This window comes from Typha latifolia, chromosome 8, assembly GCF_019914945.1.
Source record: "Typha latifolia isolate L0001 chromosome 8, TyphaL0001v2, whole genome shotgun sequence".
Classification (NCBI taxonomy): Eukaryota; Viridiplantae; Streptophyta; class Magnoliopsida; order Poales; family Typhaceae; genus Typha; species Typha latifolia.
Window position 1 is genome coordinate 4,585,708 of NC_133093.1, and position 72,089 is coordinate 4,657,796.

Here is a 72,089-nt window from a genome sequence, read left to right on the forward strand (position 1 = left end):
TGAAAGAATCGAGAAGTTAAGCAAGTTAAGCAGGGCCGGTCAACTCCACTTTTTCTTACATTACCAATGTATAATAAAAGTAGGCATCGAAACAAAGAGAAGTAGGGAGATAATGACAACATATGAGAGATGGAACTCTATCGCATTCAAGACTTACCTATTGAAAGACCCACCAATCCTTGTCCAACAAGCATCAATAACTACCAAATACCTAAAAAGCCAAGGCAATGCAACAAACAAATGGTGGGTATTACCGAACAACGATCTTGGTCTTGTCGAAGCCAACTATATACTACAATAATAATAGGCATTTCAAAGACCTATATCAAAAGCTAATTTAGATACTAAAAAGACCTCCAAGATGTGAAATTTTCTTTGAATGAAGCGATGATGTGGGAGTTAGTTACTAGAAGAAGACGAAAGGTTTGAGCTGGGTGGGTAACGAGACTTAATGAATAGATGTCTCTTGCAACCATATAACCCGCGGCGAGGATTAGAATGCAAAGCAAATGCAGTGCCATAGCCTTGGAGGCGTCGATCTAGGTAGTCTCTATTGTGTCGATCAAGAAGGAAGACGAGACATGTGCGAGACTTTACTCAAAATTTAGAAAACTTCACATGTAACAACCTACATGTTGCGTTGGTTCCAATACTTATTTATGAATTTGGACATCATTAAATAAGTTTTGCAACCAAACACTTATTTATATATATATTTTAGTTAAATCTTATATAAGATAAATCACGCAATAAGTTATTCATAAAATTTTATCACTGGTAGAGGATGTGATAAAGTTATGCAACTTTTTTACATCACTAGGATATTGTACAACATCCTTAGGTGTGTGAGACACTTTGGAGACTTGCACCATTTCACCACCACGGAAAATTGTCATATCCACTTCTTAAAATTTTTTAGTTTGAGTTAGAAGTATGGGTCATATATTGATATTAGGATTGACTTGAGCTTGAGACGGAAATTTATCCTGCTCGTGAACATTCAAAGAGTTCATCAAAATAGATAAGTGGCTCTCCAGGTCATTTTGTCTCTGCAACTTGTTTAATCACTAATTTTAGTCATTGGTTTGTCTTTCTATGTCTTGATAAATGACAGCAAAGTATCTTCCAAATAATTCCTTAAAGAAGGTCGTGGTTGATAGGGTGCAGAATAAGGTTGATATTGTTGCGATAATGGAGGTATAGGTTGCTGCTAGAGCTTGTTGCTCTGATTTGCTCATTCATCTAATAAAGTTGGGGTGGTTCTTCTAACCATGATTATAAGTATTTGAGTAAGAGGAGTATGATTTGTAAACCTCAAATGCATTACAATGTTCTCCGTATGAGCTCCTAAGGGTGAAAATGAGTTAGATTAAGTCTGACCAAACCCGTGACTCGATCCCAATTGGATTGGATATGAATAAAAAAATTTCAATTTGGATCCGGTACGAATACGGATAGTCTTTTGGTAAAATATTTAGATCTGGATTTGAATACGGATAGTCTTTTAGAAAACATCCGGATCCTGTATTACTAATGTTATCGGATTCGAGTCCGGATAATAGATATCCGTTTAACCGTTATATAAACACCGAAGGCTGCAACCCACCGATTCACTCTAAACTCACCCTTTCCCTTTCTTTCCCAAGCAGTAGCCGCCACCAAACTCTCCTCGCCACCACCGTCTTCAACTCCTCCGTCGCCATCACCTCTCCGGCATCTCCGCCGCCATCGCCACTCCGTCGTGGTGACACCACTCCGTAGCGGTGTCACCAAGCTCCGCCTCCTCCTGTCCTCCCTCCTCGAGCTTGAGAGGCAAGAGAGTGAAAGCTTGAGAGAGAGAGAGAGAGAGAGAGAGATGGCGACGTCTCCGACGACGTATTAGCCCTCGCAGAAATTGGAGAGGAGGAGAAGCAGTGTCGACCCGCATGTCAGTCCCTCTTCTTTAAAAACCAGTGCATTTAAGCCGTTCGACGTTTTGCGTATTATAAGTGTGTTTTAGTTCTTCTCTCTCTATTGGAGGAGAAAGTTTGGATTTTTACTGCTTTATGGACCGCTGTTTGCAGTCATTCAGTTTACTTATTCCACCGGAGACTTTGATTTCCTCTCCCCACATCTGTATATTGGTATTATTGTCAAAACATAAAATTCTAAAATTAGAAGCAATATAGCAATTCCAGATTAACTCTAGAATGATTCAAAGATTTTGGCACAGTTCAAACTCTGAAACAGTTGTAATCATAAGAACTAGACTTCGAGGCTATTGTTTGTCAATCTAATGTAAACTGAAAAGCAATTGGTGCTGCATTTGTAACTTGGGAACAGCATGATGCTTTTCATGTTGTCTTGCAGTTCTCTGGACCAATGCAGTGAATTCTACCTCAGGATCTGCTTACGCCAAGTTCCTTACAGAGTTTGGAGCAACAAAGGTCATTGTATCAGTGTGAGTATGATAACCCTTTATGCTTTGAGTTAATAAAGGAACCTTTTTTCTTAATAATATTAGTTTGGTGAATCCGTGTAATTTTCTTGGTTTATGAGTATCAGTATATACTTTCAGCAGTTTAATTTTGTATCGAGCAGTCGAGCTTTATTGAATTATTGTTATCACTCCAGTTGTCTAGCAGTTTAATTTCAATCTGTTTGTATGTTCATGCTTAATTGAAGTGATTTCTTGTTTCTTGTGTAGTGTAATTTTGTTAATAGTGTTATATTATATAGATTGTGTTTTTTTTATTGTTATGTTATTTGTAGAGATTAATTTTGCTAACTTTATATATTTGACGTGCAAGAAATTATTTTCGTGACACTCTTAGTTTTTATGTTAATTGGGTCTAAAAAGAAAGGCCATAATCCATTTAAGATTTGATATGTGTCCGAAAACTATCCGATCGGTATTCGAAAATTATCGATATTTGTTTAGCTAGGATATGATTTAAAATTTTTCTATCTGTCAAATATTTGTATCCGAATCTATATCCAGAATAGAAATATGGATCTGGAAATGGATTGAGCACTATCTAATCCATATTCAATCCGTTTTCACCTCTACGTGCTCCTTGTCTCGGGAAAAAATAGACAATTCTTAGCTGGGTGGTCCACCTCTTGACAAACAAGACAAGTGACGATGCACCTTTGTGTGGGGAATAGCACAAATGGCCATCAAACCTTTCATTTTGAGGGCCTCTAATTCCTTTGCTAGACTCTCAACCTTAGCTCGATGGTGATACCTTCATCCACTTGAAGGAGTGGAGGGTGAGTTGGAATTTGCCATTACACATTATTTTGATGAATTGATGCCCTTGAGACGTAATACCCTCATAAAAATAGCTTACAAGTTGCTAATTCCCATACTCGTGGTGGGGACCCAAGTTGAGCAACTCTTTAAACCTCTCTCAAATTTGATATAAGGTCTCACTTTCTTTTTGAGCCAAGGTGGAGTTTGACATTTAAGCACGTTGGCCTTATGATTTGGGAAGTATTTGCGAAAAAATACTGAAGTCATCTTCCGCCAAGTGCCTATAGAATGTGAATGGAGAGAGTAGAGCCAACTCTTAATCTTTCAAAGAGTCAGGAAAGAACCTAAGCCTTATAGCATCAATTATCCCATGCTAATTATGAAAGGTGGCCACTACCAAACTCTCTAGTATGTAAATATGGGTTTTCATTTTCTAGGCCATGAAAATTATAGAGAAATTGAATCTTCCCTGGTTTGAGATTAATATTCAGTATCTAGTGGGCTCATTATGCAAGATGGAGTAGAAGCATGGTAAGGTGAATATACTCTTGAAGAGTCTTCCCCAGTAATTCATCGTGTTCACTCATGATAGGGAGTCTTCTTTTATATTGGGCAAAGGTTGCGTTTCTAACGGTTTTGTTTCAGACCCTCTAGCGAATCTACCTAACTCATCCCTATGCCTTTTGCATAAACCCATAAATATCTCTATTTCCTTTTTCTTTTGAATAATGAAGCTTAAAAAAAGGAAACACAGGAAAACAACAAAGAGGGAATGAAGTTATTGTTTTTGCTATGGCAATTTTTTAAGCTTGTCTCTTTTAGCACTCCTCCTGAACCGTCTCCTCAGCAACGGCACCAAAATTTAGGAGTGCCCAAAAAGTACTCGCAAGTATAACGGTTGATTGTAGAACAATTTGGGGTTGTCAAGTCCATATGGAGACGGTGGCAAATAATACACTACACACAAAGTAAATAAATAACGAGTAGATTACTGTTGTATAAGAGTTAATAAAATAGTAAACAAGTACGAAAATATAATTTGGGAAGAGAGAGACTAGGCATCAGAATCTCTCACTTTATACTTGGATTGCTCTGAATTGTTTGTAGAATTGACTTTGTATTTGTACTTTGTTCACAAAAATGACCAACTTCATTGCATGTGAAAAGACCTTTCATGCACTCATACCTCAGATTTTGGTTTGGAAGTTGTTTATCTACGACATTCCAAAATCATTCATGTCAAATAGGGACACTAAATTTCAACATCATGTTTGGGTAGCATTAAGTTAAAATTAGATCAAATTGCAATTTGGTAATGCATATCATCCTTAGGCAGATGGTCAAAACAAAGTTATCAATTATGAATTGATCATTAGACAATCTATTAAGTTGTCTAGTTGGAGAAAGACTGTCTGAGTGGGATTTGATCTTACACACAAGCTAAATTTGCCTATTAGAGATCCATAAATAGATCCTTAGAAAATCAACTTTGAATTACTATATAGCAACTATTCCATAGTTCCTTAATTATGGTTCATCTCTTATCGCATCTTGAAGAAATATGGAAGCAATTTTTCATAGAACTTCCACCAGACATACCAAGTTTGCCAATTATTAATTTTGCTGTTTGAAATTCATGGAGAGCCACCACTATCAGTCAATACTGTAGTACATTATTTTGATGTGAGGATGTCTTGACACTCGTGACCAGCCAAAAGATCCCTCGACATACCTGGACTTGTTTGTACTAAGACAATCGTTATGTTAGCCTAATGTGTGGGTCTCCATTTTGTGTTGCAAGTTGCGACAACTGATAGGCCTTTGGACATTATTATATTAGGTAGTCAATTTGAACTAGGTTAGTGGGCTGACAAAATTTATTATGCCTAAGACCTTTTTGATTTCCCAAAAACAATTAGACTTTTCTTTAAACCTTGGACTTCCCAAAATAAACCCTTAATTCCCTTCGGTCTTCTCTTCCTCTTAATAAACTATTGTGGAGTCCCCAGAGAGATCTTCTTCGAAGCTATCAAGTTTTCATCCTTTATCTTCTCATTTTCTCCACAATCCTTGTGGGTCTTTTGTAAGGATTATTGTGCTGGTTGGCATGCCCATGCCAATGGGGGCACGACATCTAGCACGGTGTACTCAAATTGCACATCCCTGTGTCGAGGCGTGCTAATCAGCATGGGGTAGTGCTGACCAAGGTTCCCAGTATTGGGATTGGGATCGGGATCGATATCGGCCGTCTAGAAAAACTATACGTATTGGCCGTATCGGCTGTTCGTATCGGATCGGACTATTTTTTAATTATAGAAAATTCTAAATATTATTTAAAAATGCAGAAAAATGCAGAAAAATTTAGAAAAAATGACAAAAAATAAGAAAGCAAAAATTACTCACATATGAAGTCTAAAAACTTAAAAAAATGTATTAACTTAAAATTTAAAACTTTGATGAATACCGAGCTGGTTCTTGTAAATTTCTATAGTCTTCATTATCATAATCACCATAAGTTCGTAAATATTGATGTCTGAGACCTGATGCTCCAAAAAGTGATTCCATCATACTAGTCATCTTGTATGGATCTTGTTGTGTGACTTGCGTTTGAGGTGGATAATAACCAGCATTTGGATCTTATACCTGAGAATACTGGGGATACTGAGGATAATAACTAGCATATAGATCTTGTGATGGCTCCAAACAATAAATACTCGATGTACCATAATCATAGGAACCAAAATGCATCTCATGATGACGTCGCTGATAGGTATATATATTCTCAGTTTCTCTGTCTTCACTCCTTATGCCTCTTTGACTTTTCTCAACAAATGTAGATGGAATGATCTCACCACCATATGTATCATCAGGACTATGACTGGTACTAGTATGTATACTATCTCTCGCTGCTGAATTTCTTGTACCAACCTCTGTCCTCGTCGTAGTCTCTCCCAATATTTCATTTAACCATAGGTTATCTCTGTCATGTAATAACCTGTCCTCTATTTCTCTGATCCATGGAGTCAAGGAGTCTTCATCAAAAACATGATTTAAATCAATCGGTTGTTTATTTTCTGCCTTTCTTCTTAAATTTCTCTTCCTCAATCTCATATTATAATGACAAAAAATTAACTTCACCAATCTTTTCATTGTCAATCGGTTGCGTATTTTTGTATGGATTAAGGAGAAAGTAGTCCAATTTTTTTCACACTGTGATGAAGACACAGTTTGACTTAAAATCTTTCTTGCTATTAGCGTCAAATTTGGTGCCTCTTCCCATCCATAGATAGACCACCATTTAGCTGGAGTGTTATGAGATATAGTTGCAGCAACTTTAGCAGTACTGAATTGCCCAGCTTTTAATCTATATCTCTCCATCTAAAATCAGAAATATATTATTAGCTTATTGATTATATTGAAAGTTAAAACTTGAAACAAATAATAATAAAATTATTTAATTGAATCATAACTCACTTCTTTATCGCACAAGATTTGTTTATGAATATCGGACTTAAGCTTGTTGATTACCTTTCTAACCCCCAACAAGACTTCACTATCATTATTGACATTTTTAGAGAATTGAAATCTTGGATTAAGAAAATACCCTGTAGAAATTTAAAATTTGAAAGTATTCAAATTTTTAAATATTCATAAATAAAAGTAAATTAGTAAATTAAAACTTAAAACTTAAAAGCATGCCTACCAGCAACATGTATATATCTATGTAGTTGTTTGTTCAATTTAGAATTAATCATCTTTCACCACTTTCTATAATTTTGGCCCACATTTTTTTATTGATTCTTTAGCTATGTCTATTGCCTCATATAAAAAACCCATCTCAAACTTGTCATCACTGTCTACAAGTCTTAATACTTTGACAAGAAGCTCAAATACTACGGTGGCAATTGCAATATTATCCCAAAATGTATTTCCAAGAGCCATATTTTTAAAGTTTTACCTAAATATTTATCTTTAAATTTTATATTCTTAATTTTTATAGACCACTCCTGTGATGTAAACATCCGCATAATATCATCCTTGTAGTGCATGATGCTCTCCAAGGCTAAAAAGTGAGTGGCAAATCTAGTGACCTCGGGTCTGATGATCTCCTTACCACCAATCATCTGTCTGAGTAAATTAAGAACCCAACCATAGTTATATATAAAATATGTTAACCTCTGACCTTCACGTATGACCATGTCAATTTTAGGCTCTTTTGCAATATCCTCTAACATCAGATCAATACAATGTGTAGCACATGGCGTCCAATATAAATGATGTTTAATTATCAGTAAATTTCCAGCAGCTTTATAATTTGCCCCATTATCAGTAACCACTTGGACTACTCTTTTTTTACCGATTTCTTGTACCACCTCATCCATCAACTGACAAATATAATCTGCATTTTTGAAATGAGCAGTAGCATCCACAGACTTCAAAAATATTGTCCCCATGCCATAGTACACTAAGAAATTAATTATATTTTTTCTATTTTGTGTACTCTACCCATCACACATAAGTGTACAACCAAATTCATCCCAATACCATTTAAATGTCTCAATATAAGTATGAAGTTCATCTACTTCTGAGTCAAGATATTTAGTAGCAATATCACTTGAACTAAGAGGGGAACACCAAGCCCTAACTGATTGTATAGCATCCACCATAGTGTGATAGTAAGGACTATTAGCTATATTGAAAGGAATATAGTTGTAGAAGAAAAATTTAGAGATAGCCTTACCAATGTGTTTTTTTGCATTTTTAATCCCTTAGAGAGTTGTCTTGATGGAAGTCTATGTACGACTCCTTTTTTTTCTGAAGATATGTATCCATTGGTCCAATATTTTCAGACTCTGCTGTACCACCAGGAATCCTATGGGTAAAACTGCTGCCCCCATATTCTCTCTCTCATCGTATATTAACTGATCTAGATCCCTGAAAGTTACAACTAACTTCTTCTCATCTCTTCCTCTTCTCTATGCATATTTCTGCTCTCTTTCATTGCCCTCCTCATCTGTCTCTCCTCTTCATCCTCCTCACTTTGCCCACTGCTATCATCATTAATGTGTACATGATTATGCATTAATTCTTCACGAATCATTGACTCTCTTTGTTGTGCAGATTGTTTATCCTTTTTTTTGCCAATTAAATAAGAGATCCGTGAGAAAGAGAGAAAGAAAGAAAAGAGAGAAAGAGAGGAAAAAAAGAAAAGAGAGATAGAAAAGGGAGAGAGGCAGGTGGGGGGGTAGGGACATCAATTATTGATGTCTCCCGGGTCGGATTTGACCTGTTCCCACCCGTTTCGGTCGGGATTGGCCGAAACTGCCGAAATCCCAGCCGAAACCAACAAATCGACTGGTTTCGGCTGATCCCGAGTGGGATCGGCCGAAACTGGAAACCTTGGTGTTGACCGGCACGAGTGCATGTCAAGCTGCACACCCCAATGCCAATCGGCACGAGTGCATGCTGAGTCGGCAAAGCAAGTTTGTCATGATGAAACAAATGATGTTTTGGAGCCTCCAATAAGCTAATGGCTCATTAAGGGTTAGTGGTGATGCTCTAAAGCCTCCAATAAATCAACAACCCATTAAGGGAAAGGGTTAGTGATGATGCTCTAATAAATGAATAACCTATTAAAGGGTAGTCTTTTGTCTCATTCTTTGTCACTTAGGCAGCCCACACTTTACTGAATTTGGGATGGAAGTGCTAGAATGTGAGAGAAGGTGAAAGAGAGGAGGAAATTAATAAATCCCATCAGAAGGTAAGTTTTTTTCTTTCATTTTGTTAAGGTTTTTTTTGTTCTTTTGTTTTACACTTCATAAACCAATTTGTGGTGGAAAAATACTAGATCTAGCTCCATTTTGTTATATCTTTCATTTGTAAGTCTTATCTACATAGATCTAGCAATTTGGTGCTAGATCTATGAAAAATATCTTTAAAATAGGAATATGGAAAACATTAGACTTTCTCTATAATTTTTCCCAAAATTTAAGAATTTGAAATTAATATGTCAAATTCATTCAAATTGAATTAAAATTGGTATATGAACATGTTAGATTAATTTTTAATAGGAAGGATTTAAGTCTATAGGAAGCAGGATATCAGAGGATGCGAGCTCACTAGATTATATGAGTTCTTCATCTTCGCCATCATATCAATCATATCTACCAAAGTCAGAAAATTCTTATGGATTCATTATTCACAACCTGTATATACTTATATTGTGCTTGTGCCGGTCGTTCCCGTGCATATTCAATATCCATATCATATCATATTAGTATTGCAAAATTCATATTTTTATGAAAGTTATGTAAGATGTTACAACAAGCAATATTACCAATGAATAACTTTTGATGATTATCAATAATATTTGATACCACATTCTCGTGTAATTTTTGTGTAGGTAAATGAAGTTTTTAATCCTCCCATCATTTTACGTACAACTAGGTACTAATTTTTATTTATTGAATTATTGTCAATTACTAAATGTGTTCAATCATATTATGTGTTGAATAATATTTACTTAACTATTGCTATATCCTTAATAAAATAGGCCATTTTACAAAATTAATCATAAGAGACTAATGTAGGCTCTTAACACATATATTCAAATAAAAAATATCAATAAATACCCTAAAAAATATATTAGAGATGTATTAAAGGCATGCCACTTGCATGTCCAGGCCTCTGATACTTAGGGGCGTGCCTTAAGTATGATAATCCTTGGTTTCTTGTCGATCTACTTAATGAGGAAATGGCATTGAGCACCCAAAAGCACTCAAAGAGGGACTCTGGAGAGGTCGACATCTATAGGCATCCTTTTTTCGTCCTTCATTTTCTTCCATTTATATTGTACCTCTAGTAATACAAGTTGGGTCCTCTATCACTGTATCATTAGCTTTTATGTAAAGAAATAGCTACTGTTTGGTATGCCCCTTGCAACAGCATAGTTATCCTTGAGATGTGACATGCAAACTTATAGGCATCTTGTTTTAATTGATGCTTGAATCCAAATAGGATTATGAAAAAGGTTTCCTACTTATGTGGTTTTGCTACAGTTGGAACAAATCCTATCTAGAGTTGGAATTCTTGTGTGTTTATCTCCTAATACAGTAGGACTTGGAGGATAATACCCAATTGGACTTGGAATAAGAGTGCTATCATGACTAGGCAATAGCATATCTTCACACTTATAAAAGGTGTGTGCACTCTTGAGTTGACAAGTCGAGGAGAGAATTAGGGGTGTAAATGAGCTGAGCTTGTTTGAGCCAGCTCTAGCTTAGGCTCAGCTCAAAATTAGTTTTGAGCCTTAGTTTGATGTTTAGGCTAGGCTCAACTCAACCCAAGGCAAGCTCGAGCCGAACCAAACCGAGCCTGAGTCAAGCCCAAGATGAGCCCGAGCTTGATTAGAGGAGGAGGCAGTGGCGATGGGAAAGGGGATGATGGCTTGCCGAAGGAGAAGGTGGTTGAAGGAAGAGGAGGTGGCGACGACTTGTCAATAAAGGAATAACCCGACGGAGGAGGCGGCGGCGATGGCTTGTTGACGGAGGAGGCGGCGGCAGCGGCTTGCCGATGGAGGAGGAGGAGGCCGACGGAGGAGGAAGAGGACCCCGTCACCCCTCACAAAGAGGAAGAAGAACTAGTGGAGATTTTGCTTTTTTTGTTTTTAACTGTTGGTTACTTGGTTATTTGAAGAAAATAATGGAGTAATTGATAGAAGAGGATTAAGTGGTGTGGGAATTTGTGATTGATGGAAAAGAAAAGAGTAATGAAGTAGGTATGTCGGTCATATTAATAGGAGTAATTGTGGGTCTTGAGTCTATCTCAGTATTTAAAGGGTCCATGTGTAAGACGGAAGGTCAAAGGAGCTAAGATATTAATATATATATATATTAATATATATATATATATATATATATATATTAATATATATATATATGCATATATAATTTTGAGCCTCAAATTTAGGCTCAGGCTCAGCAACTCAAATCGAGCCGAGCCGAGCTCAAGCCACTCGTTTCTTTTGATACTCCTAGAGAGAATTTAGATAGAGGTGCATCGGCTATGTAGTGCTTAGTAATTTTATAGATTGTGTGCAGAAGCTGAGGTATCAAGATATGGAACAAGGTGATTTTGTTTTTACTCTTGGGTTTTCTTATTTACTAGAGTAGGGAATTATTGAGAGGGTGTACAAGGGATTTTGGCTCCGGTTTTGAGCAGAGTTTTCACTTGAGATTTTTCGAGTAGATTTATCTGTACGGATTTCTCATTTTTCATAGTGAAAAAGAAAACAATTGCACACCCCGTGGACGTAGGCCTAGAGCCGAATCACGTAAATCTTAGTATCTCTTTTGCTTGGAATATTTTTATCTTTTCTAGTATTGCAGGTGTGTTTTCTTTGTTGATCGCTTCTGCAGGTTCAACACATCTTTTAGCAATTAAACTTTCTTAATTTATCTACTTGTACCAAACTAGAGTTCTTCGATTTCGAAGAATATGGGTTATTTATCTCTAATTTGATTGAATACTTGGACTGTCTTCATGTACTTTGCAGGAAATTGTCCTACCCAGTCCTCTCACTTTTGTTCTCATGATTGTGCTAGGTATTCTTGCATTCCTTGCAGAGGTATTCTACATTTTCTTAGACCTCAACTTGATTCTTCTAAGGTTATATTTTTCAGACATCTTTTGTTATGCTTGCATACCCTTCTGAGATTCACTTTTTAACTTCTGATATTCACCTTTTCTGTTTTATGTCATTTAGAATGCAGACATATGCTATTTTGACAGATGTTAGCAGCACGCGGACTTCAGCTTGAGAGAATTAGTAAAATCACAAACATTTTATACTTAAAGGTAAGTTATCTGGTAAGTATAATTATGGTCACCTATGTAGTTGTGCGCAACAGAGGACAAAGTAAAATTGTATGGAACTGAGGTTGTAATATCGATAATGAGCAAAATCTAGATTCAGAATTAATTCAAGGATCATAAAGCCCAAAATATTTAGCAAGATTGGTAGTGAGGTTCAAAATTTCAGTCCAAAAAGATAATGAAATTTCAGAGATTTGGTATATTTTGGCTGTTTCACCTCTGTTTGAGAGGTTCAAGTTCTCATCATTTCTGAACATATACAAGTCAAAATGAATTTAGAAAAATAAAAGAATAAAAAATAGCATAAAAATATGAAAAATGGAAGAAATTTTGAAATCTACATCACTTGGCATAATAAAATATTCCTTGTTTACGAACAAACTTTGAGGGGATCATGAAAATATTAGAAGTAATACCTGTTGCATGCAAGGCTAGCACAACTCCCCAAGAGAGAAAAAAGACAGTAGAAACATTTTCTTTTTCTTGGATTGATCAAGATACAACCATATGGTTTTAGGCTAGACAAAAGGATTAGCCCTTCTCAATATATAAATTGGATAATTGGGCTAACCCTCCCAAGAAACATGCTATAATAAGCTCAAACCATGCGTATATAATGTTCTACTAAAAAATTCACTAAATATTAATCTCAATTTTCATAAGGGGAATTGAACCAATGACCTCTATCAGGGGTTGGTTCAATCACTGAGCTTAAAGTATAAATCTTTAGAAGCATCGTAGATAAACAACATTGTTTCATTTTTTGCTCAATTTGTACTTTTTCCTACACAAATGTTGGCCTTTTATAGAGATTTCATATTTATATCTAACTTCAGCTATATGAGAATGGAAACAAGTCACTGTTGGCATCAGTGAACGGTCCATTCAGTTAGCATATGGTTGCGATTGTCGTTATGTTTTTCTGACAACAAGATCTAGTTGCACTTCACAGATTGCATGTAGATTACAAGTGGGAGGAAAGGGAGCCAATAATTGGCTTTCCAGCTCAAATTTGGTCTAGATTAGGGTAGAGAAAACCCCAAATCCATTTGTAATAACCTAACTTTGTACTTAAAGTCATCTGTTTGGTTACTTTTGATAGATTTTGGTTGAAACCGTGAAAACCATTGAAACTGGCAATTAAAATTTTAAAACACTGAAATGTGTAATGGTTTCTTGACATTTCCGATTAGGTTAGGTGAAAAATCGTGTATCTCTAATACCAATTGAAATTTCAAGGGTTTTGTTGTTTGGTTATAAAACGTAATGATTACCTTAAGTTTATGCTAGAATTTGTGTTTGATTACTAACTATAAATAAGTATGTTAATTGTACTAAAAATCTGGCTTAAAAAACGTGCATAACTTTATCACACCCTTTATCTATGATAAAATTTTATGGATAACTTGTAGTGTGGCTTAACTTATACAAGGTTTGACTAAAATATGTATAAATGAATGTTTGGTTGCGAAACATATTTAATGATGTGTAGACTTTGATGGGGATCAAATGGCTGTTCATGTACCTTTATCTTTGGAAGCTCAAGCGGAGGCCCATTTACTTATGTTTTCTCATATGAATCTCTTGTCTCCAGCTATTGGCAATCCCATTTCTATACCAACCCAAGATATGCTTTCGGACTCTATGTATTAACGATCTGGAATCGTCAAGGTATTGGTGCAAATAGGTATAATCCGTATAATTGCGGAAACTATCAAAAGAAAACAGTTGACAATAATAACTATAGGTATACAAAAGAAAAATAACCGTATTTTTGTGGTTCCTAATTCATAAATAAGTATCCGAACCAAATGCCACTGAAATAATTACCTTTTTGCCGTGTAATTACCAATTGTAGTTACTTCAACGGTTCAACCTGTTAGAGTGGTGTTTCTAGAGAAGGATCTATATGATAATAAACGCAACATGCAGGTTGTTACATGTAAAGTTTTCTAAATTTTGAGTAAAATCTCGCAGCAGTCTCCTCTTTCTTCTTGATCGACGCAATGGGGGCTATCCAAATCAGTGCCTCCAAGGCCATGGCGCTACATTCGCTTAGCATTTTGAGCCTCGCTACAGGGTATCTAGTTGCAAGAGACGTCTATTCGTTAAGTCTCGTTACCCACCCAGCTCAAACCCTTCGTCTTCTTCTGGTAACCAACTCCCACATCATCGCTTCATTCAAAGAAAATTTCGCATCTTGGAGGTCTTTTTAGTATCTAAATTAGCTTTTGATATAGGTCTTTGAAGCGCCTATCATTATTGGAGTATACAGTTGGCTTCGTCGAGACCAAGACCATTGTTCGGTAATGCCCGCCATCTGTTTGTTACATTGCCTTTGCTTTTTTCCTTCGGTGTTCTTTTGGCTTTAGTTTGGGTTAAATATGGGTATTTGGCAGTTCTTGATGGCTGTTGGACGAGGACTGGTGGGTCTTCCAATTGGTAAGTCTTGAATGTGATAGAGTTCAATCTCTCATATGTTCTCTTTATTTTAATGCCTTTTATTTTACATTGGTAATGTAAGAAAGAGTGGAGTTGACTGACCCTGCTTGACTTCTCGATTCTTTCAAGGTCTCTAGTATCTAGCTAACTTCTTAGTAGTGGAAAATATGTTTATACTGCATAAGATGCTGAATTGTAACATCTATGTGGGATTTTGTCAAGGTCCAACAACAGTATTTATTTATTTTGATAGTCTCGACTATTTTAGATACAATGCACAAAGAATACATGACATCTCTAGTCTCTAAAAATCACTTGGTATATCAATTATCAAAAAAGTAAAGTATTAGAAACCTATTATAGATTTTCTGTTTGCAATTAGTAAGTACCCTTTAGCAATACATCCATATACATCCATAACATTTTGTGAATTAGAACTTTTTGTGCAATGTTGTGGATTCTATGTTTTGGTTTTGGGCCAACTGTTTACATTTGGCTGGTTGGGTTAGAAGTAGAGGAGTGATATTTCCTTAGTCCAATCTATATATGTTACGACTTAAGTTTTTTCCTAATATTGTGTTATTTCTTCTTTAGGTGCTTTCATAAATGCATTTGGAGCAATAGTTTTGGGTGCACCGGTTGGCATCGAGTAAGTTCAATGTTGTACCAACATGTGCATGAACCATTCTTAGAAGTTTTCAAGTTTCTGGCTTTCAGTTATGCAAGATTGATATACAATAACTGCATTTGGAGCAATAGTTTATGCAAGATTGACTTTCATAAATGCATTTGGAGCAATAGTTTGGGGTGCACCGGTTGGCATCGAGTAAGTTCAATGTTGTACCAACATTTGCATGAACCATTCTTAGAAGTTTTCGAGTTTCTGACTTTCAGTTATGCAAGATATCAATACAATAACTTACATACTTTGTGGTTTCCACTTTCCAGAGAGCTTGCTGAATTTGACATTAGTAGTTTGTTTGAGAAAATATACTATGTAAAACAACGCATGCAACATGAAAGATCCCCTAATTTCTGAGGCCTTAATATTATTGCAATGGATGCAGGTATTGGCCAGCAACAACCTATTGGTCGTTTCTTATGTCACTGTTTACTGTGAGTAACCTTCTGCTTGCTATGTTATTATCATTTGCAACTTGACAATACATGAAATTGAGGGAGGAAGGGGCTATATTATATTTAAGCACATCTAGGTATTCTTTCATAGATCCTTATATGCATTTATTGCAATTATTCACTTACTAAGGCAATCAATTGAAAAGCATAGGGTGTATAGAAGAGTTGCTTTTTCACACATGGTACTTTTACTTCAAATTAAAAAACATAGAATTATAGTTTACGTGCTTACATACATATTTTATTTACAATTATTTGGATGATTAATCTAAATATTATTTTCACAGTTTACTCCCGCAGCTTGTGCCTTTGGCCCTTCTAGGATGGATTGGCATCATATTCTAGTTTTTTCCAAGTAGGTGCTTATTGATGGTTTTGCTTCTCCATGTGCTGTTTCAAGATTTCTAGAGATGGTTTGTGGTTGTTCATCTGAAATCTTCTTTTTGTTAATTGACATACAAAATATTTTAATTTCATTACTCTTGGGGCTACTTTCATATCTTTATGCAATCCTAATTGGGAAAGATTGTTGGACGCTGCATTTTTTGTCACAGCCTAGCCAATGATGTTGACTGGATGATCTCTGTATCAGCTTGCGGAGCTATAATTGGGGCATGGCTTGGTGCTTGGCCAATGCCACTTGATTGGGAGAGACCATGGCAGGTAAAGATTCTTTGCTCTTGATTGTCACGAGAGATGTGCTTAATGCTTTAGATCATTCCAAACCATTGGTACTATGCTATTTTGATTGGATGCTAACTAAAATCTTTCTTGTAGGAATGGCCAATCTGTGTCACCTATGGTGCAATTACGGGACATTTTGTTGGGATGGCTGCATCGTGGGTGCTTATATTATTGCTCAGAAGACAAGTTCATCCGAAAGCTGATTAACTTCTAGGTGATCAAGGGCTTTTCTATCATAGGCAGCCAACATTGACAATTTTGTTTATCAACATGGGCCATTTTAGTACGTGGCATCAAGTTTGGGCTACAAAACACTTTATTTTGTTGAAATTATCAACGATTTGTCACTATCTATTTTTGCATAAATCTGTCTCCTATTTCCATGCTTCTATATCGATCTGATGATAAGTTTTGAGGATTACATGTATCATGAACTATTTTTCATCTCATAAAAATCAACTTAAATATCAAATTAAAAGGCTAATGTGGATCAAACTCTTTCTTTCAGATTTCCTCGACTATTATGATAGCTATCTCAACAAAGTTCTGAAAATTTTCTCAACTATTATGATAGAAAGTACCTAGATTTTCTCAACACTATTCTGACGTCCAGTTCTTTTCTCCGAAATTTATGAATGCATAAATTGGTAAAGATGGAAAAAGTCTTACTATCCATCTAATTCCAGGGGTACTTGAAAGTCCCACATGTCTCTTTACAAATGATGCTTGGTGGGTGAATCTGAGACGCGACGGATCCGCAATAACCATCAACTTAATATCATGAAAATATGTATATGCTAAATATACATTATTCCTAGAAATAAGTACACTGATCGTTGACTAGTGTATCATAAGCAAGAACTTTATCTATTCAGAAATTTACTTTTGCTTGTCCTAAAGCCATAGTGAGGACACTATAGAGAACATAAAAAATTGCAAGCACAAAGATAAATATATGTAATTGGTCAATTCCAGATTGCGAAATCAATGGCACTTTGTCCTGCATAATCAAAGTCATGACAGAAATTAGTGATGACTACTTGATGAATGAAAAAAAGGAGGAAAAGTGGTCTTCATATAAAACAAAAATATATTAACAACCACTCAGAAGAAAGTTGATCCCTCACTAATAAATCATCTATTTGTCCAACTCTAAAGAACAAGCAGAACTTAGATGACTTGTAGAAGTGTAGAATGCTTCTCAACAAGGAAGATATCACCCGTTGGGGTTGGGAGTGGAGGGAGTGGAGGAGAGAGATAAAGTTGGGAGGTGTTCAGCTAGTAAAGATGCACTCCAAAGTATAGGAGATGGTCCAAGTAGTATTCTTAGAACTATCCATGAGGAGAGGAAGTTTGCAATCAAATTTGTAGAAAATAAAAATAAAACTAAACACGAAAGATGTGATATGTAAAGTGTTATCGATTAAGATAAAATAAATAAAAAATCAATGCGAAAAGTGACTACAGTTCGAGGAATCATCTAAACTATAGCAAACATGATGATCTCTAGTGGATTTGATCTAAAGATATTATAGATGCGATGCTATTCAAAGCATAGAATATAACATGATCACTAAAATTCTAATCCAAAGTATCATTCATGTCTTTTTCTTCGACTACGATAGAGTAAAGAAAGAAGCAATTCTAGTATCAAATTAATAAACTATCTAAGAAAACATCTCTCTTGAAAAGTATTCAAATCCAAAATATAAAGAAGAGAAAATGCAAGAGATAAACAAGATTACAAAGGTATAGAATCAACCTTTCACCGAAGCCAACAATAAAATTAGCTCTCCATATGTAATGCCCCCGCCCGACATGGGCACGTGCACACACACGCGCCCACACGGCACGCGCGGCGCACGCGACAGGTCCGGCGGGGCCCGTCACACACAGATACACTCCTGTGCACATACAATCATGACATCATCAAATAACACATGCTAATATATCCATGATCACATAATCCATCGCCAAATAAATCATACTATCAACCAAATAAATCTGTTAACATATGAATATCCACGTCCATAATAATATACACTAGACCACTATATAATCTGGCAGGACCCACATAGGCCACAACAAACTATCAAGATAGAACTAAATAACTAATACATGAGTGCTATAAAATCTGACATATACTATACAAATCATCATCTGATACAATAAGGTATAAATATAACAAACAACGATACAACTCAATGTCTGGTTAAACTATCTTCTCTACCGTCTCGCATCAATAGCTCACCTCATCATCACTCTAAAATATCTTCTCAAGATATCTCAGGTCGTTATCACGTACCACAAATCTGAGGGGTTAGAAAAGAAATAAAGAGAGTCATGAGCAAAAGGCTCAGTGAATAGACCTTACCTTGAATCAGTGATGCCAAACAGAGAGTAAATCATGTACTGGATAATATGAATCAGAAATAGTATCATATCATAAATAAGTATATAAATGTATCCTCAATAATATATAAATGAAAAGTAGATAACATGTCATAACTGATAAAAATATATAATCCTCGACCATGAGTAAACAAATCTTCGTATCATACTATCATCATAACTCTCTCTCTCAAATATGACACATGATGCATGCCAACTATGACCACGTTATGATATCAAATGCAATCATATATGATGTATATTGACCACTCGATAATCAGGTAACCAAATGATAATGAAATCGTATGCATTTTTCAACATCATAATCATCACCGACATCTCGGTATAATATCATCATACTAGACCACTATGCACAGTCAACACCCGGTACTCGGTCTCAACATCATGCCCGAAGGCTCCGAGCATACTCTGCCATCTGCAAGGAGTATCTCAAATATAACCATACCCTGCCATCCGCTAAAGGTATCAACATCCATCCAGACCGGGCACCCCACATAGTTGATAGAAACCTCGTGAGGATAACTCACCACATATGCCCTGGCGAACGGCATGTGTCCGATTGTCTGTGCGCACATACTCAACTGACATCGGACATGGGCCACGAGATATCGCATATCAGTGACCATAATCATCACTCCAGGCACCCCTAACCCTGGCGCCTACTCGAGTATCCTCATGCTTTCTATCAACTATCCTATCAATCACATTTCATACTTTCCTTCTAAATGTCAGATCACATGCATATATCCAGTACGATAACGAGTCAATGTATAGCAGGAATTTAGGTGAAATAGGAATCAAGAGAAAATGATGCAATGTAGTCTCCAACTGTATCGTCAACACATACATACTCATGCTACAGATCAACTCGGTAAACAATCATAACAGTAGAATCATCTCTAATCATCTCTATATATATCACCAATGTACTCATATTCCAAATCAGCATAATCGAATGCATGATAGAATATGCTCGACTATAATCATCTCTAGATAAAATCATATAATCATGCTGGAGGCCAAAACATACATGTACATAAATATATAATATAACCTAATTTGAGAAATGCGTCTAAGGGATAAAACTACTCACTGTCTAATCAGAAGATACAAACCACGCATCTCTCACGTCCGTTAGGTAACCGAGTGACACTCATCGCTAACAAGGTCCACGGGGTCTCAAATAAGGGGGTTCGGGATCTGAAATATTTAAGTAGTATGATGTTAGTCGTTTATCTAATTAGAATTAATTCAGTTAAAATATAAAGGTTTATTAGGTTTAGAATCACTTTTCTTTATTTTTGATTACATAACTAGGTCTATAATATAGATACGATTCAAATATTATAATTCTTTATTATTATAAAATGTTAGTTATAACATAAGAAGAAGAGGCCTATTTCCTTTTATATGAGAGTATTTCTGAATATATAATTATAAAAATAAAATAAAAGGCTAAATAAGTATAGACAAGGTCTAATTTTAATTAATTTTATAATTCATACACTATCTTGATTAATTAGGGACAACGCAGTCTTTACTCGATAAAATAATAAATAAATAACTAAATAAACTTAGTATTTTATTTGTTGCAGAATAATCATAAAATTAATATAGATATTAAAATATATATGATGAGGGTATTAGAATATAAATCTGATAATTATAATTTACAAATCTATCTATTAATCTAATAGATATGTAAATAAATAAATAAATAAATATAAGTATTACCTATATTTATACCTAATTAGTCATTAATTATAAAAATTATATTGAAGGATATATAATATTATTAAAATAGTTAATGTCTAAATAATCTATTTGCATTAATTAAGAAGAAAAATACCTAAATAAATAACATAAATAAACTAATTAAATCTGCCATCAGTGCTGGGCCGAGCCCAACACTGTGCAGAAAGAAAGAGAAGGAGCTGAGGAAGAAGGAGAAAAAGAAAGAAAGAAAGAAAGAAGAAGAAGAAGTAGAAGAAGAAGAAGTAGAAGAAGAAGAAGAGAAGAGGAAGAGAAGAAAGAGAGGAGGTGAGGGAGGAGGTTGTGGACCCGGGCCGGCGGAGAGGGCACCGGCCACTGTTGGCCAGCCAGCGGCTAGCCTCTCGCCGGCGGCTCAGCTCCGACGAGCCCAACCTCGGGCAAGAAAGAGAGAGAGAGAGAGAGAGAGAGAGAGAGAGGAGTGAGAGGTCTCACCGACGGTGGCGGCGGCTCCGGGGAAGGTGTCGGTATAGAGAGAGAGAGTAGAGTGAGAGGGTGGACGAGAGAGAGAGAGAGAAGGAAAGAGAGGGGGAGTGAGAGGTCTCATCGGCGGCGGCAGCGGCTCTAGGGAAGGTGTCAGTATAGAGAGAGAGTAGAGTGAGAGGGTCGCCGAAAGAGAGAGAGAGAGAGAGAAAGAGAGAGAGAGAGAAGGCGGTGGAGGAGGAGTAGTGGCGGCGCCGGGGCCCACCGCGGCCAGTTGGCCGCAAGCGCGTGGCGCCCCACCAAGCTGCATGAGCAACTGGCATGGGCACGAGGCCGGCCCATATTTTATGCTTTCTTTCTAAATGATAGATCATATGCATATATCCAGTACGATAACAAGTTAATGCATAATAGGAATTTAGGTGGAACAGGAATTAAGAGAAAAATGATATAATATAGTTTCCAACCATGTAGTCAACACATGCATACTCATGCTAATCTATCATATGCATACTCATGCTACATATCAACTAGACATAAAATTATAACAGTATAGTTATCTCTAATCATCTCTATTTATCATCATCATACTCATATCTAAGATCAGCTTAATTATATACATAATAAAATATGCTTGACTATAATCATCTCTAGATAAAGTTATATAATCATGTTGGAGGCTAAAATATGCATGTACATAATATATAATATAACCTAATTTGAGAAAGGCATCTAGGGGATAAGACTACTCACAAGTCGATTAGAAGACATGAACCACGTATCCGCCACATTCGTCAACTGAGTGTCAACTCATCACTACTAAAGTTCACGAGGTCTTAGATTAGGGGTTCGGGTTCTGAAAATATTTAAGTAACATTAGTTAGTTATTTATCCAATTAGAATTAGTTCAGATAGAATATAAAGGCTAAATAACTATAAATAAGATATAAGTATAGACAAGATCTATTTATAATTAATTTTATAATTCTTACTCTATGTTGATTAATTAGGAACTATCTAGTCTTTACTTAATTACACAAAATAATAAATTAATAATACTAGTATCTTATTATACACACAATAGTATAAAATAAGTTAATAAAATTACTTAAAATGTATATATATATATATATTATGAATATTAGTATGTATCTATAGATCTCATGATTATAGTTAAGGAACTGTTTATTAATCTAACAAAACAAACACACACACATATATATATTAAGTAAACCAATATTTATATGTAACAATATAAAACATAATTAATCATTCATTTTTACTAATTGTAATTAATAATAAGCATATTAATGAATATATGTATAATAAATAATTTAAGTATTTCCAATATTTTATGCGTAATAGTTTATAACAATATAATCATTAATTATACTAATTATAATTAATAAAATTGTACTGAAGAATATATATTATTATTATAATAATTAATATCTAAATAATATATTTGTATTAATTAAGAAAGAAATACCTAAATAATTAAATAAACAGAAATAAAATAAAATAAATAAAAGCATTGCCAGCAGTGCTGGGCCGAGGAGGGGAAGGAGTTGAGCCGGGTCGGCAAGGAGGGGCTCGGCCGCTCCTGGCCAGCCAGTAGCCCAGTTTCGGTGAACCCGAGAGAGAACGAGGAAGAAAGCGAGAGAGAGAGAGTGATAAAGAGAGGTGGAGGAGGAAGGAGGCTCACCGACATCGATGGAGTGGCACCGGTGGCGGCAGTAGCGATGACAGCTACATGACGGCATCGGGGTGGGGGGTGGGGGGGATGAGAGTTTGAGAGAGAAGAAAAGGAGAGACCGAGAGAGGAGAGAGAGAGAGTAGAGAGAGAGAGTAGAGAGAGATATAGAGGGGAAGAGAGAGGCGGTGGGGGGGTGCTGGCGGCGGTTGGCCGGTGGGGTAGCGACGGTAAAAGAGAGAGAGAGAATGTTTGAGAGAGAGAGAGGAGAGAGACCAAAAGAGAGAGAGGGGAGAGAAGAAAAATGGAGAGAGAGAGGCGGTGGGGAAGGAGGCTGCGGCGGTGGCGACGGGGCGCATGGCACCATCCACGCTAGCTGCTCATGCAGCTGCTTGGGCACGGGTCCAACTATAGGGTGGCCGGCCACGTTGTGCCCATGAAATATTTATTTATTATTTTTATTATTTTTTTACGATTGGGTTGTTACATCTAATAACTTTGAAATATGATAATTTTGATATCGAGGTGAAAATATATTAATGAAATAGTGGAGAAAAGTCGAAACATGGTAGAAATTGGAATACCGATGTTCCGACGGTCATTGGAGAGTGGCGAACTGTTGTGGAATGGTGGAAGTCGGCGTATGAGTGGGTAGCTCGTAGAGGTAGATGGTGGCAAGGGTTTGAAGGTAGGATTAGGATTTCTAGATTAGATTTGCTCCTAGGAAAACAGACGGCTATGATTAAACGGTAAATGTGGGATTATAAAATTAACTTAAACTAATATTCATTTCACGAGCTAATCGTCCTCCAAATAAACAATGACCACTCCTATTTATAGGAGTAGATATATAGTGGATCAGATCTAACTCGACGTACTGGGCATACATACACGAATTATCCACTTTAATTCAAATTTAAAAGTACTAAGCGAAATCAACTAACTAGACTCAACCTAATTGACTCTAGCCTTGTGGTCGGATTGAAACAGTTACATGGACTATAGAGGCTACACTCGTGAGGCGCCACGCGCCCACCGCTACTGCCGCAGCCAACCGCCGCCAGCACTGATAGCTGTGTTTTAATTATTTAATTATTTATTTATTTATTTTATTGATGTTATTTATTTAGGTTTTCGTTCTTAATTAATGCAAATAGATTATTTAGACATTAATTATTTTAATAATAATATATATATTCTTCAATATGATTAGTATTAATTATAATTTGTATAATCAATGATTAATTAGGTATAAATATAGGTAATATTCATATTTATTTATTTATATCTCTATTAGATTAATATATAGATTTGTAAATTATAATTATCAAATTTATATACTAATATTCTTATGAGATACATTTTAAATAATTCTAATAATTTATTATATATTATTATCTTGTAATAAATAAAATAATAGGCTTACGTATTTATTTATTATTTTATAAAGTAATGACTATATAGTTCCTAATTAATCAAGATATAATTTAATTATAATTAGGTTTTTATCTATATTTATATTTTTATTTATAATTAAAAATTTAGCTACTTATAAAGATAAGTAAGAATTCTAAAATCTAATAAATCATCATATTTTACATGAATGAATTTTAATTGCATAAACGACTAACTTTTTGCTACTTAAATATTTGCAGATCCTGAACTCCCTTATGTGAGGCCTCATGGACCTTACTAGCAATGAGTTGTCACTCGGTTGATTAGTGAATACGAGTGATATCTATATTGGGTCTTCTAATCAGACTGTGAGTAGTCTTATCCCCTAGGCGCCTTTCTCAAATTAGGTTATATTATATATTATGTACATACATGTTTTGGCCTCCAACATTATTATATGACTTTATCTAGAGATGATTTTAGTCAAGTATATTTTATCATGCATTTGATTAGGATGATCTGAGATATAAGTACATTGGTAATAAATAGAGATTATGAGAGATGATTATACTGTTATAATGCTATGTCTAGTTAATTTATAGCATGAGTATGCATGTAATAGATTAGCATGAGTATGCATGTGTTGACTACATGGTTGGAGACTACATTGCATTATTTTTCTCTTGATTTCTATTCCACCTAAATTTCTATTATGCCATACTAGACATATGCATATGATATGTCATTTAGAAAGAAAGCATGAAATGTGATTGATAGGATAGTTAATAGAAAGCGTGAGGATACCCGAGTGTGCGTGTGGGTTAGGAAGCACTTGGTCGATGATTGATCGCTCAACATAGTCGCGATCATGTTAGCTTTACGTCCGAGGTCGTTAGTCTGTGTGTGCATCAGACATTCGGACACATACCGTTGACTAGGGCATATGTGGTGAGTTATCCTCACGAGATTTCTATCAGCTAGAAGGGTGCCCGGTCTAGATGGATGTTGATACCCTTAGCGGATGGCAGGGTATGATTATATTTGAGATACTCTTTGCGGATGGCGAGTATGCTCCTGAGCCTTCGAGCATGATGAAGCCTTTCATTCCAGATCTAATCCTAGAAGCGCGCAAAGGATTTGTTCCTAGAAGACAAATACTCGACAACCAGATTATTGGCCACAAAATGATAAATTTTCTCCAAACCTCAATGAGTAGCAAAGGTTATTTCCTCCTTTAGGCATATATGTCAAAGGCCTTCTAATGGATTGCCTCGAGCTCTATGGCTTTCTAAAAGAGTTGGCAAGGTCTCATCTAACTTCTAAGTTCTAATCTCCCCTACCATTGTCGAGTCCTCCCTCCGCCTTGGGATCTCGACCACTTCTTCCCCTTCGTCTTTATCTCTTAAACTACATCAACTATCCACCATCATCTTCATTATCATCCATAACCCTAACATCCACTCCACCTGTCACCACCACCTTCATCCCCACTATATCATGATTTTGTCCTAGTTGAAGTTCGAATCTACGAAGGGCGTAAATAAAAAAATCTTAGATTAGGTAGTTACGGACCGATTCAAATTGGGTTCGTAATTTATGAAAGAATATTTGATAATATTTTCCCTTAGTTGCGCGGACTGCTTCCTGCAATCAATCTAGAACTTGAAGAGATCGTTCCATAGCCTATCATTAATATTAGAGCCCAGTGAACCTCGGACCTCCATTAATAGTGGAAACAAGGAAGATGGCATCAACAAGGAGATTAATGAAGAGTACACCGACAAGGGAAGACTCAATTCATAATAACCCTAACCGAGAGGCTGATTCCGTTGGGGCGGCCGCGATAGGACCGAGTCAATCAACGTCCATAGATGTGAACATGGGCTTGGAGGATGAACTTAGGGGCATGTTCCAAATATTGCTGCATAGGGTGAACGCAATGTAGAATGATCATAATGCTTTGAAGGAATATATCATGAACCGATCGGCTTCGTCATCTCCTCGACGAAGATCGGTGCATCAAGAAGGACCGGTAGTGGGACCACACTGAACCTATACCCCACAGGTCCAGGTACAACATGTTAATGTCAATGATCCTTTTTTTTACCTATTACTACACATAATCCCTCACCTCCGATACACAACCCAAGACCGACGGTGGTGGAACTCGAGAGGCGTGCGGCACCGGTGCGCTTTGACGATGAGTAGGAGTGGCACTTAAAGGATGAAGTTGATCCCTTCGAAGATGGCGATGGGCATGCTTGAGGATTCGAAGAAGGAGATCAACAAGAACAAAGGTTCAGACCTGAACCAAGGATCTTTCGCGAACCTGACAATGCTACTTGGGGGATAACCGCATGTTTAGACTTTTGAAAATTCCAAGGCAGTGATCAGACGGATTGGGTGTTTCAAGTGGAGCAATACTTTGATTATCAAGGGACAACAGAGGACACAAAGATACAGATGGCAAGCTTTCACCTCTAAAGAATGGCATTGCATTGGTATTGATCGGCTATTCGTGGTGGAGGATTTACTAGTTGGGCAGACTTTTGTAGGAAGATTACACACAGATTTGGGACAGCGGTGTATGAAGATTTTGCTCCCACATTAAGCAAGATGGTTCAGAGGACAATCGTATTGGAGTACCAAGCAGAATTTGAAAGAGTTAGTAGTCGTTGCGAGCCACCTTGGCCTGAACCGATATTGATGAGCACATTCATTTCAAGGCTACGAGAGGAGATTTTGGCGAATGTTCATGCTCTCTGTCTTATCACTCTTGAGGAGGCCTTTGAGAAGGCCATGATGAAGGAGCAAAAGCACAAGGCTCTCAAGATGGTAGCGAAAGCAAGTTGGGGCAACCAAGATGAGCGGTTTGTACCTAGAACATCGACTGAAAATTCTACAGTTCAAAGGCAGTGGCTGCTAGTACTGGAGCACGACCACCCTTGAGACCCTCTTCCGATGTTAGAGGAGGCACAAGACCCCCTCTCCCCCCCCTATTTGAACTCTCATACCTGCCCAGGTGGAGGAGCGAAGGGGCTTTGCTTTCGATGCGATAAACTCTTTCAATGTTAGAGGAGGTATAAGACCCTCTTCCGGGTGATGCCTTTTGATCTTACCAATGCTCTAGCTACTTTTCAAGGCCTCATGAATGATATTGTTTGACCTCTACTATGGGTATGATTGGTATTCTTTGACGACATTTTGGCGTATAGTAGGACTGCAATGGAGCATTGGCGGTATTTGGAGGATGTGCTGAATTTATTGAAGCAAAACCAGTCGAAGATTAAGAAGTCCAAGTGTCTATGGGGAGTACCACAAATGGAGTATTTAGATCACATCATCACAGCGAAAGGAGTGGTGGAGGATCCTCAAAAGGTGGCGTGCATGACCGCTTGGTCGATCCCTACTTCCACTATAGGATTGCGAGGATTCTTAGGGCTAACCAAGCATGGCAAGATCGCTGCTCCACTCACTTCTTCGTTGAAGAAGGACTCTTTTAGATGGACGGATGAAGCCACTAGCCTTTAAAAAACTGAAAAAAGTAATGATGACGGCGCCCGTTCTAGCTCTACCGGACTTTACCAAAGAGTTCATTGTGGAATGTGATGCGTCGGGAGTTGGCATAAGAGCTTTACTAATGCAAGGAGGACGTCCCATAGCCTTTCTTAGCAAGGCTTTATCACAAAAATCTCAGTAATTATCAACCTATGAGAGAGAGATGTTAGCAATTCTGCATGCGGTAAAAAAATGGAGGCCTTATTTGATCAATAGGCGATTTATTATCCGAACCGATCAGAGGAGCCTTCCATACTTTATGGGACAACGTATTCACACTCTAGCATAGTAGAGATGGGTCACAAAATTGCTGGGGTATGACTATAAAATTTAATACAAGAAAAAAATGGAAAATAGAGCGACGGATGCACTATCGCACTAACCCGATACTGCCGAGTTGGCAACATTTTCTTCTTCTACTTTTTCCTTCCTTGACGAGCTGAGGTAAGCATGTACATTTGACCCAGATGTTTTGAGATTGTTACAGGAGGTATTGGATGATCCGGAGTGCCATCTAGAGTTGGAGAACCAAAGTGGTTTGCTGCTGGACCGCGGGTGCATTCAAGTACCCGCAAATGACTGATTGTGCTAGAAATTGTTGGAGCACTTTCACCAAACTCTAGAGGCTGGTCATGAGGGTGTCTTGAGAACGTATAAGAGGATATCACAGAGTTGCACATGGGGTCGATGGTGCATTCCTGTTTGCCATGGCTTCCTTAGTTGCCCGTAATTTCCGCATCATCTCCATCATTATCTGGTTGTTGATAGCCATTTGTTCAGAAAGAGACCCCAACACATCTTGAACACTAGGTTCTTCTGTATTCTAATTTGATCAGGTGGTTCCACGAGTGGAAGTCCCCATAACTGTTTCCCCCTCTTCTATTAGGAGAATCTCTTCTTCCTCATCTCGCCATGCAGCCATAGCTCTGGTTATCATCAAAGGAAGAGTGTGTTTGAGGAACGGTGACTCTAATAACATCTAGGTACGATCTCCCTATTTAGGCCAAGGCTCGATCTATTCCGATTTGTAGATCTGGACAGGATCTGACATGGAACTTTGGAAATAGATTTCGAAAGATGCAGCCATTCGATCAATGTGAAATTTTGGTATGTTGTAGCCCTGAAAAAGAACTTTTCAACAAATCAAATTTTAGGCAAATCGGATGTAGGGATCTTAAGATATTGTTTGATTAGTGGACAAACGTCAGGAGGGGTCTTTCTTAGGATCCATGGACAGAGGCACGAGATCCTAGATGATGGTAGATGGTGGTGGACTGGCGTTAATGGGGTGGCACCAGTGAATAAGTGGTGGTGGAAGGGTTATGGGTGATGGAAAGGTTAGGCCAAGTGATAGATAGATTGAAAGAAGGGGGAGGAGTGGGCCGCCCACCCCTAAGGTACTAGGGTGATTGGCTAGTTGAGAGAGGCTAGAAGCGACGACGCCGGGGAATGAGAGAATGGGAGAGAAGAAGACGAAAGAGACAAGGCAAAAACTCAATTCATCAATAATCATTCTATGGTTGCCATCCACACCTTTAGAGGCTAACCAAATAATTCAAAAATGGCAATTATTAACCCTAAATAGTACATTTTCGCTAACCGCATTCGAACGCATCCGATCGCGTTCGAACGTACATTTTGCACTTTCTATATGTGTGAGCCTGATGCATGCGTTCACAAGCGCGTTCAAACGCACTCTACTCGCGTTCGAACACGACATACAGAAAACTTATTTTTTAAAAAATTAAACACTAAAACAAGAAACAAAGACACCCCTAAAGTGTACCCATGCTCGAGACGACATCGATGAAGTCCAAATCGTATCAATCCACCATGCTTCTACAATCTTGTCCTCAAGATTTGAAATTAGGGAAGCGGTCCATGATATCTGACTCTAGCTCCCAGGTGGACTCGTCAGTGGGCTTGCCTAGCCACTCGATCAACACTTTGGTCTCCAATCTGGATCCATGGCATCTTCTCTTGTGGCCTAAGACTTGGACCGGTTCAGTTGGGCCATCTTCCTCTATCAATTAGGGCAATGCCGAACTCACCACATGGTTAGGCGCGATCGGTAAGCTTACTGGACCGATTCATTGTAGCACTCGATACGGACCATAGTACTTGTGACCCAATTTCTGGTTCAAAATTGGCCTCAATGTGGATTGCCGGTACGGTTGAGCTCGAACGAACATTAATTGATCCACCTTAAACTCTCGCTCATGCCGGCCTTTGTCATGAGTCTGGCTTCATGCGTTTTGGGCTATTGTTAGGTGCATCTTGAGTCGTCTTAAGGTTTTATCTCGATCAGCAAGTTCCAAGTCGAGCTAGGTCCTATCCGCCACCGCGAGTCTATCATAGGCACGCAAAACAGGGGGAGTGCGCCCATAAACTGCCACAAAGGGGGTCATGCCGATGTTAGAGTGATGAGCGGTAATGTATGACCACTCGGCTCATGGAAGGAATTTGACCCAATCCTTTGGTTGGTCCGCCATAAAGCATTGCAAGTATTGTTGTAGTCCACGATTCACCACCTCGGTTTGGCCATCTGTCTCAGGGTAATAAGCTGAACTAAGGTTGACTTGAGTCCTTTGCAATCTGAAGAACACGGACCAAAACTCGCTTATGAAGATGTGATCCTGGTCTGACACGATTGTCCTAGGCATCCCATGCGCCACTTCCCGAACAAAAATTTTAGCAACTTTTTTTGCTAAAAATGGGTGCGTCAATGCTATGAAATGAGCATATTTGCTCAGTCTATCCACCACAATGAACACCACTGATTGTCCTTGAAACTCCGGCAGCCCCTCGATGAAGTCCATGGAGTTATCCTCCCAAATATGCTCCAATATAGGCAATGGTTGCAACAGCCCGCTGGGCTTGAGTGTCACTGATTTGACTCGTTGGCAGATTTGGCATTCACGCACATACTTCTTCACGTCCATCTTCATCATTGTCCATGTACAGTTTTGGGCCAACCGCTTGTAGGTACGTAATACCCCTTCATAACCTGCTATAGGAGTACCATGGAAGTGTGCTATCAATAGTCTCCGTAGCTCTTCGTTCCTGGGTACCTTGATCCGCCTGCGCTCGAGTACTAACCCGTCACGCTCCACGTGCTTGGGGTGGCTTGATGGGTTCTCTCTCAGCTCCTCCATGAGTCGGACCCAATCACTATCCTCTGCGCTGGCTCTCCGCAGATTTGAGAAGAAAGGAAAGGTGGGTGCCGAGAAAGAAGCGAGCTCCCTTGCGTCCCCTATGTTTGGAAGTTCAAACAGTGGTTAACTTCCATCCAGTGGTACTCTGGTCATTCCTCCAAAATGTCAATGTGAGGCTTCAACTCCACACCTCCACAAATAAAATATGCCCGCAATGTGGTGCCGTCTCCAATCGTCACATCGAACAATTCCATGGGTTTTGACTCAAGCCCAATCTTCCTAAGAAGCCTTTTGCCAATGAAGTTGTGGGTGGACCCGGTGTCGATCAAGATTCTCACTATAGTTGTCTTGATTACACCGTTCACCCGCAAAGTCCTTGGTGCTGCTGTCCCAAAATTAGCGTGGAGGGAGATCTCGACCATCATGTCCTCTACAAGTCGCTCCTTAGCTACTCCTCCTCGCTGTCCAGCCACACCCTCATCTTCATCTGCAATCTCATCCTCAGCCTCCTCCAATCCATCGATTAGCATCACCGATCCCATCAGTTTAGCACAGCGAAGTCTGGGTACAAACTTCTCATCACAACGAAAGCATAGGCCTTTGGCTCTTTGTTCCTCCACTTGAGCAGGTGTGAGTGCTCATCCTAGACCTCTAGGTGCATACTTCACATCTTGGGATGGCTTCAGGGGTGCTCAAGGAGGCACCATTGCAGCAGCGATTCTTGGCATTCCGGTAACCTTTCCTGCCGCTACGGTTGGTTAAGCTTGATTGCGGCTTCCTTGGTTCGTCCAGTTTTGTTTCAAATGTAACTTCATGACTCGATGTTTGTCTTCCATGAGCACCACATCTTCGAAGGCCTCCTTTAAGGTTCTAGGCCTTAAAGCCCTCACGTCGGCTTGTATGTCTCCCCGCAGCCCGGAGATGAAGGTGATGCGAATTTGCTGATTCATCCTTGGGGGTTGGCATCGGCTTCTTATCCTCTTAAATTCTTCTTAATATGCCCCAACCTAAGTCTTTTGCACCATCTTTGAGAGAAGAGCATTGAAGTCTTCATATCCCGACGCTCCAAATCGTCGCGTAATATTGGCGCAAAAGTCAGCCCAAGTTTTGATAGCCTCATTGGTATTGGCTGCTCGAAACTAATGAAGCGCCGCATCTTCAAGGTGGAAGTTCGCAAGCGTCACCTTATATTCTTCCGTCGTACCCTGGTATACAAAGAATTGGTCTACCCTATACAACCAATCGATCGGATCGCCACCTTTGAACTTGGGGAATTCGAGATGCACGATTTGCCCACGGATACCGTTGTCTCGATTCAGATCATGCCCAAGTCATTGTCTAACTGGAGGAGGATGCACCATGTATGGTTGATGATCCCTCCTTCAATTTTGATTAACTCGTCGCGGTTCCGGTACATATTGCCCCGCCCATGGATCTAGATCTCCGAGGTGATCTCCATAGTGGTTCGCTCGTCAAATAGGCTCACTTGCAATTGAGCCTAGTGGAACCATCCTTGCTTTTTTCTGCCCATAGGGTGGTGGCAGCAGCGGCTCTTGTGGTTGCAAATTCTGAATCAGTGGTAGTGGGTTCATGGTGTGGACTCACGTCGTGGGGTCGATGGTGCATTCCCGTTCGCCATGGCTTCCTTGGTCGCCCGTAATTCCCGTATTATCTCCATCATCATCTAGTTGTTGATGGCCATTTGTTCAGAAAGAGACACCAAAATGGCTTGAACACTAGGTTCTTTTGTATTCCGATTTGATCAGGCAGTTTCGTGGGTGGAAGTCCCCGCAACCGTTTCCCCCTCCTCTATTAGGAGAATATCTTCTTCCTCATCTCACCGTGTAGCCATGGCTCTGGTTGTCATCATAGGAAGCGCATGTCTAAGGAATGGTGGGCTCTAATACTAGCTTGATACGATCTCCCCTTTTAGGCCAAGGCTTGATCTATTCTGATTTGCAGATATGGACATGATCTGACACAGAACTTTGGAAATAGATCTCGAAAGATGCTGTCATCGGATCGATGCAAAATTTTGATATGTTGTAGTCCCAGAAAAGAGCTTTCCAATAAATTATATTTCAGGCGAATCGGATGTAGGGTTCTCGAGATATCGTCCAATTAGTGGATGAACGTCAGAAGGGGTCTGTCTTAGGATCCGTGGATGGAGGCACGAGATCCTAGATGATGGTGGACAGCGGTGGACCAGCATTAATGGGGTGGCATCGGTGAATAAGTGGTGGTGGAAGGGTTATGGGTGATGGAAGGGTTAGGACAAGTGATGGATAGATTGGAAGAAAGGGGAGAAGAAGGCCGCCCCTAAGAGACTAGGATGATTGGCCAGTCGAGGGAGGCTAGAAGTGGCGACATCGGGGAACGAGAGAACTTGAGAGAAGAAAACGAAGAAGACAAGGCAAAAACTCAATTCATCTCCGTGATTGCCATCCACACCTTTAGAGGCTAACCAAACAATTCAAAAATGGCAATTATTAACCCTAAACAGTACATTTTCGCCGACCATGTTCGAACGCGCCCGATCGCATTCGAATGCACATATTTTGCACTTCTCTGAACATGATGCAGGCATTTGTAGGTGCGTTCAAACGCGACGTTCAAACACACATTTCACTCTCGAGATGTGAGAACCTGATGTAGGTGTTCATAAGCGCGTTCAAATGCACTCCACCCGCGTTCGAACGCAACATATAGAATACTTATTTTTTTAAGAATTAAACACTAAAACAAGAAACAAAAATACCCCTAAAGTTTACCCATGCTCGAGATGACATCGGTGAAGTCCGAATCGTATCAATGAATTTCATAGAAGGTCTTCTATTGGTGCATGGTTATTCTGTTATTTTTATGGTGGTTGATAGATTTAGCAAATATGCGCATTTTCTACATTATCACATCCATTTTCAGCCAAATTAGTGGCTAAAATTTTTGTTAGAGATATTGCTCGGTTGCATGGCATGCCATGCACGATTGTCTCGGATCGTAATCGTGTATTTGTGAGTGGCTTTTGGATGGAGTTTTTCTGATTAAAGGTGACTCGATTGAACTTCAGTTCAGCCTACCATCCACAGACGGACGGCCAAACTGAGGTGGTCAATCAAGGCATTTAGCAGTGCTTACAGTGCTTTGTTGGAGAGATGCCGAGATGATGGTTGGAGTTCTTACCATGGGCGGAGTAGTCTTATAACACTGTCTACTATAGCAGCATTAGTATGACTCTGTTCAAGGTGGTGTATGGGCACACGATTCCGACATTACGCACTTATGACCCAATGGCATTTGCAGATCGGACAGAAGTGGACTTAGCTTTAATGGATAGAGACGCCACATTGAGGAGGTTGCGTGCCTATTTTAAACTTGCTCAAAACCACATGAAGCAAGTTTATAATCGTAGCCATCGGGAGTAGGAGTTCGACATCAGCAGTTTGGTGTTTGTAAGGATACAACCGTATCGAAAGGTGATCTTGTGTCTAATGCGAAACCAGAAGTTAGCACATCACTACTTTAGTTTATTTCTGGTGTTAGAGCGTATCGGTCCGGTTGCATATTGTTTGGAGCTGCCAGAGGGGTCGAGAGTACATCCTGTCTTTCATGTTTCATTATTGAGGGAGCAGATTGGTGATCATTAGGTCATTGGATCAGTCCTATCGGAGTCATTGGAGGAGATAGAGATTCTAGAGCCAGTTTGTGTACATGCTAGGCACTGACGACGTCATGGTATGAGATTAGAGATGGAGGTCCTAGTCAAGTGGCTTGGCAAACCATCTGACGATGCGACATGGGAGTTGGAGACGGACACCTTAGAGCGTTTCCTCGACTTTACACCTTAAGGGCAAGGTGGGAGAAGCGTGGTGGGCTGATACACTTAGTCAGAATCTTTTATTATTGCATTAGTTATTTATTTTCATTAAAATAAATTTTCTGTAAGTCACGTTCGAACACAGAAGGGTTCTAATGCCTTTGTGAACGCCTGCATCAGTTCGCAAAAACAGAGAACACGAAATATGTGTTCAAACGCGGTCGGGCGAGTTCGAACGCCCGCGTGTGAATGCCTGCATCAGTTCGCATCGATAGTGAATGTCTTTTGTGCGTTCGAACATGGTCGAGCACGTTTGAACACAATCGGCGGGAGTCCATTAGAATTATGGTTAATAATTATTATTTTGGCTTTTTGGCTAGCCTCTATAAAGGTGTGGATGGCAGCCAAAATCATAATGCTTAATGAATATTGATTTTTTTTCCTCCTCTACCATCTCTCTAGTCTCCCTACCCTCATCTCCCTTCTCCCTTTTCACTAACCAGCCATCTTTACCATTGACAAGGTCTCATCTGACTTCTAATCTCCCTCATCTGTCGAGTCCTTCCTCCTCCTTGGGATCTCGACCACTTCTTCCCCTTCGTCTTTATCCCTTAAACTACATCAACTATCCACCATCATCTCTATTATCATCCATAACCCTAACATCCACTCCACCCGTCACCACCATCTTCATCCCCACTATATCATAATTTCGTCTCAGTTACAGTTCGAATCTACGAAGGGCGTAAATATAAAAATCGTAGATCAAGAAGTTACGGATCGATCCAACTTAGTTTTGCAATTTTCTAACTATAGAAAAATATTTGGCGAATATTTTTCCTTGATTCTGCGGACTGCTTCCTGCAATCAATCCACAATTTGAAGGGATCGTTCCGTAGTCGATCAAAAGCATCCAATTGTGAAGTCTCCTACATCACAAATATTTTATCTCCTTTCTGCTCCATCTCTAGATAAGAAATACTAACCGAATGATCCCTGAGAGAGGAGCAATTATTCTCAATAGACTTAACCTAAAGACTTTGAAGCCGAGCGATAAGTATCTGGGCAATCCTCTCCTCCTCCAATCTCCCAAAAGTTGAGCTTACCAATTTATCTTGGAGAAAATCAAAGCCAGGTTAGCATCATGGAAATGCAGCTTACTCTCCCATGCAGTCGGGCTCACCTTATTAAATCTATTATGAGTGCAAATCCTGGTTTACTTCATGGCCTTTGTTGACCTCCCCAAATCTTTGCTTAAGAAGATAAATGCTGTCATTAGAAATTTCTGGTGGGGAGTTAACAGTAATAGCAGACATCTCTTCTTGCGTAAGTGGGATTTTATCTGCAAGTCCACCTCCAGGGGCGTTCTTGGAATACGTCAACCTTGGCTAATCAACAAAGCTCTTATACTCAAATTAGCTTAGCGTCTCCTTAACAATCCTAGTTCGGACTGGGCAGCAATCTTAAGAGCAAAATATTTTCCCTCAAGCACCTTGTTCCCTCTAGCAGACGAACCCTAAGCACATGTGCTCAGCTATGTGGTCCTTGATACTCAAAGCAAAGGAAACTCTCTCTAAGCATGCTCATTGGGTAGTTGGGAACGGTCCCACTATTTCAATCCTCACCGATCCTTGGTTACCTCCAGCTATGATCAAGCAACTCCAGTTGCCTAGTTCAATCAGCAAAGTCAGCGACTTAATCAGTGATGGGACCTAGAAGCACTCCCTTATCAACAGAATCTTTCCACCATCTGTAGCCTCTTATATTCTAAATCTATATGTTAGTCCTAACTCTCTGGATCGACCGGACAAGCTAGTCTGGTCTGTTGTCAAGAATGGAGCCTTTTCAGCCAAAGCAGCTTATGATGCTCTCTCTAATGGTAGCTTGCTTAGTTCGTCCTCACACAGCAATCTAAGGAAGATGTGGTCGTTAATCTGGCAAACTAAGCCCCTATTCCCAAGAATTAAGACCTTTTTATGCAGATGCTTAGTCCAAGCGATTCCGGTAAAGACTATCCTGCATAGGCGTATTCAAGATATTGATGAAGCATGCCCCATGTGCTACTCCTCCATCGAGATAATTGAACACCTCTTTCTAAGCTGCCCCTTCCGACGCTGTTCATGACCGGATGATACATCACGTGGCTCTTGATTGCAAACTTATTCTCTCCAAGCATCCGTGGATCAAGTTAGGCTTTACCAGTAGATGCAACAATTACTTTGCTCACAATCCCAGCACGCTCTACACAATAGGTCTTCTGGCCTATGGACGGAAGAGCAGCTGGTCGCTATATGTAACACATTTTAGTCAATATATGGCAATGGTCTACGGACCGGACCCTCTTTCGAAAATAATAATGCCCTGTGTCTGGTATTCTTTTGAAAAGATAACATAATAGAAAGGCTTTAGTTTAGTATTCGTATCTGAATCAACAGGTTAGAGTAGATTCTCCTCACATAACCCGCAGCATCAATTAGCTTGTGTAACTTATTAGCCTCAAGTAGCTAGTCTGCTTTTATGGTAGATCGATATATTAAGGATAATAATCTCATCTCATAGAGGTCATTCATTATTTAGAACATAACAAAATTTCTGAACCTCACATGCTTGTTAAATTCAATATAGAGAAAGCTGATGAAATTGTTTATTGGAGAGCGACTCTTAAAGCTCTTGAGCATCTATATCAGCTAAGCTAGATCAAGGGTTGCATTTCTGTTGTTAATTACTCTTTTCTCATCAGTGGTTCCCAATCCAAGTGGATATTGAGCGGCTAGGCAAAGGAATTTAAATGTAAAATTGTTTCTCACATCTTATCCAATATGCCTAGCTGTAAAATAAATCTGGGGCTCCTCGAGGTTCCCTATCAGCAATTCTTGATTTTGACATCTTATGTACGCCGATGGTGTCCTGATTATTACCAGGTCTCGAGGATATATGTTCACAGTAATTCTATTTTTTATCATTATTTTAATATGACCAATCAAAAGTTCAACAAAGCCAAATATACCTTTTACACCCATTCTTGGATCGATCATACATGTGCTAAGGATATTTGTGACATCTTGCATATTTCTCATGGTAATTTTTCATTTATGTGTATTGGGGAAGATATGCTCCTTTTAGCCCCAAGGAAAACCAATAAAAAACTTTTATTGAGAAAGTTGAGGATAAGCTTTGTGGATGCGAGTGTAAAGTTCTTTCCCAAACAATAAGCCTTCATGTTACCTACAATTTCTCAAATGCTTCTACTATGGGAAGCCTCCAAATCCAAGTAAAGCTCTACCTAAGCGTGTAATTCAACCTGAGCTTAGTTGAACCTAGTTTTGATCAAGTTTGAATTGAAATTAATTTCAAGTTAATATTTATAATTAATCTTGAATTAAAATTATTTCTATTTGAGCTAATTTTAAGCTAATTTTGAGCTCGAGCCTGAACGAGTCAATCAATAAGCAATTTCAAGTCTTAATCAATTCAAGCCAAATTTCGAGCCTAATTAAGCTTGAATTAAATTAAGCTTCATTTAGGCTTGAATCAAACTTAAAATAAGACCTATTTCAAAGATATAAACTAATAGAAATATTCATATATTTAAAAAAGATATGATAAGATCAAAATTTAAAACTAAACTCTACAAGATCAAAATACATAACAATCCACTTAAGTAAATCTTAGAATATAACAAAATTATAGTATAGTATAAAAAATACTATTTATATTATATATATAATAATTATTCGAGCCTTATCAAATTTATTTCATCAAGTTGGCTCATGATCAAACTTGGCTTGAAATTATCTTCGAGCCTATTTTGAATATTAAGTTTGGTTCAACTTATTTTTGAGTTGAGCTTGATCAAGCATTATTGAGCCGAGCTCAAGTGAGCTTTATTATTTTGACAGCCCTAGCTCTGCCTAAAAGAACTTATACAACAGGGAAATGGTAAATATATACTAGATCTCTAGATCCTGACCCCTGTTTTGTATTAACCTCATGCATCACAAATATGATTTTGTACACCTTTGGGGGTAAGCAGGTCAAAAGAAATAACTTCTCTATCTCTTTTAAGCACTTGCAGAATGTTGTAGCATCAAGGAAAGATATTGTGAACTTTTTAGTAGTTGCAAAGATGCCCAAATCCATAGTGATATTGACTTTTTAACGTGCCAATTTCTTAGAAGCCAGTTATATTAAAATTATCTATAATGCTTCTACTTTGAGAAGATTCTAAATATAAGTAAAGCTTTACCTAAAAGAACTTTATATATATATGCTATGAACCAAGACATGTTTTTTTTGTGGAAAAACCTCTCTCACCACAGAGAGAAAAAAAAACTACGAATTAGATCACACACAGATAAATACATTTCACTTGAATTGCATATCAAATTTTAAGGGAGATATATGATTTCTAGTTCGACTAGGTTAAAAAGATATGAAAATTCTAAGTTAAAGTCAAAAACCAAATTCTATTTGAATCTAAAAAATTTGAATCCTAGTAGGACTATGAAAACTGAATATGAGTCATATACTATAAAAATAGGAATATAGTAGAGAGACAAAAACTGAATATGAGCCACATACTATAAAATTAGGAATATAGTAGGAGAGACAAAAACATAGTATGGATAGGAAAAGTAAAACTATTGCAAATACATTGACATCATTTTTTAAATGAGGAAAACCTCTTGGTCCGTCATGAGAAAAAAAAAACACAGATCCACTTAAACGGGATCAATTTATTTCATATCATTTGTAGACACAAGAAGTACTTACAACCCCTTAAACAATCAAAAAATTGAGACAAAGCATAAGAGATTGGAGTAAGAACTTAAAGAGGAATGATTGAGCTCAAAAGAATACTTTGCTTCAGACTATGAATCAGCTTGATTTTTGAAGGAGAATAGAAAACTAAATCAAAAGACGGTGTAGAATAGAGAGAATGTTGTGTTACAATTATATTAGTTGTATAGAGAGGAGGAGATGAAGTGGCAGCAAAGACCTAGGCAGTTATGGTTGACTGAAGGGGATCTTAATGCTTCATTTTTTTTTTCCATAAGGTGGCCAATGGAAGGAAAAGAAGGAGTAACATTTTTTCCATTCAGATTGATGGGGAGCAGTCTATAGATCAGAGGAAGATTAGTGAGCACATCACTAATTATTATAAATAGTTGTTTGGGACTATGAGTACTTGGAGGTTGACTATGACTAAGAAAATTTAGGAGCAATAGATTGGGGCTAGATAAAGCTAAGGCTTTAATTGCTCCTTTGAAGAGAAAATACATCCGGTTGTTTTGCTATGGTTGAAAATAAGGCTCCTGGGCCAGATGAATTTAGTATGAAATTTTTCCAGTATTTTGGGGATATTGTTAAGAAGGAAATTATAGATTTGTTCACAATTTTCTATAAATGAGAATGTTATTTGCATAAACTGAACTATGCTATGATGTGTCTAATTTCTAAAAAAAAGTGGGACAGACATAATTGAGGACTTTAGACTTGTTAGCATGTAAATTACAACTATAAGATTATTACAAAAGCTCTTACTAATAGACTTTGTCAGGTGATTAGTAAGTCAATCACTGATCACCAGAGTGCCTTTATTAAAGATAGATACATTCTAAACAACATGGTAAGTGCTCATGAAATAATTTTTGGGGTTAAAAAGCAAAGGACTGAGGGTATTATGTTGTAATTAGACTTTGAGAAGACTTATGATAAAGTGATATAGGATTTTTTTTTGGTTGATATTCTCAAATGGAGGGGTTTTTCAGAAAAGTGGATTGGCTGCGTGATGTAATCTGTAACTACTAGGTCTTTTGCTGCGATTTTGAATCGTCAGCTAGAAAAATATTAAATATAAAAAAGGGTTGAGACAAGGGGATCTACTATCCCCTTACCTTTTTGTTTTGATAGCGGATGGTTTAAATAAGATGTTAAACAAGGCAAAGCATTACAAGTTGATTACTATTTTACAAACTAATGTTTGTGAAAAGGGTATCCTTAACCATCAGTATGTTGATGATAAGTTGTTGTTTTTAAAGGTTGACAGCATAGAGGTAATAGTTTTGAAGTTTTTACTCTTTGGCTTTGAAGTAGTATCTAGTTTAAAAATAAACTTTGAAAAGAACTCTTTGATATATTTGGGAAAAAAACAAAGAAAAAGGGAATGAACTAGAAGCTATGTTGAATTGTAAACTAGAGGAGTTGCCGATCAAGTATCTAGAAAGTTGTTGTCATACGGTGGCTGTATCACTCTATCAACTCAATGCTTAGTGATATAGCTTATTTATGCTTAGTGATATAGCTTATTTATGCTTAGTGATATAGCTTAGCTATTTAGCTAGAAAGTTGCCGACCTTTATATTTCTTATTTTTCTTTAATATGCTTGTTTGGGTGCAAGAGAATTGATAAGCTGAGAAGAAATTTTTTGTGGCATGGCAATGTCGAAATAAGAAAGGATATGCTTTGATTAATTAGAATAAAGTGTAAGAGAAAGAAATATGGTGGAATAGTTTATGAGTTCACATCGTGTTCACAACGCGTTCACAGTGCGTTCTCACGCGTTCACACAGATAGAGAGCAGCGTTCACAAGCGTGTTCGAATGCGGGCTCACGCGTTCACACAGACAGAGAGCAGTGTTCACAAGCGCGTTCGAATGCGGGCTCATGCGTTCACACAGTCAGAGAGCAACGTTCATAAGTGCGTTCGAATGCAGGCTCACGCGTTCACATAGACAGAGAGCAACGTTCACAAGCACGTTCGGATGCAGGCTCACGCGTTCACATAGACAGAGAGCAGCGTTCACAAGCACGTTCGGACGCGGGCTCACGCGTTCACACAGACAGAGAGCAGCGTTCACAAGCGCGTTCGAACGCGGGTACATGCGTTCACATAGACAAAGAGCAGCGTTCACAAGCGCGTTCAAATGCAACCTATGAAAATCAGGCTGTTGCGTTCGAACGCACTTGGGCCCATTCGAACGCACCTGAGATCAAGTCAGGCCGTTCGAACACACTCGGGCCGCGTTCGAACGCACCTACGAAGTTTGTAATTTTTGGACTTTCGTGAGTTCGGATAAGACTTGGATTTAGCTCTATCTTGGAGATCTTATATAAGTATAGTGATGCCCTAACTCTAGTGTGGTTAAAGAAATAATTTTGAATGAGACTTCTTGAGGCTACATCGGTTGTTCAACTAACAAGGTCCTACTCTTCTAAAAAGCTTAATCTTTCGTCTTAAGGGCTATCTAGACGAAAGATCAATCTCGAAGGCTACTGAGGTTGGATATCAATCACGAGAAGCAGTGAATCGTAGGTTTTAGCAAGCAAGACTGAGAAGAACAAAATCGTGAGGATCGACGGTTTGTCTTATGAGTCAATTTTGATACTTGCTACTTTTTAGTGATTGGTTTTGATCCGAGTTTGGATCCGTGGTTTTTTTCCGTTTGAATTTTTCCACGTTAAAATCTTGGCGTTCATCTCTGCTTTAGTTTTAATATTTCTTCAAACTTTTACTTAAGCGAACGAGTGATATCATTACCTAGGATTTAGATATATACGTGTGTCTAGGGATTTTTTCAAAGTAGAGATACTACTAGAAAATTAAAGTTAATTCCTTTAAGTTGACAACTTCTAGCATAGTTTCCCCTTTCTAGAAGGCTCAAATTAAATGGGAGGCTCACAATGGTAAGAGAATTAAATTTGGAAAAGATGTTTGGATTGGAGATTGCTTTTTAGGTACCAGATTTCCTCAATTGTTTAGTATCGTTTGGAATGAAGAGGTTATTGTGCATGATATGTGGCCCGATAGAATGAGTTGGAATCTAGAATATTGCAAATAATGTAAAAGCATCTACTAATAGAGGAAAATAACTAATTCTTTTTGTCTGTTCATTGTGATCAAGAGATTAGAGCGAATGATAAAGGTGTTTGGAGGTTTGAAAACAATGGGATCTTTACTCAAAAATCATTGTACATGTTTATAAATAATAGAGGGAAGATTACAAAAGATTTAGCTAAAAACTGGCAGAGAAAGACTTCTCTACAAGTTAGAGCATTCTTATGGTTGATATATAATAACAGAGTGTTAACTAGAGATAATTTGATCAAATAGGGATAGATCGGTGGCTCAACTTATTTGTTTTGCTATCAGGATGAATTGGTGGATCATCTTTTTTTAAGGTGCAAGTTTGAGAGGCAATTGCTGAGGTAAATAAAAAGGACTTGGGGTGTTAAAGAAACATATTAAGGATGTGAAAGAATTGTTCCGATTAGATCTACAGTTAGGAGAAGAAAATAAAAAATAGTGACTTATTTGGCTTAGTGCGCAAACTTGTGAAGCTATTTCGCATAAGGTGACAACCTTGTTTTTCTGATGAGCAGGGATCCAAGGCGAGGAGGTGGTGAAGAAGGCTTACCGAACTTAGGGCCCCTGGTGGTTGTGGACTTGGAGGAGTGATGGTGGCACTGGACAGCTTCTTCAGGATCTTATGGACCTCTTGTTAACGCAGTGATGTAATTGTGGTTGTTAAGATTGGTTCTTAAGTTTAAATGTGGTAGTTTTTTTGGTGATTTGTATAGTTGATGAATTTTATCTTTAGTTTGTAGTTGTAAATGGTTGTTTAGCTTTGTTTGCGGATGTTGTCGTAAGGCCTATTATTATATTATTATGGTCTATATACTGTGGCAGGATATTTGTTGTTTTGATGTGGTAAATCTTGGTGAAAGATTACCGCTTTTTAAAGTTTAATAAAACAGAGGCTACAACCTGTTAGGTCAAAAAAATAATTTTCTCAAGTTGAAGTATATCAAAACATAGAATTTAACACTTTAGGTTTATACAAAACTGAATAATAAACATATTCAATAAGCCTCCTAATAGCCAGGTTCAATGAAATCCAACTATTACTCAAGTTCTAGAAAAAAATTTCAATAGAGCCCAACTTCAGAAAACATTCACTGCTTTTCAGATTTGAAATCATGCATTTCAGTTTTCGGATTTCCAGAAATTGCAGCAATTCAAAATAAATTGTAGATTTTGAAATTTCAGCAATTCAAAATTAAATTTTAGATTTCCAGAAATTCAGAAATTAATAAATCCAGAAAAATAGATTTAAGAAATTCAGTAATTTTAATTTCAGAAAATCAGCAAATTTAGCTTGAAATAAAATTCAGATTTCAGCATACATGTTCAAAAACTGAAGATTCAAACGATGACATGATCACATAATATAAATCAATATGTATCTAGTCAAGTAACAAACATGTATAACAAATATATCATAAAATATGCAAGCAAAAAAGTTCGACATGATAGATCGATTCAATGTATATGACATACAATTTGAAAGGTCATCAAATATATATATATATATATATATATATATATATATATATATAACATCAAATATCAATTCTCCCCTTACACCAACTCCTTTTTGTCACAAATTGAAAATGGTAACAATGACAATGAAATACTACAATTGAAGGAGAATATCTCTCAAAGAACATGAAAATAAAATCTTGAAGGATGTTGAAAATATTTCCATGGTTTGGATCTGAAAGAAATGGTTTAACATAAAGCTCCAAAATTTTGAAATAATTACTAAAACGATCGCAAAATTTAAGTAAAAGGCCATTATGCAACCCGAGATTGGGCCCAAACGGATTTGTCTAGGACTAGGGAAGATTAGGATTAAGGTTAGGCAGAAGGGAGGAGGAACGAGGTGGCAGAGAGACTAGACTAGACTCAAGTTGATAACCAGGCTAAGTTTTGCTCCACATTTTATATTGGAGGCTAACCCAACTTGACACAACTCAATTAGCCGATTTAGATAGGACCCAACTAAAATAATTAATAACTTTGTTCATTGAACCTTACATGGATCCGACTCATGCAATAAGCAAATAAATCTTAAATGCAAATAGGAAATGACTCAGTAGACATGTCCGACTCAATCTGCTTGCTGACTCAAGATAACTTGGACTCAAACTTAGCACGGATAGTAAGAATCCACCACACTTCCCTTCACCTTAATCTCAGTGTGAGAGCTAGATTAATAATAATATTGTTGGGCAGATGAGAATATTTTGTCAACTACAAACCATTATTTTTTAAAATATTGAAAATGCCCCTATCTTCTTCTTTCTTAGAGCACAACGAGACTTCATCTTGACAAAATCTAAAAGCAAGAGAGAGCAAATCGGATCCGGCTAAAGATAAAAGTGTGTTCTCTCCGCCGACCTTTCTCCTTAGCTTGGGTAAGGCATTTTGGGTAAGTAATTTTTGTAAGAATATTTCGGGTTGGGTAGGGTACTTTGCACTTTCAGTTGGGTAAGGGTATTTGAAGTTGGATAAAAAGTATTTTGGTGACCTAAGAGTGTAATTAACTTAACCTAAGAGTTTGATTAACTTAAGTTAATAGAACTATCAAAAATGTTTTATGCAAATATTTAGTAATACATACCGCTCAATCAAAAATGTTTTATGCAAATATTTAGTAAAACATATTGCTCAATTTGTAAATATTGAAAATGCAAGATGTAAACCACAAATAGGTGAACAGGTGGAGTGTTAAATACAAATTTTCCTAAGTTATATCCTGACTGAATGGCCAGGAAACAAGCTATGGCCTACAGATATGCTTGATGTATTAAATTCTCTATTCGTTGTAACTTTTCTTTTGAAAGCGCATGGAGAACCTACCAATCTTCACTAGATGACTAGTGATGGCAGCTGTGCAGGTGTGGTCGGTGCGCATTTCGGTTTATCCTTCCTTTCCAGCCTACTTAAGAAGGACTAATAGAAGCCCATAGATTCTCTTTGAAAGAGAGAAAAAAAAGTCCCAAATGCACACCATCCAGAATAGTGGGGTGAGTAATCTTAATGGCATCAAGAAGAAATATGGTTCCTAATACATTGGCATGCAATCTATGATCCGCTAATGCAGCACAGCATCAAGAACCATAGTAGTTTTTATTTAACCTGTTGATTGAAGGAGGATAACATCAAGAAGGATAACAAACCAAAGGTGTCAACAATTGAAAATTAAAAGATGAAAAAAAGAGAAAAAGTTGCTCGATTGATTAGAGAACTGACATGAACAATCTTCATACGACACCAGTAGATTCATCAAGATAATGGTGCTCTACAAGGCAGTTAAGACTTAGAAACTTTAAAATATGCTACAATGATCATTGTGAGAAGAAATATTGTTGAATCTTGAAGTTCTAAATTATGAAGAATATCTTATTCCAATAAAAAGAAAAATGTTTTTTAAGAGAGAGAAGTGAAAATTTAATGATGTCTCAATTAAACTGATGTTGCTAGGATTCAAATCTGAAAACATCCATATAACATGTAACTCTTTAACCAACTTAGCACTATCCTAATTGGCTATAGAAAAATGCCATCTCGAGAGACCAAATGATCAAAATGGGCCGAAAAAAGGCACTCACCGACTTATAATCCTGCCATTCAAACACGGCGGCACCAGTCACCCTCAATATCTAACCTCATCTTTTGAATTGTCATCAGTCATCACCATAACTTTCCAATTTTATGATCTATTCTTTAAGCTAGTTCCATAACAGGAACAATCACATAACTAATGAACAAGCAATATTTAAAACCACTTTGATAAAAAAAAATTATCATACATAACCTAGTAATTTGCTGGGTGATACCTGCAGTATCAGAAAGGAATATCCAATGTCACCTAAACTGACAAAGCATGTTTACAACTTTTCAATTAGATTTAATAATTGCAAGAAAAGCAAGCAAGATAAAACAATAAAAGGCTCTAATTTTTCTTGGCCATGATTTATCAGAGGGAAGATATCATTTGTGTGAAGGATGTTCCAATTTGTAGTTTGTAATAACCGAGTATGCTCATTGCAAAGACACAAAGCAGGAGGTAATCAATGACATCAGGAAAACATTTGACAACCATCCTCATTCTTCAGCTTTCTCTTTCTCCAATTTCTGTGCGGTAGCGAATTAATTAACAAGTAATCAAGATGTCCCATAACATCTATGAAATTCTGAAAAAAAAATTGGATGGTAAAGTTCCAATATATCAAATATGAACTTTTCAAGGAAAATCAATATGCCAGTATGCTGCATTCCTGGAGCTTTGATCATGACATAAAACAACATATTGTAGGATTACTATGTCAGTTATGGAGAATAATACACACAGAATTGCAGTGGGTTAAAAAGCAGTTAAAAGCAAGGTTCCCAGTTTCGGCCGATCCCGATCCTAGTTGACTGGTTTCGGCTGCGGTTTCGGCCGAAATGGGTGGGAACGGGTCGGATCCGACCCGGGGGACATCAATAATTGATGTCCCCACCCCCCCCCCCCCACCTGCCTCTCTCCCTTTTCTCTCTCTTTTCCTCTCTTTCCTCTCTTTCTCTCTTTTCTTTCTTTCTCTCTTTTCTTTCTTTCTCTCTTTCTCACGGATCTCTTACTCTCTTTCTCACCGGTGACTGAATAGTGAGTAGATCTCCATCTCTCCGGTGATCTCGACCTCCGGCGACGTTATCCGACGACTTCGATCTCCGGCGACCTTCGGTAAGTTTTTTTTCAGTTTTTTTTTTTCCATTGTGCTGCACCTGCGGCAGTGCCTCCGCATCTTTGCACTTGCTGCTACTGCAGCTTGCCGCTTGCGGCAACAAGCATCTTCTTCTTTGTGAGCTGCTGCGAGAGACTTCTCTGGCTCTTCAGCTGCGTAGAGAGAGTAGAGACTATATTTTATTTTAATTTTTATTTATGTTTTTTAGTTGCAGAGCTAAAATATCAATGGCTCCAAAAGAGAAGTCATATGATACCGGCATTGGGTGGCAACATTGCAAAGCACTATTGGGCAAGATAAAAGACGCGTTAAATGCAAGCGATGTGGAAAGGAAATGAGTGGTGGTGTCGGTAGTTTGAAAGAACATTTATCTGGAAGACAAGGAAATGTAGCAGCTTGCACTCAAGTGTCTTTGGAAGTTAGAAAACAGATGTTGGCTCATTTAATTGGCAAAAAGAAGGATAAACAATCTGCACAACAAAGAGAGTCAATGATTCGTGAAGAATTGATGCATAATCCTATACACATTGATGATGATAGCAGTGAGCAAAGTGAGGAGAATGAGGAGGACAGACAGATGAGGAGGGCAATGAAAGAGAGTAGAAATATGCATAGAGAAGAGGAAGAGATGAGAAGAAGAAGCTTTGGTGGTAATTTTGAGAGATCTAGATCGGTTAATATACGAGAGAGAGAGAATATGGGGGCGGTAGTTCTACCCATAGGACTCCTGGTGTTACAGCAGAGTCTGAAAATATTGGACCAATGGATACATATCTTCAAAAAAAAAGGGGTCGTACACAGACTTCAATCAAGACAGCTCTCAAAGGAATTAAAAATGCAAAGAAACACATTGGTAAAGCTATCTCTAAATTTTTCTTCTAGAACCATATTCCTTTCAATGTAGCTGATAGCCCTTACTATCACACTATGGTGGATGCTATACAATCAGTAGGGCCTGGTGTTCCCCCTTCTAGTTCAAATGATATTGCTACTAAATATTTTGACTCAGAGGTAGATGAACTTCATACTTATATTGAGACATTTAAACGGTATTGGGATGAATTTGGTTGTACACTGATGTGTGATGGGTGGAGTACACAAAACAGAAGAAATATAATTAATTTCTTAGTGTACTCTAGCATGGGGACAATATTTTTGAAGTCGTGGATGCTCTTTTGCTCATTTCAAAAATGCAGATTATATTTGTCGGTTGATGGATGAGGTGGTACAAGAAATTGGTGAAAAAGAGTAGTCAGTGGTTGCGATAATGGGGCAAATTATAAAGTGCTAGAAATTTCTTGATGATTAAAAGACCTCATTTATATTGGACGCCATGTGCCGCACATTGTATTGATCGATGTTAGAGGATATTGCAAAAGAGCTCGAAATTGACATGGTCATATGTGAAGGTCGAGGTTAACAAATTTTATATATAACCATGGTTGGGTTCTTAATTTACTCGGGCGGATGGTGGTGGTAGGGAGATCATCGGACAGGCGTCACTAGATTTGCCACTCACTTTTTAGCCTTGGAGAGTATCATGCGCTACAATGATGATATTATGCGGATGTTTACATTACAGGAGTGGTCTATGAAAATTAAGAATATGAAACCTAAAGATAAATCTTTAGGTGAAACTTTGAAAAATATGGCTCTTGGAAATACATTTTGGGATAATATTACAATTGAATGAGTATTTGAGCCTTTTGTCAAAGTATTAAGACTTGTAGACAGTGATGACAAGTCTGAGATGGGTTTCTTATATGAGGCAATGGACATAGCTAAAGAATCAATAAAAAAAATATGGGCCAAAGTTATAGGAAGTGGTGGAAGATGATTGATTCTAGATGGAACAAACAACTACATAGAGATATACACGCTGCAGGTAAGCATGCTTTTAAGTTCTAAGTTTTAATTTACTTTTATTTATAAATATTTAAAAATTTGAATGCTTACAATTTACAAATTTTAAATTTCTACAGGGTATTTTCTTAATCCAAGATTTCAATTCTCTAAAAATGTCAATAATGATAGTGAAGTCTTGTTGGGGGTTAGAAAGGTAATCAACAAGCTTAAGCTCGATATTCCTATGATTATGGTACATCGAGTATTTATTATTTGGAACCATCACAAGATCCATATGCTAGTTATTATCATCAGTATCCTCAGTATTCTCAGGCACAAGATCTAAATGCTGGTTATTATTCTCCTCAAACGCAAGTTACACAACAAGATCCATACAATATGACTAGTATGATGGAATCACTTTTTGGAGCATCAGGTCCCAGACATCAATATTTACAAACTTATGATGATTATGATGATGAAGACTATAAAAATTTACGAGAACCAGCTCGGTATTCAACAAAGTTTTAAATTTTAAGTAAGTTAATACATTTTTTTAAGATTTTAGACTTCATATGTGAGTAATTTTTGTTTTCTTATTTTGTCATTTTTTCTAAATTTTTCTACATTTTTAAATAATATTTAGAATTTTATATAATTAAAAAATAGTCCGATCCGATACGAACGGCTGATACAGCCAATACGTATCGTTTTTCTAGACAGCCGATACCGATCCCAATCCCGATACTAGGAACCTTGGTAAATACTTAATCATCTCTCATTGTGCTTATATGTATGTAAAACATCTTAAGGTTCAAGGTTCATTAGACAAGTCATACTTATACAAATATAATTAGTTATTATTCTTGGTGTTCGTTAGTTTTTCTTTTCTTTTTTTTTCAAAAATCTTTCAACCATTTACAGCTCTGTGATTCTCTTGGTAAAATTCTAGTTTTGGGTATCATGAAATTATTTGCTATTGCTTATTTGTTTATTGATTGGTCATGATGGATGGCCGTGCTGGTCGCACAATGCCGCACGACACCCCTCCTAATAATTCCGCCCTCGCCGTCGACCTCGTTGTCAAGCTACCCGTTGCCAATCGCTGTCGCCATCTCCGTCGGGTGCCCTAGCCCGAGGGAGGAGAGACCGAGAGAGAGTAAGAGAGAAATTGAGGGAGAAGGAGAGACCGGATCCGCAAGTTAAGTTTTAACCGATCTCTCTCTTTCTCGATCTCTCTCTCAATTTCTCTCTCTCTCTCTCGGTCTCTCCTTCTCCCTCGGGCAACGACGACGGCGATCAGCGAGCGGCGAACGGCGACGGCGAAGGCAAAGGCGAAGGCGAAGATGAGTATCTATTTTTTTTCTCTCCTCTTGCGGCATAGCCGGCAAGTGCCGCGGCACGTGCCGTGCCGGCCGATGGTCGGCACAGTCCGTGCCTGTGGCACGGCCATCGTTGATCTTGATAACATGCTTACAGTACTACTCATCTTTTTGTGTAGATTATTTCATTCATTTTACTCATCGGTTGTCAACAATATCGGAGGAATAATGCTGATAGATGAATTCAAAGAAGCATATGTGGGCGCAGTTGCTGCTTTATGGTCTTGCAGGGTGATTCTTTTCGAACTGCTTGCTGGTTATCTACCATTCAATGATTGCAGCCTGATGAACCTGTACAGGAAGGTATACTTTTCAACAGAGGTGTTATGATTTTACTGAATAATTACTTAACCACTATGAAGTTTCTCTAATTAAGATTATTGTTACATTCCGTAAAGATTTCTGGAGCAGAATATGCATTCCCGGAATGATTCACTGTCCCGTAAAGGAAGCTTATTTCCAGGATTTTGGATCCATTTCCTATAAGGGTACCTTCAGAAATCCTTTTGAAGTATACTTCAAGCTTCATGAGATTTATTTTCTTCAATAGGAAAATGATGCATCTCTTTAGTTAAGAAAGAAGCTTACAAGCCTTTGTTTGCAATTGAAAATGATGAATCCGAGAGGTTTATCAATGCTTTCCAACTTATAGCAATGTCCACTAACCTAGATTTGTCTGGTCTTTTTCAGGAGCAGGTATTTCAAATTCTGATTTCTACTTTTATCTCTATCATTTTCTATTGTAAGCTAATTTTTTCAAATCGATGGCAAACAAGAAACGGAACTTGGCTCAGTGCATTTGGTAGATGAGACAATAAAAAAAATTGAGGTTGCTGCAAAGGATGTAAGTCTATCAATTAAGAGGATGAACAATTCCAAGGTACAATTTAGCTTGAGATCTTTGGTAACCATTAAAAAAAAGATCAATTATAATCCAAGTTTTGATCATGTACTTTTTTCTTATAATTTTTATATTATGTTTCTCACTGTCTATATCTTGTATATTTAATATTGATGTTTGGTATGAGAATCTTTCTCGCTATCTTATATCTTAGTTATTTACATTCTTTTTTCACTGTCTATATCTTGTATATTTAATATTGATGTTTGGTATGAGAATCTTTCTCTCTTATCTTATATCTTAGTTATTTACATTCTTTTTTATCTTTTTGACAGAGACATAATCTTTGGACAATAAAATGGAGGGCTTAATATTATTGTTTATTTATTTCAAACTATTTGTAATTTGTAATGGATTGTAAACTTTAAAATTTGTTCTAATTATTAAAGGATTGTTAGATTTGAGTGTTGGAACTAAAACTTGTTGTATGGATTTGTGTTATAATGAATTATTAGAATTGTAATTTATATGTTGTATGAGTTTTGAGTTAGAGATATGTTATTTTTGTATAATACACTATTTATATTGGATAAATTAATAAATATTGAATTTTATATAGGGTAAACAGGTTAGATGGGTCGTGTTATCGTGTCGTGTTAACACGACCCGTTTAAACGAGTTAGACGAGTCGTGTTATCGTGTCGTGTTAACACGACCCATTTATTAAACGAGTTAGACGAGTCGTGTTTTGTTACCCGTTTAATAGTCGGGTCATGTTCGTGTCTACGAAATACAACTCATTTATTAATCAGGTCATGTTCGTGTTAGGGTGAAGTTGTCCCGACCCGAATTTGACCTGACCCGAACCCGCTTAACCCGACCCGATTGCCACCCCTAGGAATTACCTTACAAAATTCGCTTAGTAGTTTCAATTGTGGAACTAAATTACAAACTAAACAACACCGAAGTCCAAACCAGCTTTCTCTACTTGTTTTTGCCTAGTACCAGCCAGATCAGATGAAACATGTGCCTTTTGACCTCACATCAACCATTTTGCCCAACGTGTTTCAATTGATACACATAACATGCTCACATTGGCTGAAACAGGTCAATATCCTTTTTTTTGGTTCTGAAATTTAACGGATTGGGTTTCCCATCTATTATTGACTCAAACCTGACCATTAAGAAACCACCAAACAAATAATAGAGTGAGCTTCAAGAAACCACCAAACAACATATCAAAGCTGTTGTTAGGTCCTTGTTTCATGCATCCAAATCATCTTACCCTAAATTTGTCCTATATTTTGTGCAAGATATCTTCCATGATTCATGTTGGAGGCTACTAGTGCAATTATTTTGTAATGGCAAATTCATGGACAGAATCTCTTGTATTCAAATTATACAAACTAGATTCATATGTTTAGTCAAGATGCACTGCTTATGGAAGATCAATTGTGCCAAAAAATCAAAGATCAAAGTTAAAATAAAGCAAATTCAGCAGGTATATTAGACCTCATTCAAACGGCATTGACATGCGTTCAAATGCCAACATATAAAAGACATACTTCGCAAAAGAAAATCTTGAACGCATGTCTTTCTTACTTCACAAGAGTGAAAGTCATCTTGACATGAGCAAGAAAATCTTAACTTATTATTTAGTTTCACAAAGTAAAATATATGCTAAAATAAAAAGAAAAAAATACTTACGGTGAGTGCTAGATTTCTAGATCATATGTCGACCTATGTTAATCAATTAGCACATGGTTGAAGTCTTTCTATAAAATTAATGCTTAGTGTTATGCATCATAGGGTGAGTGCCAGATTTCTAGATGCATGTGTTGATTTTGACTTCTCTAACTTGAGTATATATGTTGTAAAGTTAACTTGGCAATCTCTACAAGATTGTCCCTGATTTCATCTCCTGCTTCAAATTTTTGCTTTTCTATTTGACAGAACTCCCATTTCGGTGTTGCCATATTAAATGTGTTATTGAAATGAATTTTGATAATATGTTCTCCCACAAGGCTAAATTCTGCTCATCAATAATACAATATCATCTTCAATGCAACTTAAAATTATCTAATAATGCAACACATCTCTTTCCCAATCACACCACCAACTCTCCTCTTCTCATCTCTGCATAGTCACAATTGGCCACCATTTGAATATTTTCATAATGTTATGTCAATCTCTCGAACTACTTGTGGTTATTAATTTTTCTTCTATTTCTAACTCTTCAGTAAGTTTTAGCAATTTTCTTGAGTTCCTTACATATTAGAAAAGGATCAATGAACTTATAAAATGAAAACCAAAGTATAAATAGTTGAAAAATCCTGAAACTCCCAAAACTTATTTGTTTCTTGGGGAGATCGAAAGCACAACCGAAACCAATAGCAAAATTTGAATAATGGTAATTATAAATGTATAAAAAATAAATATACATAAAAATATATTTCCTTATAAACCGACTCATTAGTGTCTGCATTGTCCGTGCTCATTGTAAACAGAAGGGAATTAGCAAGAATCTAGTCAAAGAAAGAAGTGGAATATATATGGATGTGACACATCCTCTAGGTTATTTTTGTTAGACATGTCCAAATCTTCTCATCATATTTGCATTTCCTAACTTCTGTCAATACAATCAATCATTTATTCTCCCTTTTATTAACCTCATTCATTTATCTCAATATTATCCACTTACTAGCACTCAACTTTTTCTTATCTTGGCAAAAGCAAGACATTTCCTAATTGTCTGACGTGCGATCCATTTTGGTAACTCCTTTTCACCTTGATTTGACAAAATTGCATTTGATAATACTTATTTTCAGACCTATCTTTACTGAAAACTGTAGATTTATAAATTTCTTCTCCCAGCTCCTAGATCAATTCAATCCTAGAATAATCAATTTAACAATGTCATCAAAATATAGTACTCGCTAACATATAAACTTGTCCACAATTTAAATTGCAAACATGACTACAAGATACATACAAAAGCAAAAGGACTAGCAAGCACAAATGATGCCTTAAACATGATTAAATACATATATAGAATGCTTAAAGAGATTAACATATTCAAAAAAAAGAAAAAAGAAACAAAAGAACTTGGAAAATCCATGCAAGTCTTATATTGAGACAAATGGATTTCATATAACAAGCTACAAAGGAAATAAATTTTGCTAATTCCTCAAAGAGACTTCCTTTCATCACACTCTGTGATACGGATGCAAGAACTCACAGCAAGGATGAACAGATACTTCTACACTCTTGGCATTGCATCAAATACTATACCAGACACGATACTCTAGTACATTGAGGAGACATACAGGACATTTCCTTTACATATTTAGACTTCTTCAAAATAAAAATAAAATTGACACTCTAGGATACTTGTTGAGTAGGAGTTCAAATATAAGACAAATTTAAAATTTCAAAAGGTTCTATTTGTAAAAAAAGTTGGACCTACATGTTCTATTAGGCATGATGAATGACATAGACTAATATTATGGCAATATGCCACAATCAAATGATGATTATCAATACTTCCTCATATTTGCTCAACATATTAGCAGCTAACAAATTGTTACAAATGGGTAGTTTTGTTGATGAATATTGCTCCAGTATATACTAATCCAATCTTATAGAAATAACATTAATCAAGTGAATACAAGAACATACAAGCCACATATCAGACGCATACACAAACATGCCCACACACAGTCACATACCAAAATTAATGTAGGTCGGACGCCTACCTTTTCTTATTTGACAAGTTTATTAAGGATTTTAGTTTACATTAAGACAAAATGGGTCTAATTTTAGCTTAATTTGACTAAATTTTGGATTAACTAGTTAGTTGGGGTTAGCACCTAAGAATTTGGATTAACAATAATGTGTGGGTTATCCACGTCAAGTCAGCAACGAAGAAAGATCAGCCTTTTAACAAGGAAATAAAGTTAACATTCATTTAAGGACTACCAAGTCCTAATCCTATTAAAATATTTTTCCCACCTTTCCTTTTCTTTATAAGAACTAACAGCTTATAAATGTTAAAAACCACACTTGAACATCTAAAATCCTTAAAATACTTGATACAGAGTCATAAATTTTGAATAAATTTGCTTGCAACTCAATCCTAACTAGTAGGATTCTATTCGAACTAAAATGGCCTATTTTGAATGAATTTCTACTACAAAAAATTAGGCATAAAATTACATCCAAAATTCCTAAAACAATGTGTTCTGAGATTTTTGAATTGTAATAGAACCATTGCCTGCCTAAATAGGACCCAAACTTGTCCAAAAATATATACCAAACGTAGCACTAAAGAATGAAGTTGATTCCAACTTTTCTTTCAAAAAAAAATAATAAATTAATAACAAACAAATAAATAAGTGCAGCACCCTTCCCTACCTCATAATGTATCGAGCTCTCTCCTTCTCTTCTTTTTCCTTCATTTTGTTAGCCTAAGAGCTTGTTTCTTTCTCTTTCCCCATATGGATTAGTACATGAATCGTCTTTACCCTTTGGGGCAAAGAGTTCTAGTTTTCCTCTTCTTTTTATTCCATTTGTATTAACTTGTTTAACCTAATTGTTCCATATTGTTGCTCTACTGCATGTTTCTTTCATATGAGGTGGAGCCTATTTCACACCAACATACAAAGGGTCAGATAACTGACGGAGTCCAGTGATTCTTATTCTAATGCACTCAGGAAAGAAAATCTAATCCTAAGTTAAAGGAAAGAAGGAAAAAAAAAAGAAAAAAGGTGTCTATACCAATACTAGAAGTCTGAAACTACAGTAGAGCCACGGGGTATTGTACTTTTGATGCAAATCTAGTATGAATGCAATGTTTTGGAGAATAATCGACCCAACAAGTAACTAAAGTAAAATATAGTAGGCAATAACTGATAAGAAGTTAATTGATTAAAATGATCACTACTAGATGGAAGGAGAGAAAACCACTCAGATAAGGCAGTAGCTTCCTCAACTCTCAAATAGGTACATTGATAGTAGAAAGGCCTAAAATATAGTGTAAGAAAAGACTTTAGAGTTTAGGTTTACCAATAAATAGAATAGTAGTGCTTTACTTTCAAACTAAGTCCTCATCTTCACGTCCGGCACCCAAAGATTCTCTTTCACTTTGGAATCTTTTGGACAGCAGCAATAACCAACGAAAAAGTAGAGGTTGAAGAAAAAGAGAGGTTTAGAGAGAAAGTGGAAGAGATTAGAGAAGAATCTTAAGATAGAGTAGGAGAAAGGGAGAGAAAGAAAGAGAGAGAGAAGAAGAAGACCATAGGGGAGAAAAATGAGAGATCTCAAATAAATCTTATTCCAGCTTGTCCTTGTTTCTCATGCAATAACCCTTAAATAGGTTAACAACCTTAATTCTAACTGATTCTAATAGAAACTTATTTTCTAATAGGACTCTAATTGATCTTCTTACCTAAATTGATTGATCCAATTTAGGTAATAAATCAATGTGGACATCCCCCACATATAAGCTTACCATAACTATCAATTGAGATTCTAATAGGAATTCATTTCTTAATAGGATCCTAATTGATTAAACCTTACCTAAATTGACTAACCCAATTTAGGTAATAACTCAATACGGACATCCCCCGCATATAGGCTACCATATTTGTTAATTGACTAATTCAATTGATTATTTGAATTAAAAATCAACAATTAGACCAAAATTGGGCTCGAGTAATTCTATTTTGGTCAAATTGAAGATGATGCCCACATCAATTCCCTGTGGGTGGGAAAAATCTCGACTCCGACGAGATAGCCTCCATATATTTCTGGTATAGATCTTCTCGTAGTCTTCGTAATTCATATTCTTCGATCCAGCTAGCGTCAGAAATGGAGCGATTTCGCCATCGAACTAGATATCGTCGATGTGTACCCCATTGTGTTTTGGTCTCACGCGCATCAAGTATATCATCAATCTGGTCAATATCTGTCGACTGCTCAAAATGTAGTGAGCTAACATCTGTTGGTTGCATTGGGTCTCCATAATATGTGAACAAATCAGCAACATTGAAGATCGGCGAAGTAGACATCTCAGGTGGAAGTTCTAACAAATAAGCATTACTTCCCAACTTCTGCAAAATACGAAAAGGGCCAAACTTTCTCCTGCTTAGCTTGTTGTGCATCCCAACTGGAAATCTTTCTTTTCTAAGGTACACCATCACAAAGTCACCTACGGCAAAATCTTTCTCCCTGCGGTGTTGGTTTGCTGCTTCCTTATATTTGTTTTTAGATACCTGCAGCTTTTCAAGAATCTCTTGGTGCACTTAGTGAATTCTTTGAACATAGGTTTCAGCATCAGCACTATTTCTTCCATTATATGGTATTGGGGTTCTATCAAGATAGTGGGAAATAGGATGGCCATATATACTCTCAAATGGTGATTTTCCAGTGGATCTATTAATGAAACTATTGTAAGCAAATTCAGCTTGAGAAAGAACTAGATCCCACGGAGAGGGTTTCTCTCCAGCTAAACACCTCAATAGGTTACCCAATGATCGATTAACTACTTCAGTTTGACCATCTGTCTGAGGATGATATGCACTACTATAATGTAATTTAGTGCCCAGTTTAGACCATAAAGTTCTCCAAAAATGACTCAAAATTTTGTATCCCTATCTGAAGTAAATGATTTTGGAAAACCATGTAGACGAACTACTTCTTTGAAAGATAAATTTGCTATATGAGATGCATCAGATGATTTTTGACATGCAATGAAATGTGCCATTTTAGTGAATCTGCCAACAACTACAAGGACTGAATCAACTTTACGTGCAGTGCGAGGTAACCCTAGTATGAAATCCATGGTAATATCTTCCCAAGGCATAGTAGAAATAGGTAAAGGGGTGTATAATCCAGTGTTCTGTGTATGACCCTTAAAAGATTGACATATACGGCAGTTTTTCACATACCTCTCAACATCACTACGCATCTTAGGCCAGAAATATCGCTCTTGTACTAAAGAAAGGGTTTTCTGCTGACCAAAATGTCCACCTAGCCCACCACTATGCAAATCATGAATTAAACTTTCTCTTAGAGAACCAACAGGAATACATAGTTGTGTCCCACGAAATAAATATCCCCCATGCAGTAGAAAATCTGATGTTGAATCAATACCATTTACTTGGCATGACTGTAGGATAGGTCCAAAGTATGGATCATCACTATACTGACCTTTAATTGATTCAATGCCTACAACTTGTATTGACATAGTAACCAGTAAATTTGATCTCCTACTCAAGGCATCAGCTACTCGATTGCTCACTCCGGCTTAATGTCTCAGATGAAAAGTATATTCTTGTAAAAATGATGACCACTTAGCATGTCGCTTACTAAGATTTTTTTGTGAATTTAAGTAGCGTAATGCTTCATGGTCTGAATTTAGAATAAATTCTCTTTGAATCAGATAATGTCTCCAATGTTTCAATGCCTGAACAATTGCATAAAACTCTAGGTCATATGTAGAATAACGAGAACGTGTATCATTTAGTTTTTCACTGAAGTATGCGACAGGACGTCCCTCTTGACTAAGGACTGCACCAATACCTATGTGAGAAGCATCAAAATCAACCTCAAATACTCTATCAAAATTAGGAAGAGCTAGCACTGGAGCACTAATCATCTTATTCTTCACAAGTTCAAAACTTTCCTCGGCTACTGGATTCCATTGAAACTTTCCTGCCTTAAGACAATTAGTTGATGGCACGACTATCAACACACATTCTCTAAGAGCCATCTTTCTTTGGTGTCAAAAGTGCAGGTACAGCAACTGGACTCAAACTTTCCTTAATGTACCCTTTCTTTAAAAGATCACTAACTTGCCTATACAACTCTTCATGTTCAAAAGGACTCATTCGGTACTGAGGTAAGTGAGGGAGACTAGCTCCAGGAATTAAGTCTATGCGGTGTTGAATTTCACGTAATGGGGGTAGGCCATTAGGAAGTTCATCAGGTGTGAGATCTGAAAATTCAGAGTATAGTGGTTGGATTTTAAGAGGGATGTCAGACGTTTCTTTGATCTCTTTACTCATCAAAGCATACACTACGGGTGATTCAATCATGTCATGCTGGAATTTATTCTTTTCAAGAATCATCATGGTTTTATTATCAAAGCGTACATGGTCTTTTGTCTCTTGTTTCCTAGGATATGGTGCATTCCTTTGTGGATGTAAAGTTACTTGTACATTGTCCTTAATAAGAATTTAACAAAATGTTCAGTTCTCAAATTCTTCCTATACTTACCGGCTGTTTTACTGGTAAAGGCCGATCCTCCTGCTCTTTCTTTCGGAGACCGACTTGATAATGGTGCTTGCTGCCCTGCGGCTGAAAAGTGTATGTATTTTTCTCCCCATTATGCATTATCTTTCTATCATATTGCCAAGGTCGACCTAACAAGACATGACATACATCCATAGGTACTACGTCACACCAAACTTCATCCTTATATGATTTGCCAATTGAGAATTTAATTAGGCATCTAGTTGTAATATGAACTTCACCCCCACCTTTAAACCAGGCAATCTTATAAGGTTTATGCAATTTATCAGTTTTCATATTAAGCTTATCAACCATTTCTTGAACAATAAAATTTTCTGTACTTCCACTGTCTATGATGACTGAACATAATTTTTCATTCGATGTGCAAGTAGTGCGAAAGAGACTTCGCCTGAGCCACGCATCCTCATGTGGAGCCCTTGGCGTTAGCATTACACGATGCATGACAAGTAATTATGTCCTCATGTGGAGCCCTTGGCCTTCAGTATCACCAATTGCTTCATCTTTAGAGATGTTATCTTCTAATTCATTCTCCTATTCATTTTGACTTTCATCACTAGTTAACTCATCTTCTTGTTCAATCAAATTAGATTGGTGTGTGAACTTTCTTAGAGGACAATCAGATGAACGATGACCAGGTTGCCTACATTTGAAACAAGTTAAAGGTGTAGGTCCTAATATACCTCTACTCTTAGCAAATACATCAGAATTGGACTGAGGAAGGACTGTTTGTGTTAATTTTGGTGGTTCCTTCCCGACAACTTGCATCCTAGTGGTGCCTTTATCTGAATCAATTCTACGAAACCCTTGTCTTCTAAGTTTAGCTTCAGGCTTTGTGGCTTTGCTATAGGCTATGTCAAGGCGCAAGGTATCACACATGGTTAATTCATCTTGGATTTGAGATCGCAACCCATTAGTGTAACGGGCAATTTTTTGCTCTTCACTTTCTTGTAGTTCATTTCGTGCAAGTAAAGAATAAAATTCTTCAGTGTATTCTTGTACAATTTTGGATCCTTGTCGCAAATTTTGAAGTTTTTGGAAAAGTGTTTGTGTATAATCAATAGGTAAAAACTTCCCCTTAAACTTTTCTTTCATATGGGTCCAGGAATTGATTTTATCTTTTCCTTTTCTGATTCGATCATTTTGGATTTGTTTCCACCAAATTAATGCATGACCTTTCAATTTGAGACTAACAAATTGTACTTTTTTGTCTTCTGGGATTTCTTTCCATTCAAAAAATTGGTCTATATGGTCGATCCAATCCAAAAATTCATCAGGTAATAATCGCCCTTCAAATTCGCTAACATCAATCTTAATTCCCTGATCCCACCTATCAACAGACCTATGTCTCATATGATGTGCATAATAATTCCTATCATCATCACTTCCTATATCTTGGACAGAAGTGTTGCCTTGTCTAGATGCTTTAGGAATATTCTCTGGTTGTGGATTGACTTGGATGTTACCTAAGTGTTGTAAAATTTGATTCATTCCTTGTTGTAGTTGTAGAACTTGATGTTGTAATTGTGTGACATCTTCTCTAATATCAGTTGTGTTAAAATTTGCATTTGACATGATTCCAAAATAAGCTAGACAGATAAAGAAGCTTTTTTTTTTTATGAAAAGATGCTGAACTATATCTATATGCAAGTAAACCCAAGAAAAAGAAAACTTGCTCTGATACCAATTGATGCAAATCTAGTATGAATGCAATGTTTTGGAGAACAATTGACCCAACAAGTAACTAAAGTAAAATATAGTAGGCAATAACTGATAAGAAGTTAATTGATTAAAATGATCACTACTAGATGGAAGGAGAGAAAACCACTCAGATAAGGCAGTAGCTTCCTCAACTCTCAAATAGGTACATTGATAGTAGAAAGGCCTAAAATATGGTGTAAGGAAAGACTTTAGAGTTTAGGTTTACCAATAAATAGAATAGTAGTGCTTTACTTTCAAACTAAGTCCTCATCTTCACGTCCGGGCACCCAAAGATTCTCTTTCACTACTGGAATCTTTTGGACAGCAGCAATAACCAACGAAAAAGTAGAGGTTGAAGAAAAAGAGAGGTTTAGAGAGAAAGTGGAAGAGATTAGAGAAGAATCTTAAGATAGAGTAGGAGAAAGGGAGAGAAAGAAAGAGAGAGAGAGAAGAAGAAGACCATAGGGGAGAAATGAGAGATCTCAAATAAATCTTATTCCAACTTGTCTTTGTTTCTCATGCAATAACCCTTAAATAGGTTAACAACCTTAATTCTAATTGATTCTAATAGAAACTTATTTCCTAATAGGACTCTAATTGATCTTCTTACCTAAATTGATTGATCCAATTTAGGTAATAAATCAATGTGGACATCCCCCACATATAAGCTTACCATAACTATCAATTGAGATTCTAATAGGAATTCATTTCTTAATAGGATCCTAATTGATTAAACCTTACCTAAATTGACTAACCCAATTTAGGTAATAACTCAATACGGACATCCCCCGCATATAGGCTACCATATTTGTCAATTGACTAATTCAATTGATTATTTGAATTAAAAATCAACAATTAGACCAAAATTGGACTCAAGTAATTCTATTTTGGTCAAATTGAAGATGATGCCCACATCAACTTTGGTGCAGTGTAGGAGAGAAAACGAAAAAGGATTAAGTACATTTTATGCCCCCTATAATTAGGCATTTTTTTTGCTCGAATTTTCTGAAAATGAGAACTCCATTCAGTAAAAAGTAATAATATTAAAGTTCATATTATTCATGTAAGACATACTGGACAAAATATGCAAGTTATAATCATTCAAAGATGGAAGGAGACATATATTCTATTTTATGTAAGCAAAATCCATCATAACAAACTTGTAATTTTGATGATTGACCTATTCAACAGATTTCAAAAACCTATAAGGCCATGCTCTGTATTTAGAATCCAGAGATTCCAAAAACTAAAGAATTTGATTGGCCCTCCAAATGATTTCTTTAAAAATTATTACCAGAGTAATCTCTTTACTTTTGGTGTTTGGCATTACAAATGTTCTAGAGTATATTAACTCCATCTTTCTCTTCCCCTTTATCTATCCAAGCAAACCCCCAGGAGCTATTGCCTAGCCGCTGAGCTGATGAACTCACTACCGGAAGACCGATGAGTATGCAGGCCAAATAGGAAGATAGACGAATATGCTATCCACATAAAGGAAAGATGAGAGATGGGAGAAGAGAAGAATATAGAGTAGGTAATTAGAGGAAAACATATGAATGGTGCAGAATTGGACTTCTTGAAGAGTTAAATTTCTATTATGCATTTCCTATTGTTTGCTACCACCACGAAGTTGATTTCATAATCAAATCCCAATGGATTCACCCTTTTGCCTTCCTACTAAACAACTTCTTCACAAATCCATGAATCCACCTATCTTCCTCCTCTCAAAGCGCTTCACTAACCAACCTTAAGGCTTGAGTCCCCTCCCAGCAGCAACCATTTTTCTGGGCTCATCAGAGAGGCAACTCTTGCTGGCTAGCTGCAGCCTCATGGGAGACACAACAATCTCTGGTAAATGAATAGCTTCGCTGGAGCAGCTGCAGTTGCTGGCGGTTTAAGCTTGTGAGTGAGTGAGAGAGTGGGAGAGGGTTGGAAAGATTGAAATTCACTATACGCCAAACACCCTTTTAGTAGTAATGAACATCAGTTATCCTGAAATCTGATGGACTTGTTGAAGTTTGCAGAGATGGTTACTAAATATATTAAACTCCATCAGGTAAGCTGATTATATTATGATACCAAATAAAACATTTTCAGTACCAAGCTAGTATTTGGCAATCATTAACAGACTCGTCCTGTAAACTGATTGTAACACACAGTTAATGGTCAATATTTCTTCATCATGTCTTTTAAGGTCCCAAATGACAAAGATCATGCTCTAACGTCTCCTACCATATGCTGTTGAGATTGTAACAGAAGACGCCTACATTAAGACAACTAAATGATATCTAGAAGATAATCTACTTGTCCATATGCTCCCATAAGCAGGCCAACCGCAAAATTAGATCCCCAACAACCCAACGTAATCATTTGGAAGTAAAACAATTTGTTGACGGCCTAGGATCTTAGGATCTCTGCCAATTTATGTGTTCTCTGTTCCCAGGTTAATTAGGACACCAAATCTTTCTTCTCCACAAGTAATCGTACACCTTTAACATCTCAATTCAAAACGCACCAAAAGCAAATCATGAAGCAACTCTTGGATCAATGAAGATCAAGGTGAACTAAAGAAATACAATCATGCACACAAAATAAATAAATTAGGGCAATTTAGGATATGAGTTACCGATTGAGCGTTGTGCCAGGAGAGGCCTCGGTAGACATTGATGGAGAAGGTGGCGGTGAGGTAGAGGGTGGCCACGCCGAGCCCTGCGGTGAATGCCTTGAATGCAAACTCGCCTACCCTTCTCATCGTTACCGCTAACGCTTTCTCTCTGTTGATCGCTTGCCTCGTTTCCTGAACTCCGAATGGATCGTTACAATGACTGAGGCAGTATATTTGTATCGACGGCTAAGATTATTTATGAGGCATTTTGCAAATATAAAAAAGAGTTAATTATGCCTGTACCCTAAACAGTTGCACCCTTATTATTTCTCAAGATATAGATCAAATTTCAAACTTGTCTCCTTGAATTTTCATTTGCATCACTTGGGGGGGCAATTTGCAACTTAATTATATTTATTTTATGAATTTGCAATAATATTGAGTCTGAAGTTATTGAATTGGCAACAATGGGTTGCTTTTACTATGTTAACCCTAATGAATAATAAAATAACATATATACCTAAATTAACTATTTCTCATTGTTTCACTTTTTTTTCTTCTCTTCTCCTTTTCTTTTCACATCACCATCGGAAACCACCATCATGCACCTCGTTGTCGTTACCACCAACACCATCCATCTCGTTGTCGCTACCACCACCACCATAGTAACAACCACACACTACTTTTACTACCCCTCCACCATCATAGTCATCTTACCACCACCATCTCACTACCACTTTCACCATTTTCACTACTACTATTACTACCATCATTATCATCTTCACCCAAATATAACAACCAATACCATCACATTCAATACTAGTCCACTCTAGTACCATCTTAACCACCACCCAAGCACCACTATCGCCATTACTTTCCTCTAGGGGTGTCAAAATAAACAAACGGCGTAGGCTCGGCTCAGCTCGGTTTGAGCTGAGCTGAGCTGAGCCTAAGCCTAAAGCCTAATTTAGGGCTCGATTTGAATTTCAAGCCAAGCTTGAGCCGAAGCCAGCTTGCTCAGGCTTGGCTCAATAGGCTCGTATAAAATATTCTCTCTCAAACCCTAATCCTCTAAGTCCCAACAACCTCCGCTTCTCTCATTCAACTCCAATCCTTTTTCCTTCTAAGCCATCGGCCCGTCGCCTCCTCCTCATCCTCCTTCGCCAAGGTACCTCTTGGTCCTCCTCCTCCTCCTCAAGTCGTCATCTTGTCGTCCTCCTCCTCAAGCTGTCACCTCGTCTTCGTTCTCGTCCTCGTCCTCCTCCTCCACCACCTTCAGCAAACCTCCTCCTCCAGCAAGCCTCCTTCTCCTCCTCCTTCGGCAATGAAACACCCAACTCAAAAAATCATGTGTTCTTCACGTGGAAAAAATCACGTGACTCTCACATGACCTATCAATGTAATAATCTCACAAAATATCTAAGATAGATCTAAAATATCATAACAATCCAAGCAAATAATCTAGAATTATAATTATCACAAAGCTTCAACAAGTCTTCAGAAATATAAGTCTATATACAAACTTAAAATATAAAAATCCTCGCAAGGGCTAAAGTCCAACTAGAAATAAAAGAATAAGCAACACTGATAAGAAAATAAATTCGCTACTCCTCGATATTCGCATCCTCTATATTTAACTCTAAAATATTTTCACCAAAAATACGGTGAGCACACGTCCCAGCAAGTACAATCCAATAGTAATCTATGAATAATGTATTGTATTGCATGATAAATAGAAATGCATGCCCATAATTATTAATATATTAAGGTAATGTGTACAATTTAATTTACAATAAATTTTCATTTACTCATAATATACATAATTGCATAATATCATCATAATTCAATATGTCAAATTCCACATACCAACCCTTTCAATGATGTCATATCCATATAGCAAACATGATAACATGGAGGACTAATCATCTAGTGGTAATATCCCCCGTACATGCCTAGCGACGTTGCATATGATCGATTGTATATGGCCATCAGACTAAGGATCCCAGTTGTAGGCCCATCATCATCAGCATCATCACAACTCTAGTAAATTATTACATACAGCGAGAAAGAGCTGACAACTCAATGGACGCCCTGACCCTACATTATTGGGTACCGCTAGAGCTATAACCCTACCTCTCAAACATCTTTCTACTATTATCCTAGATTAGTCTCCAAACAAGGCAGTGTAATCACCTAAATATTTTACCATCTAATGACCTCAGGTGTAGACTGCTAATATGATAATATTATATAATACACTCTACCCTTAACCTCGAATTGAGTGGGTGAGAGGGCACTGCCTAGTTAGGACTAGACTAATAATGATATGTGCATATAGTGTCATGTCTTCTATTATCTTATTACATCATGATCATCAAGATAACATATGCCATAACTAAGTATGGAGTTTAACATGAATAAAGAGACTAATACTAAATAATGCATGTAAAAATAGTCATTAATGACATAAATAAATTATCATTATAATAATTATATTATTTGTAGACTAACATGGGATCTAACTCACCTAAAATATTTCTTGAATCTGTCTCACTCTTCTAAACAATCGAGCTCTTCTTGAATCTCGAAATTCTCATCGCACAATAATGGGTCTAATAATTTATAAAATAAAATTGTACGTAAGAAAAAGAACTTATAGAACTAACTTCCATATTGTATAAATTAAGTTCGACTCTCTAGGTCCAGATAAGTTCGACTTAGTCTTGCATTTATTTTTCCCTATCGATATATTATTTTATTAGGCTAGCCTATGGTCCACAGGTTGGGCTAGGCTCAAGACCCAGTTTGCATTGCTTGGTTAAGAAAGTGGGTTGTCGTAGTTTACTAACCAAAAGGGAAGGATCAGGCTTAAAGGCCAAGTCAAGCAAGGTGGGGAAGTGGGCTACGGGCCTACAGCCCACTAAGCTGAAGTGGTGGACTAAGCTCGAAGGCCTAGTCCATCAGGGCGAGGTAGTGGGTTGCGGCCTACCCCGTAGCCCACAAAACTAAAGGGGTGGATTGGGCTCAAGAGTGTAATAACCGCCGGCTCGGCTAACCGTTGGCCCGGCCAACTGAGCCTGGCCAGCTAGCTGTGGCGAGCCCCGCTGCCATCGCACTTCCCCCTCCTCCACCGCCTCTCTCCAACTCTCTCTCTCACTCTCTCTCTCTTACCCTCCTCTCTTTCTCTCTCTATCACCTCTCTCTTTCTCTCCTCGTTGACGGCTTCTCGCCGTCACCGTCGTCGCCGCCGCACCCCTCACCACCTTCTCTCTCTAACTCTCTCATTCTCTCTCTCTTACCCTCCTCTCTTTCTCTCTCTCTATGACCTCTCTCTTTCTCTCCTCGCCGACGGCTTCTCACCATCGTCGTCGTCGCCGCCGCACCCCTTACCACATTCTCTCTCTAACTCTCTCATTCTCTCTCTCTTACCATTCTCTCTTTCTCTCTCTATCACCTCTTTCTTTTCCTCCTCGCCGACGTCGCCGTCGTCGCCGCCACACCCCTCACCACCTTCTCTCTCTAACTCTCTCGTTCCCTCTCTTACCCTCCTACTCTTTCTCTCTCTCTATCACCTCTCTCTTTCTCTCCTCGCTGACGGCTTCTCGCCGTCGCCGCCTCACCCCTCACCACCTTCTCTCTCTAACTCTCTCGTTCTCTCTCTTTCTCTTACCCTCCTCTCTCTCTCTCTATCACCTCTCTCTTTTCCCTCCTCGCCGACGATTTCTCATCGTCGCCGCCGTCGCACCCCTCACCACCTCCTCTCTATAGCTCTCTCGTTCTCTCTCTCTTACCCTCCTCTCTCTCTCTCTCAACCACCTCTCTCTCTCTCGACCTCTCTCTTTCTCTCCTTCTCTTATTGCTGCCACCGCCGCTACCGCCGAGGTGAGCCCCTCCCCTCTTTCTTCTCTTCTTCTTCCTCCTTCTTCCTTCTTCTTTTCTTCTTCTTTTTCCTCAACTGCTTCTTCTCTTCTTTGTTTTCTTCAACAGTGCTGGGCTCGGCCCAACACTGTTGTAGGCCAGTGCTGGACCAAGCCCAACACTAGTGTAATAATCCTTATTTTTATTATTTATTTATTTAGATATCTCTTTCTTAATTAATACAAATAGATTTAGACATTAATTATTGGATAATAATATATATTCATCAATATGATTATTGTTCATTTTAATTAAGTAATGATTAATTAGGTTATAAACTATTACGTATAAATATAGGTAATACCAATATTTATTTACTTATATGTCTAGTAGTTTAATAGATAGATTTGTAAATTATAATTATTAGATTTATATTCTAATATTCTTATGATATATATTTTAAGTAATTCTATTAATTTATTATATATTATTATTCTACAACAAATAAAATACTAGGCTTATTTAGTTATTTATTTATTATTTTATCGAGTAAAGACTACATAGTCCCTAATTAATCAAGATAGAGTATGAATTATAAAATTAATTATAATTAGACCAACAATATACTTATAGTTATTTAGCATTTTATTTTATTTTATAATTATATATTTAGAAATATTCTTATATAAAAGAAAACAAACCTCTTCTCCTTATACTATAATTAGCATTTTATGATAATAGTATAATTATAGTATTTGAATCGTATCGATAATATAGATCTAGTTATATAATCAAAAATAAAAAGAAGTAATTCTAAACCTAATAAACCTTTATATTTTAATTGAATTAATTCTAATTAGATAAACGACTAACATCATACTACTTAAATATTTTCAGATCCTAAACCCCTTATTTGAGACCCCGTGGACCTTGCTAGCGATGAGTGTCACTCGGTTAATTGATGGACGTGAGAGATGCGTGATTTATGTCTTCTAATCAGACAGTGAGTAGTCTTATCCCCTAGATGCCTTTCTCAAATTAGGTTATATTATATATTATGTACATGTTTTGGCCTCCAGCATGATTATATGACTTTATCTAGAGATGATTACAGTCGATCATATTTTATCATGCATCTAATTAGGCTGATCTTGGATATGAGCATGATGATGATAAATAGAGATTATGAGAGATGATTATATTGTTATAATGTTATGTCCAATTGATGTGTAGTATGAGTATGCATGTAATAGATTAGCATGAGTATGCATGTGTTGACTACATGGTTGGGGACTATGTTGCATTATTTTTCTCTTGACTCCTGTTCCACTTAAATTCCTGTTATGCATTGACTTGTTATCGTACTGGATATATACATATGATCTGTCATTTAGAAGAAAAAGATGAAATATGATTGATAGGATAGTTGATAGAAAGCATGAGGATACCTGAGTGGGCGCGAGGGTTAGGGCGTGCTTAAAGATGATTGATCGCCCGACATAGTCGGCCTTACGTCTGAGGTCGTTAGTTTGTGTGCGCAGTAGACATTCGGACACATGCCGTTTGCCAAGGCATATGTGGTGAGTTATCCTCACGAAGTTTTTATCAACTATGTGGGTGCCCGGTCTGGATGGATATTGATACCCTAGTGGGTGGCGGGGTATGATTATATCTGAGATACTCTTGCGGGTGGCGGAGTATGCTCTGACCCTTCGGACATGATGTGAGACCGGGTACCGGGTGATGACTGTACACAGTGGTCTAGTATGATGATATTATACCGAGATGTCAGTGATTATCGTGATGTTGAGAAATGCATATGATTTTATTATCATCCGATTACCTGATTATTGAGTGGTCAATATACATCATATATAGTTGCATTTGATCTCATAGCATCGTCATGGTTGGCATGCACCATGTGTCATATTTGAGAGAGAGTTATGATGATAGTATGACATGGAGATTTGTTTACTCATTATCGAGGATTATGTATTTTTATCAGTTATGACATGTTATCTATTTTTCACTTATATGTCATTGAGGATGCATTCATATACTCATCCATGACATGATGCTCTTTCTGATTTATATTATCCAGTACATGATTTACTCTCTGTTCGACTTCACTGATTCGGGATAAAGTCTATTCATTGAGCCTTTTGCTCATGACTCTTTTTATTTTTTTTTGAACCCTCACATATATGTGGTACGCGATAGCGACTTGAGATATCTTGAGAAGATATGTTAGAGCGATGATGAGGTGAGCTATAGATGCGAGACGGTATAGATGATAGTGTAACCAAATATTGAGTTATACCGGTATTTGATATTTGTACTCTTTTGTATTAGACTATAATTTGGATAATATAGGTCGAATCATAATATACTCTTGTAGTAGTTGTTTTAGTTGTATCTTGATAGTTTGTTGTTGCTTGTGTGAGTCCTGCTAGATAGGGGTGGCAAAACTTGACCTGACCCGATAACCCGACCCGATTACCCGGCTCTTAATCGGGTTTGGGTTAGGTATAATCGGGTTCAGGTCATAAACGGGTCAACCCGTCTAACCCGATTAATAATCGGGTCGTGTTCGGGTTTATACCACTGACCCGTTTTGACCCGTTTGACCCGTTTAACTATACAGGTCGGATCGGGTCAAGTCAACCCACCAACCCGTCAACCCGCCTATATATATATATATATATATTTCTAATCCTAAACCTAACCTAACTCCAACATTCTCCCCACTCTCCCTCAAACATCAGCTGCCTCACTCATCTCCCACCTCTTCACCTCACTCTTCTCCCACCCTCTTAGAAAGCCAACTCCTCCTTCCACAGGCGCCTCAACCGAGCAAATCGTGTCCGATGCAGTCACTACAAAGAAGATCCCCAGCCCCACCACCGGCACCGGCGCCGGTGCCCTCCACCTCTTCTTCCACGACTGCTTCTCTGACTGGTGCGATGCCTTCGTCCTCATCTTCGGGGTACCACTTCAACCGTGCCTAGAGCGACGACATCATCAACCTCTCCCTCCCCCGCTCCCTGGCGACGTCTTCGACATCGTCGTCCGTTCCCGCAGCCACTGCAATATAGAGTCCTGGTGTCTGTCCCCCACCAAGAAAAGGCAAAGGGGAAGAAACTCCCAGAAATAAGTCACCCAATCGCTAGTTGCTACATCTCGCCCCCTTCCACTTTAACTTTATGCAAAATTCCATGACCTTTCCCCATCTGATTGGAAAAAAGAAGTTAAAGAGAGAGATTGAAAGAGAGAATTAAAGTAATGGCTCCTCCTCCTCCTCCTGCTGGTGGTGGTGGTGGTGGAAGCAGTAGCAATAGCAGCACTATCTCCACTCTTCTTGAAGTTGTCCACTCTACTGGTGCATCCAATCTCTTCTTCAACCACCTCTATGGTTAGTCTCACCCTCTTCTGCACTTTTGCCCCTTGCTCTTCATGGTCTGTCTATTGTTTATTTTGTTTTGATGGTCTTCTAGATATATGGAAGGTGGGATCTGTTTCTTGCTAGATCTTCATCTATATAATTCTTCTTTGTTGGTCATGTTTTTCTCCAAATAATCAGCTGTCCTATGAAAATAGACTCATCAAACTGAATACTTGTCATAGATTTTAATTGGCATTAGAATTTCCTTATTATGGAGTTAGTTGGTTGTTTACCCTTGATTCTAAAATTTAAGAAGCTACGAATAAAAGGAGTATTGAAGATGGCATTACATTAATTCTTCCCTCCAGTTCTGTACTGTACAAGCTGAAATATACAATTTCAGTACATGGTCCCAATGAAAGACTACGAAATTACATGATTATGGCCTAATGCAATAGAAACATGAGCCTTAGTATGCAATAGAATGTATAGTATAAAATGAGTAGAACCCTTTAAGACTCAAATGAGGAGAAGGGGATAAAAAGATGAAGGTATAAAACTACTATTAAATATATGCTTCTTACCCATAGAAGTTTCAGATATAACTATATAAGCCAATAACATCTTTCATACATATACATGGCATGTTAGAACTTTTTAGTGAATTAATTTGATAAGTTATTTGTAGGATTTATGAATTATTGAATTTTTAGTTTGCCTCTTCTATTTCAGGTCCTAGAAGACATTTGAAGGCTCTGCACCTCGGTGCGAGCATTAATAGGAAATACCTTAACTGTCTCAATTTGCTAGTACCATTATAATTTAATCTTCTTAGTTATTTATACTCTCTTTTATTTTTTTGGCAGGTCCGTGATCTTGGATAATAAAACAGAGAGCTCAATGTTATTATTTATTTCAAATTATTTATAATTTGTAATATATTATAAACTTAATATTGGATGTTGGATGTTGGTGATTGAATTGTGAATTTAAAATTAT

The 72,089-nt window shown here is 37.4% G+C and overlaps 3 protein-coding genes and 1 long non-coding RNA gene across 19 annotated transcripts in view; 2 read left to right on the plus strand and 2 right to left on the minus strand.

Moving 5' to 3' along the window:
* The first annotated feature begins 1,612 nt into the window (after positions 1-1,612).
* Positions 1,613-16,763, plus strand: LOC140794060 (uncharacterized). Of its 16 annotated transcripts, XM_073145886.1 has the most exons (14): positions 1,613-1,927; positions 2,350-2,440; positions 9,639-9,682; positions 11,790-11,861; positions 12,000-12,091; positions 13,704-13,780; positions 14,087-14,262; positions 14,350-14,415; positions 14,509-14,551; positions 15,146-15,200; positions 15,619-15,667; positions 15,976-16,043; positions 16,243-16,351; positions 16,466-16,763. In XM_073145886.1, the coding sequence occupies exons 7-14, from the start codon at positions 14,116-14,118 to the stop codon at positions 16,577-16,579; spliced, it is 651 nt and encodes a 216-aa protein (XP_073001987.1). In that variant the 5' UTR covers positions 1,613-1,927; positions 2,350-2,440; positions 9,639-9,682; positions 11,790-11,861; positions 12,000-12,091; positions 13,704-13,780; positions 14,087-14,115; the 3' UTR covers positions 16,580-16,763. The 16 variants fall into 16 exon arrangements, with proteins under 16 accessions (XP_073001987.1, XP_073001981.1, XP_073001979.1 ...); XM_073145880.1 differs by lacking the exon at positions 13,704-13,780; XM_073145878.1 differs by lacking the exon at positions 9,639-9,682.
* Positions 16,764-56,984: 40,221 nt separating this feature from the next.
* Positions 56,985-57,431, minus strand: LOC140793725 (uncharacterized). The gene has a single exon (XM_073145398.1). The coding sequence runs from the start codon at positions 57,429-57,431 to the stop codon at positions 56,985-56,987; it is 447 nt and encodes a 148-aa protein (XP_073001499.1).
* Positions 57,432-58,854: 1,423 nt separating this feature from the next.
* LOC140793923 (uncharacterized) lies at positions 58,855-59,988 on the minus strand. Its single transcript, XM_073145697.1, is given in 2 exon segments — positions 58,855-59,481; positions 59,483-59,988. Coding segments are annotated over 2 exon segments (981 nt in total). The 5' UTR covers positions 59,977-59,988; the 3' UTR covers positions 58,855-58,994.
* Positions 59,989-70,501: 10,513 nt separating this feature from the next.
* Positions 70,502-72,089, plus strand: part of LOC140794185 (uncharacterized) — a 1,598-nt gene continuing 10 nt past the window's right edge. The window contains exons 1-2 of the long non-coding RNA XR_012110079.1: positions 70,502-71,120; positions 71,957-72,089. The exon at positions 71,957-72,089 is cut by the window's right edge and continues 10 nt beyond it. This is a non-coding gene — a long non-coding RNA (uncharacterized lncRNA). The remainder of the gene's footprint in view (positions 71,121-71,956) is intronic.

What these genes read in the sequence shown, in the direction of transcription:
- LOC140794060 (XM_073145886.1), top strand. Translation starts at nt 14,116, where the DNA reads ATGGGGGCTATCCAAATCAGTGCCTCCAAGGCCATGGCGCTACATTCG. An exon ending in GAGACCAAGACCATTGTTCG is followed by an intron (nt 14,416 to 14,508) that starts GTAATGCCCGCC and finishes GGTATTTGGCAG; the next exon opens with TTCTTGATGGCTGTTGGACG. An exon ending in TTCTTATGTCACTGTTTACT is followed by an intron (nt 15,668 to 15,975) that starts GTGAGTAACCTT and finishes TTATTTTCACAG; the next exon opens with TTTACTCCCGCAGCTTGTGC.
- LOC140793725 (XM_073145398.1), bottom strand. Translation starts at nt 57,431, where the DNA reads ATGGTGTACCTTAGAAAAGAAAGATTTCCAGTTGGGATGCACAACAAG.